Source organism: Rana temporaria, chromosome 1 (genome assembly GCF_905171775.1).
Source record: "Rana temporaria chromosome 1, aRanTem1.1, whole genome shotgun sequence".
Classification (NCBI taxonomy): domain Eukaryota; kingdom Metazoa; phylum Chordata; class Amphibia; order Anura; family Ranidae; genus Rana; species Rana temporaria.
The window spans coordinates 113764303-113836391 of NC_053489.1; positions in this window are offsets into that span (position 1 = coordinate 113764303).

Consider the following 72089-nt stretch of genomic DNA (forward strand, 5'->3'; position numbering starts at 1 on the left):
ACTCAATGTGAAAGCCCGAGGGCTTTCACACTGAGGCGATGCGCTGGCGGGAGAAAAAAATCTCCTGTCAGCAGCATCTTTGGAGCGGTGAGAGGAGCGGCATGTATACCGCTCCTTCACCGCTCCTTCCCATTGAAAGCAATGGGAAACCGCAGCAATACCGCCCGCAATGCACCTCTATAGAGGTGCATTGCGGGCGGTATTAACCCTTTATCGGCTGCTAGCGGGGGTTAATACAGTGGCTGTGTTTGGTACAGTGGCTGTGTTTGATGGTACAGTGGCTGCGTTTGATGGTACAGTGGCTGCGTTTGGTACAGTGGCTGAGTTTGATGGTACAGTGGCTGCATTTGATGGTCACAGTGAGGCTGCAATTGATGGGGTTTTTTTTCTGAAGTTTTCAGTTTGTTTGCCCCCCCCCAAAAAAATTTGAGCACCAGCCGCCACTGCATTTTACACTAGGGTAGCTAAAACAAGAGGACTGATATTTCCACTGCTGAAGCAGGAGAAGTGAGTCTTCATGGTACAGGATGATAGAGCTGGTGGAAGGAGTCTAGAAGAAGCCTGTGCATAATTCTTTATACCAGCATGAGCCCATGGTTAAAATATGCAATATGGGAAGCTCTTATTTTATTTCTGAAGCCAAGAATTTATTGTAAAATAGACACATTTTGGCTTTCTCTGAAGCAAACTAGTTTATACCTTGTAATAGCATGTATTATTGTTGTTGATGAACAGCTTATTAGTGGCTTTGCAGAATTTTGCAGTAAAACTAAAATCACATTTGACTTAGTCATACATACTGTACATAAAACACCATTATCAAATGCACTGGCATGGACTTGGCAGAAGTCGTAATAGTCCATATAACCGGTACAGTGCTTTCAGAAATTACATTTTGTCCCCATTCAACTAGAATTTTCAATTTGTGATAGCCCAACACAGTATGCAGATAGCTCCTCTTCCTCTGCCAGGACTAATGAAGGGATTGGCACTTAGTGGTATTATTTTATTTATTTTCAGAATTCACAATGCAGTAACAGATGCTTAAACAGATTCCTAGTTCTTTTGCAACATCAGTCCCAATGTGTTTGATTCCTTGGCTTGTTTGTTAAAAATCAAAAATACCAGCTGTTTCAAATTGAGAAAACACAGCAATCTTTGTTCACTGGTCCCACTTCTGTGCTCACCATAAAGCCCCAGAATAAATGCTGGACATGAAACCTCTCAGCCCACACAAAGTACAAACTTTAGGAAGCCGCTGCTCAGTGCCATTCATAGTAATCTGAACTGCATCGCATCTGTTACTGAGGCTGAGCACAACACCGAGACAATAATAGTAATTGAAGTCATTCTGCACATCATATTGCGAGTATAAAGTTAGAAGAAGCATAAACATATTAAAATATCTCCAGAGTTTAAAAAAATAAATGTTGTTTTGTTCACTAAACCTTGTGGCTGAGATTCAATTCTGTGACAATTTAATGCCTGAAGTGCAAGATACATTTATATTCTTGCATTTTCTTTTGAATATTAACCAAATTTAGGCAACGTGTAGATGGAATACAACAGTTTTTTTATGCTTTTGCCCTGAGAGCAGATTTATTTTATGCTCTGCAAATAACTTCATTGCGTCCAGCTTTACATAACATTTTTATTTTTAACAATGTATTGTTTTATGACCCTATTAAGGGATGAGAAGATGTTTAATGCCTTTTAGCAAATTGCAAATATTTTATAACCAGCCTCTTCAAACTCCATATTAAATAGACATACAAAGAGAATTAAAGAAAACTTGTGGTGAGCAAGCATGGAGGCTGCTATCGCTAATCTATTCTGAAAATTCTTTGGCTGACATGCTGATCCAATGGCTTTAGGTCTCTTCTAACGGGACGGGACGGGAATGGAGAAAATTGGCTTGTCGAGTTTCGACGGCTTCACAAGGAACTCGACGAGCAAAACGATGTGTTTCGCCCGTCGAGTTTCTCGGTCGTGTGTACGAGGCCTGAAAGTGTTGAAGTAATGCCCTGTACACACGATAGGTTAGTCTGATGAAAACGGTCTGATGGATTTTTCCATCAGTTATCCGATGAAGCTGACTGATGATCAGTCGTGCCTACACACCATCAGTTAAAAAAAACGATTGTGTCAGAACGTGGTGACGTAAAACACGACATGCTGAAAAAAATGAAGTTCAATGCTTCCAAGCATGCGTCGACTTCATTTTGAGCATGCGTAGATTTTTAACCGATGGACGCACCTACAGACGATTGTTTTTTTCTATAGGTTTTTTATCCATCAGATAATTTTAAAACAAGTTCCTATTTTTTTATCCTATGGATAAATAACCGATGGGGCCCACACACGATCGGTTTGGTCTGATGAAAACGGTCCATCAGACCGTTTTCATCAGACTAACCTATCGTGTGTAAGCAGCATAAGAGACAGCCAGGCATAAATACACTCACTGGCCACTTTATTAGGTACATCTTGCTAGGACCAGTTGTACCCCCTTTTGCCTTCAGAACTGCTATAATTCTTTGTGGCATAGATTCAACAAGGTTCAAAAGGATTTTGGTCCAAATTGACATGATAGCATCATGCAGTTGCTGCAGATTTGTCGGCTGCACATTAATGATGTGAATCTCCTGTTCCACCAATTCCCAAAGGTGCTCTATTGGATTGAGATCTGGTGACTGTGGAGGCCATTGGAGTACAGTGAACTCATTGTCATGTTCAAGAAACCAGTTTGAGTTGATTTAAGCTTCGTGACATGGTGCATTATCCTGCTGGAAGTAGCCCTTAGAAGATGGGTACACTGTAGTCTGAGGAATAGACATGGTCAGCAACAATACTCAGGTAGGCCGTGGCATTTATACAATACTCATTTGGTACTAAGAAGCCCAAAAGTTTCAGCAAGTTTCAGCAAGTTTCTCGGTCGTGTGTACGAGGCCTAACCAGTCTGACCATTCTCCTCTGACCTTTGAGATCAATTTGGCATTTTTGTACACACTGGATATTTTCTCTTTTTCGGACCATTCTCTGTAGACCCTAGAGATGGTTGTGCATGGAAATCCCAGTAGATCAGCAGTTTTTAAAATATTCAGATCAGCCCGTCTGTCACCAACAACCATGCCACATTCAAAGTCTCTTAAATCCCCTTTCTTCCTTATTCTGATGCTCAGTTTGAACTTCATAAATTCTTCTTCACCACATCTAGATGCCTAAATGCATTGAGTTGCTGCCATGTGATTGGCTGATTAGCAATTTATGTTACCAAGCAATTGAACCGGTGTACCTAAAAAAGTTAGCCGGTGAATGTATAAATATATGCAGGAATGTGCTTTCAGTTAACAATGACCACACCAAATAATTCACAAGTACAATACAAAATGCTTACATGAAAATGCTCATTTTTTTGGTGGCTATTTGCCTTTCTTCGAAGTCACATAACAGTATCATAATATTTATCAGTGCACATGTCTGGTTGCCTCTTGCCTTTCTTCATAGTTATGAATGTTACAATGGCTGACCTACACATTGACACATTGATTGATTTCCTGAAATTTCTGGCCAGTTGCCTTCCCTTGATGACTGTGCTGTGCAAAGATGTAACTGAAAGTAAAAAACACACTGGAAAGATATATAATGCTCTTTTAAGCTACACGCTTGACTGGAAATGTGGTGGTGCTGCCAGACACAGAGGGACTTCATATTTGCAATTCTTACTTCTGGTGAGCTTTCCTGGAATGGTTCACTTAAATATTTGAACTCTCTGGTTTGCTTATTAAAAAGCGTAAACTAATATTTTTTCATAACAGACTGTTTAAACATACAGTACCTTATTTATCAAAGGGTCTGATGAAAGACCTGTATGTATTAATTAACAGCAACCAAAACCTTCTCAGGAAAATCATGGATGATAAATATTTGAATCCTGTGGGCTTCTATAGGATGATATAAACAACTCTTATTTTAAACACTTTTATCAGTAAGGTACAATAGGCCTGGTTTAACTCTTAAAAGTGTCTAAAGGAATTGTAATAACAAATCATATACACACAGTATAATATATATTATATATAATGTATATATATATATATATATATATATATATGTGTGTGTGTGTGTATTTACCCTATTTGCTGGTGTATAAGACTACTGGGCGTATAGAACGACCCCCTAATTTTCCAGCTAAAATGTTGGTTTTGGGATATACTCGCCGTATAAGACTACCCCCTTCCTACTAGTCATGCCTCGCCTCACAGTGCCACCATTACATGCCAGACTGTGCCACTACATGCCTCACTGTGCCATTACATGCCAGACTCACTGTGCCCCATTACATGCCAGACTCGCTGTGCCCCATTACATGCCAGACTCACTGTGCCCCATTACATGCCTCACTGTGCCACTACATGCCACACTCACTGTGCCCCATTACATGCCAGACTCGCTGTGCCCCATTACATGCCAGACTCACTGTGCCCCATTACATGCCAGATTCGCTGTTCACTTATGACATGCCTGACTGTGTCTTGACGATCCCTTACCTTATCCTAAGACATGCAGAATCGCGGCCGTCCATTTTTCAAAAGCCGCACCTCCTACTTCTTCTGTTCCGTGATAGGTGGAACACTCAGCTTCCCAGGAGGCACTGTGTTCAGTGTTCGCCTATTACGGAGGCCATGGTGAACACAGGCTGCATTTGGTGGACATGAGCTGCATTTGGTGAACACGGCTGCATGGTGAACACGGGCTGCATTTGGTGAACACGGGCTGCATTTGGTGGACACGGCTGCATTTGGTGAACACGGGTTGCATGGTGGACACGGGCTACATTTGGTGGACACGAGCTGCATTTGGTGAACACGGGCTGCATTTGGTGAACACAGGCTGCATTTGGTGGACACAGGCTGCATTTGGTGGACACAGGCTGCATTTGGTGGACACAGGCTGCATTGGTGGGCATAGGCAGGCTGCATTGGTGGGCATAGGCAGCCTGCATTGGTGGGCACAGATACAGTTGTTGTTAATATTTTTTTTTATAATTTAATTCTGCATAAAACATTTAAGTGTCATTTCATGAGATTTATGAGGGCGTGTTTAGGGGCGAAATTAGGGGCGGGGCGGGCTGGGTGGGGCAACTGGTGGCGAGTAACCCTTGAGGCCTGGCTAGTAGCTCAGGACTTGGAATTTTGAGCCCTGTGTGTGTGTGTGTGTGTGTGTGTGTGTGTGTGTGTGTGTGTGTGTGTGTGTGTGTGTGTGTATATATATATATATATATATATTTACTTGAGTATAAGCCGAGTTTTTCAGCACATTTTTTTGTGCTGAGAATGCTCCCTCGGCTTATACTCGAGTCTGTGGGACGAGGTGAGGCTTGCGATGGGCACAGTGAAGCTGAAAATGGGCATTGTTGACTCTCTTATCCACTTACAGTAGCTGCTGCATTTCTCACCCTAGGCTTCTACTCGAGTCAATACGTTTTCACAGTTTATTGTGGTAAGATTAGGTACCTCGGCTTATACTCGGAACGGCTTATACTCGAGTATATACGGTATATTGATTTTTTTCTTTGTAAGAAAATTCTAGAAGTTTACATAAAAAAAAGAAACAAAATTGACAACATGGAAATATGTAGTAAAGATTATAGTTGCCTTAAGTATACCCGTGTATCTTTACATAGATTGCCATGAAAGTTACTAAAATAGAATTACAAGTGTACATTCAGAATTAAGCATAGTTAATAGTTAATGACAGCTGAAATGTAATTAGTTATTATGGCCAATATTAGCAATTGTATGTAAACCCTAAATGCAAAAGCAAATCAGAAAATTGGATAGACCTAATAAACAGTCAAATATCAAACTAAAGCATAGTGAATGGCAGGCTGATAAAGCTGCAGTTTATTGCGATGCAGTGATTACGTTTGCTGAATCTATAACAGCAGTATTATTACTGCCAGAATGTCAAGATAAGAAACTTCATAAAAGATTACAAATAAACGATTTGCTTAAGAAAACTGTATATAGGCAGGCATGATGCCAAAAAAATAAAAAAATACATTTAGGCTTTACATAGAGTTTCATTTTTTGTTCAGAGGTATATTATTAGTATAAAGGGGTCATTAATGTATGTAGGGGCTTGCCTAGATATTTGATACTCATCAGAAATTATTTTTAACATTCCTACTTTTATGTCAAAATTAATGTTGGTTATAGCCATCAATAATCATAAAATTAGCCAATTAAAATGATGGCCAAAGAAACAGAGACTGTAAAATATTTCTTTATAGGATCATTATAGATATAATTATGGCAGTAAAAACACAGAAACAAAATTCAAGGAATTAATTCAGTGGAACACATGGGGACAAATTTCACACAATACACAGATATTGACACAAGAAGAGGCCTCTGGTGTGCCCCTTGGCAAAAGTGTGCAGATACAAGATGTGGGCATTATTCCTTAAGCCACAGGTGGCTATACTAATCTAAAGTGTTTTTTTAGCACATTTGAGAAATTCTCCCAGGGTTGGAGGCACTCGACCACTGGACCGTTATCTTGTCCACACCAATCTCAACGTCAACACTTAGATGTGATTAATCTTTCCTCCCACAGACTGCGTTTCATTGATATCCAAGTTTAAAGCTTGGGGTCTTAACATCTGTTCAGATCAGCCCATGAACAAATTTGAGGTTATAAAAAATGTATCTATTTTTGCCCATATTCTAACTTTTAACCACTTGACACCCGCACGCCGTCATATGACGTCCAAAACGGGGACCTGTTATCCCGGGTGGACGTCATATGACGTGATGGGCTTTGCGGGGGGATATCTCAATGATGCCTGCACCCGGAGGCATCATTGAGATATAATTCTTTAGCGGCGGCGATCCTGCGCACCGTAAGAACGATCATAGCGGCGGTTCCGCCGCTAGATCGTTCTTACAGGCGGCGGGAGAGGACATCCCCCCCTCCCGCCGCCATCCGGTGCTTCTCCGGGCTCTCCCGTCCCACCGGGGGCCCGGAGAGATGATCGCCGTCCGCCGGATGTTTGCCATAGAGAAGACTGGTGACCATCTGGTCACCAGTCATCTCTATTACCGTCGGAGGCCCGGGCGCGATGTGATGACGTCACGCCCGGGTCCCCGTAAGTAAACAAACCGCAATTGCGGCTAGTTTGAATGAGATCTGTGAATTTTTTTTCACAATCTCATTCTTTCCAGCCTGCAGGAGAGATGTGGGGTCTTATTGACCCTGCATCTCTCCTTAAAGAGGACCTGTCACGCACATTCCTATTACAAGGGATGTTTACATTCCTTGTAATAGGAATAAAAGCGATTGAAAAAAAAAAAAGTGTAAAAAAAAGTGTAAAAAATAAAGAAATAAGTAAAATAAAAAAGAAAAAATAATAATAAAAAAATTAAAATGCCCCTGTCCCCGGTAGCTCGCGCTCAGAAGCGTACGCACACGTAAGTCCCGCCCACGTATGTAAACGTCGTTCAAACCACACATGTGAGGTGTCGCCGCGTGCGTTAGAGCGTGTGCAACAATTCTAGCACTAGACCTCCTCTGTAACTCTAAACTGGCAACCTGTAAAAATTTTAAAGTGTCGCCTATGGAGATTTTTAAGTAACGAAGTTTGGCGCCATTCCATGAGTGTACGCAATTTTAAAGCGTGACATGTTAGGTATCTAGTTACTCGGCGTAACATCATCTTTCATATTTTACCAAAAAATTGGGCTAACGTTACTGTTTTGTTATTTTTTAATTTATGAAACCGTTTTTTTTACCAAAAAAAGCCGTTTAAAAAATTATTGCGCAAATACGGTGCAAGATAAAAAGTTGCAATGACCGCCATTTTATTCCCTAGGGTGTCTGCTAAAAAAACATATATAATGTTTGGGGGTTCTGAGTAATTTTCTAGCAAAAGAATGAGGATTTGTACATGTAGGAGAGAAGTGCCAGAATAGGCCCGGGAAGGAGGTGGGTTTTAAAGCCCGGTATTGAAGTGGTTAAACACTTTATGACAAAGATAGAACACAGCAACGGGATGATTGAATTGACTTGGATGAGTTCAAAAACTACACTAAGGCAGGTTTCAGAGCTCTCTAATTTAACTATTAAATGAAAATGAAACAGTTAAAACAGAGATTCAGGGAGTCACTGAGTATTTGGACTTTCCTGGTGGAAGCCATCAGGGAAGTAGAGTCTTGGGTCCCTGATCCAATTAATAACAGCAATCTAACTAGAGATCAACACAAAGCCCTACAGCAGCTATAAAACAACTTCAGTATAGTCATCAAACCTGGCATTAAAAGCATGAACGTTGTTATGGACATGTAGAAATCTGATAATATGTGTAGGACCCTACTGAGAAATAAAGAACAGTATGTACCCATTTCTTAGAATAGGGTTCAAACTTTCCAGATTCAGTTTAATATCCTTTTGGCCTCTGTAAACAATGAGGCAATTATTGATAGAGAAATTTATGATTACTTTAAAGTAAACCATCCTAGGATTTCAATATTCTATTCTCTACCAAAGATACACAAAAAACACACAAAAAACTTGAGACATCCAATTATTTTTCATATTAGGACCCAAACGGAACCAGCAAGCAGACCTATACATTTTTATTTGATGCCCCATGTCACCAGATTGCCATAATTCATAAATAATACTCCTGGCCCACTGGAGGGGATGATTATTTCTGAAGGTGCCCCTTCTTTTTGCAATCAATGTGAAAGCGCTATACTCTAGTATCCCACATAAGCAGGGACTGGACTTAGTGGCCTCCGTCCTTCAGGAACAAGAAAAGGCCACATGGCAATTTAATGAATTTCTTCTTCACCTTTTGAGACATATCTTGCACTGTAATTTATTCTCCTATTCTGGCTCCCACTTCCTCCAGGTGCAAGGCACTGCAATGTGAACGTGTTGTGCCCTGTTGTACGCTAACCTGTATCTGGGGGGGTGGCAGTGGGACCTTTACCTAGGGTGGTACAGGTACATATTGTAAACATTGGGGGTTAGCTTAAGTGGTAAATGCGATTGTTAGCGAGTCCACAGCAGCCAGTTGTAAGATTTAAGGGCATGGCAGCCCATTTTTATTAAAGGGAAACAAAATAAAAAGTCCATTCATAGGATTCCCACGCAGGGGTTCTTCTCCAGTACAGTTCACAAACACAAAATGCCAAGCTTACTGGCTCCTAGGCTTACTTCAGCCTGGCTGTACCTGTTAAACCTTGGCTCACTCCTGGCCTCAACAGGATTCTCCAGTCTATTGTCTCCCCGACTTCAGGACTTCCTTCAGCCCCTCTTGCAGGGTAGACAGACAGCTCCCCACACACAGGTCTGCCTTGCAGCAACAGCCAGCTGCACACTCCACCTTCCTCTCCACTCTGTTCTCACCAGTACCTCATTATATTGGCTGTTTTCACCTGAGCACCCAACCTGCTGGCTATTCCCAAGACCTGGACACAGGGCCGGAGATCCCATCCCGCCCAAGTCTCTGCAGGATCTCCAAACCACACAGCCCCATTCAAACTTAGCAAAACCCGGAGAAAGCTGCCAAAACAGTTTTCTCCGTTTTAAAGTTATGCTGTGAAGTTCTGCTGTCCACTGACATGCAGACTCTGTGTCCGTTTTTGCTGCGTTTTTATGGTGACCGGGACCCTGACTATTACAATATATAACATCCTCATTGTATTGACAGTGTTGGTTGAACTATTATATAGTTTCATTCAATCATGGGACAACAATGATTTCAATGTAATGTTTACTTATGCTTTTAACAGTAGCAAACTTTAATTTTTTAACATTGAAATAATAATTCAACCAGATGGTCTATTGGCAACTAGTGTTGAGCAGAATACGCCATATTCGATTTTGCGATATATCTCGAATATATAGTCGAATATTCGAGATATATTCGCTAAATTCGAATATTCGTGATATTTTATCGAAATGAAATGATTGCGAATTTTCGCTATTGCGAATGCGAAAATAATTGCGAATTTTCGATAACTGCGGTAGGAGCACTCTGATTGGCTCAGAATATTCTTGATATTTTTTCGAAATTTCGCAAAATGCGAATGCGATATTTACTGCGCAATTTCGACAAATGCTGTAGGAGCACTCTGATTGGCTCAGAATATTTGTGATATTTTACAATACAAAATAATTGCGAATATTCGGCAAATGCGGAAGGAGCACTCTGATTGGCTCAGAATATTCTTGATATTTTACAATACAAAATAATTGCGAATATTCGGCAAATGCGGAAGGAGCACTCTGATTGGCTCAGAATATTCTTGATATTTTACAATACAAAATAATTGCGAATATTCGGCAAATGTGGAAGGAGCACTCTGATTGGCTCAGAATATTCTTGATATTTTACAATACAAAATAATTGCGAATATTCGGCAAATGCAGAAGGAGCACTCTGATTGGCTCAGAATATTCGTGATATTTTACAATAGAAAATAAAAAGTGTTTTGCATTGGTGGTGATTCTTTACTCTATCCATCTGTCACAGCCGTTTGTCAATCAAACACCTTGAAGATTGAACACGTTCATGCTGCATGCTTTGGACTTTTTTTCACTTCACATATCAAAGACATTTTTATGAAAGATTATTTTTCTATTATTGGGACTATATTTCTTTATATATTTGTTTCACTGTGTATTTCACAAGTTATTTGCGCTTGCTTATTTTATAATTTGCCCACATGTCTTGTCACTAGACATATTTTTTATTCTTGTAGAGCGACTCCATTTTCTGTCTTGTATTAATTTATGTTGTATAACATTTTTGAGTTGCTGCTGTATTCTCCCCTTTTTTTAAGGTATGCGCAATTTTTTCCTTCTTACAAAAAAAAAATAATATCAAACATACAAATATTCATAACAGAAACATACACAAAGCCCCCCCCCCCTTTTGCATCAGAGACAATCAGAGTTCTCCTACCACAGTTATCGAAAATTCGCAATCATTTTCGCATTCGCATTAGCGAAAATTCGCAATTTTTTTTTTTTCAATTCGGCAACATAAAAGGATCGCCTCAGCTTAGCTACTCGGCCCAGGGTCTCTAATCATACCAGCAATGCTTTTAGACGTCGATAGGATGTGATCTGTTTTAAAAATCAAATTGAAAAAATGCGAATATTCGGAATTGCGAATATTCACCGCGTAATTCGAAATATATTGCGAATACTCGAATATGCCATATTCGAGCCGAATATTCGCAATACGAATATTCGTGAGCAACGCTATTGGCAACTCGGCAGCTTCACAAATAAACAGCAGGAAATACAATTGTATGAGCAGACATTGCCCATCCCAAGGCACTTCTAAGTAGCATCCCAAATGGACAATACATAATATATATATAAAAAAAAATGATCTTATGAGGCTCATTTCCAACAATTAGTAATAAAGCTGAAAGACTGCCTGCTTTCACAGGTCCATATTAAAAAAAAAAATCGTAAAAATTAGCCTATCAAAAGGAAACAGTTAGGTCACGCTCTGAACTTATTTTACATGCCCTATAAAAAATATTGACACTCAAATGTATTATTAGATATACTGTATATACCAACAGCAAGAAATTTATAAAGCATTAAGGACATTTTGGTATTTACTCAGTTCGGATGATATAGTCCAAAAATATGTAGGACCCTACCCAGAAATAGTGTACAAAAAGGTAATCCCTACATGGTAAGCTAGTGAAAAGCCATTTTGTGATTGACAATGACTTGTGGGGTAGGCACCTTCAGTTGTAGGGAAAGTATGGAGTGTCTATAGATTAGGGAAACAGTTTGTCTTAAGGCACCACATGGAGTATGCCACAGCTGGTGTTCTCTATTCGAAGACGTGCAACTGTGGTGCAATGTTTGTGGGGAAGATCAAAAAAACATTTCCACAAGTGTGTACATGATCATATCTAACATATCAGTAACTGTAAAACAATTTCACTGAATCGATGCCATGTTGGATTGAAACACAATTATGATGTCTCTGTCATGCACTTTATGGCACTTGGCAGAATAAGTGAGGATCCCTGTAGGGGAGATTTTGATAAGTGTGTCCTACAGCCGGAAACACAATAGATATAGTGGTTGAAAGCAACTGTATACCCAGGTCTTAATGACGTCATGAGATATAAGCCGTTTTTATAACAACATCAAAATTAAAAAAATTGTAATATGTTAGTTACAAACCCCATATTAGTGTATTGGGAACTGGCAGGTGCATTTTTGGTGAGTTTTGTGAAAGGACTAATGTCGCGATTAGTAAAAAATTGATGAATTGGAGTTGATGTGTAATCTATTTATGTATCCATTAAACTATCCCATTGTCATATATTAAATTAGAGCCATGAATCCATATAGAACTAACCTCCTTGTATTTTGTAGAATTATACACGTTTGCCTCAGTTACAGTATGTGTAGCCATCTTTGTGGGGAAATTGTTCATATTTGGAATAAACTGAGGAATAATACCTAATATCTCCTTTTAGGTCTCAGTGATTATATTGGCCAGTCAATGAGTATTTAAAGTGCTTATGGTGCCATTGCGGTCATGCCAAATCCTGCAGGGATTTCCCCCCCCCCCTGTTTGTTACTCTAGCCTGTTTTTTAATCTGGTCTTCCAACTCCCAGAGCGAAGGAGAAGTACCTTAGTATATCAGCATATGTAGAAATGCCACAATTCAGTTGTTTGCAATAGTATTAATGTATGCATTTATTTTGACATTTTAGTCTGCTGATCCCCTTTGTTGCTCCTGATGATGTGGAGTCATAAAATCTGAGAAATGTGTTGAGCTTCCTAATTTTCCATTGCATTTTCAATAAGAATACCTGCAAATATTACATATGGAATGATTCCGTAACTGCCTAAGTTGTAATGGTTTCTAAATATGTGATGGATGTTGTAAGATGGTGTCATAACTTTTAATAACTTTAATGTTGTTGAGACTTGGAATAAGAATGTTCCCTTTTAATAAGTAATATATAAATAATAATCTGATTTTATGACTACAGTTTGCATTGTTTAGTGACCCAAAAGTCCTACCAGCTTTCTTAGATTGGGGTAAACATTTGTTCATTGGGACTTGGCACTTTGGAGCCAACCTACTCAATTATTGTGAAGGACCACCTATCACCCAGCCTGGGTGCCTCCTCCAAGATACAGCTTCCTCCACTCTGGAACCAGGAACCAGGTTTTATAGCTGAGAACTGCACCCGAGAACTAGCTTAGGTGAAAACAGAACTAACCCTTTATTGTAAGTTAACACAGAATTTATACCATGCAAAATCAGATAAGAGCTTGATCACATTATCATAAACAACACAAACTCTAAACAGTAATATCACCAATACATCTAACAGTACATCTAATGAATAGCCAACAGCTAACAGTGATCTAACTAGACAATGCATTTCCTGAGGAAAATGCGAGTGGGAATGCTGAATTGCTGAGCCCGCACCAAAGCCATTCACCATAACCACTACAGTATATTTAGGACATACAAGCAGTGTTCCTTCAGTACTTATAAAGCCTAATATCACACAGCTCCTTTCTCTATCTGCAATATAGAGAGTGTCCTGACTTGCCTGGTCGCCCCTCCCCCCTCCCCCCTCAAGAGGCTTTCTCCACATGAGGTGGGGGAGGAGGACTGCACTGAGGTAAGGAAAGCTATTTAGGGAATCAAAATACCATTAGAAACGCTTTCATCCACACGCAAAATCAGTTATTGTAGCCTTCAAACAAAACGTAATAAATCCACAACCGTACATGCGATCGATACAGCGACTACACCATTTGAAACACAAGGCTTTTGTGAACGCATCGATATGAAATTTATGTTGATAAACTTAAAAATGTGGCCATGTCAGCGATTTAGAAAAGAGCGTCTTTGTGTGTTTTGCAGGAATTTTTTTTAGACTTTTTAACATGACGGTCAATGGGAGGGCGTTTGAGGCACTTGTCCTTTAGAAGCTCCTGGAACTAAAAGTCAAATGCCTATCGCAAAACTGATCACATTGCCTGAAACCAGACAAGCATACCTACGTTTTGATATATAAATTGTGTATGACAAGTAGATCTTGTGGGCGTGAGAGCAATTTGTTCGCCCTTTTTTTAAAGATAATTTTTGTTTTCAAAGATCTCCACTCTAAAGGTCACATGACACACTCTAAACCTGCTCCATAGGATTACATTATAACCGATAAAAAAATCACTAAACGTAAATTGCGTTTTCACAAAAACCGTATAAGATATCAATCTAAAAAGTCATGTTTGGATAGCTGAATATTTTGTGACCGCTTTAAAGTTTGTTTGGTGTCTGTAAGTGAAAGTATGAAGGAGCTGAAACTTTTGGCAGAACGTGTGTTTTGAAGCAGGAAAAAGGATGTTCTCATTGACTTCAATGTTAAAAAAAAGTGTCTAAAAGCTTAATATTTTAAAAAGTATAAATAGTACAAAAAAACTTGAAGAAGTCCCATCGTTAGCTGAACGAGATGAACATTTTAAAAGTTGAATGGTCTCAATAGCTGAAAGTATGCAGAAGTTACGCAGAGCCAAGAAACGTACGGAATAATAAAATTAAAATTAAAACTAGAAAATGCATTCCCTGAGGAAAATGCGAGTGGGAATGCTGAATTGCTGAGCCCGCACCAAAGCCATTCACCATAACCACTACACTATCTTTAGGACACACAGCTCCTTTCTCTATCTGCAAAGTAGAGAATATGCTGACTTCCTGGTCGCCCCTCCCCCCTCAAGAGGTTTCCCCTCCCCCCAGGTCAGTGAGGAGGAATATTGCACTGAGGTAAGGAAAGCTATTTATGGAAAGACATTCCATTACAAACGCCTTTTAATTCACAGACCAATACATTAATTATGCCTCCAAACAAAACGTAATAAATCCACAACCGTACATGCGATCGATACAGCGACTTCACCGTTTGAAAGACACGGCCCTTGTGAACGCATCGATATGAAATTTATGTTGATAAACTTAAAATTGTGGCCATGCCAGCGATTTAGAAAAGAGCGTCTTTGTGTGTTTTGCAGGAATTTTTTTAGACTTTTTAACATGACGGTCAATGGAGGGCGTTTGTGGCACTTGTCCTTTAGAAGCTCCTGGAACTAAAAGTCAAATGCCTATCGCAAAACTGATCACATTGCCTGAAACCAGACAAGCATACCTACGTTTTGATATATAAATTGTGTATGACAAGTAGATCTTGTGGGCGTGAGAGCAATTTGTTCGCCCTTTTTTTAAAGATAATTTTTGTTTTCAAAGATCTCCACTCTAAAGGTCACATGACACACTCTAAATCCCTTCCATAGGGTTACATTATAACCGATTCCATTTTCTGAAAAAATCGCTAAACGTAAATTGCGTTTTCACAAAAACCGTAAAAGATATCAATCTGAAAAGTCATGTTTGGATAGCTGAATATTTTGTGACCGCTTTAAAGTTTGTTTGGTGTCTGTAAGTGAAAGTATGAAGGAGCTGAAACTTTTGGCAGAACGTGTGTTTTGAAGCAGGAAAAAGGATGTTCTCATTGACTTCAATGTTAAAAAAAAGTGTCTAAAAGCTTAATATTTTAAAAAGTATAAATAGTACAAAAAAACTTGAAGAAGTCCCATCGTTAGCTGAACGAGATGAACATTTTAAAAGTTGAATGGTCTCAATAGCTGAAAGTATGCAGAAGTTACGCAGAGCCAAAAAACGTACGGAATAAAATTAAAATTAATAAGAACTAGAAAATGCATTCCCTGAGGAAAATGCGAGTGGGAATGCTGAATTGCTGAGCCCGCACCAAAGCCATTCACCATAACCACTACACTATCTTTAGGACACACAGCTCCTTTCTCTATCTGCAAAGTAGAGAGTATCCTGACTTCCTGGTCGCCCCTCCCCCCTCAAGAGGTTTCCCCTCCCCCCAGGTCAGTGAGGAGGAATATTGCACTGAGGTAGAAAGCTATTTATGGAAAGAAATTCCATTACAAACGCCTTTTAATTCACAGACCAATACATTAATTATGCCTCCAAACAAAACGTAATAAATCCACAACCGTACATGCGATCGATACAGCGACTTCACCGTTTGAAAGACACGGCCCTTGTGAACGCATCGATATGAAATTTATGTTGATAAACTTAAAATTGTGGCCATGCCAGCGATTTAGAAAAGAGCGTCTTTGTGTGTTTTGCAGGAAAATTTTTAAATTTTTAACATGGACGGTCAATGAGAGTGGTTTTGTCACTCTTGTCCTTTAGAAGCTCCTGGAACTAAAACTAAAATACGTATCACAAAACTGATCACATTGCCTGAAACCAGACAAGCATACCTACGTTTTGATATATAAATTGTGTATGACAAGTAGATCTTGTGGGCGTGAGAGCAATTTGTTCGCCCTTTTTTTAAAGATAATTTTTGTTTTCAAAGATCTCCACTCTAAAGGTCACATGACACACTCTAAACCTGCTCCATAGGATTACATTATAACCGATAAAAAAATCACTAAACGTAAATTGCGTTTTCACAAAAACCGTATAAGATATCAATCTAAAAAGTCATGTTTGGATAGCTGAATATTTTGTGACCGCTTTAAAGTTTGTTTGGTGTCTGTAAGTGAAAGTATGAAGGAGCTGAAACTTTTGGCAGAACGTGTGTTTTGAAGCAGGAAAAAGGATGTTCTCATTGACTTCAATGTTAAAAAAAAGTGTCTAAAAGCTTAATATTTTAAAAAGTATAAATAGTACAAAAAAACTTGAAGAAGTCCCATCGTTAGCTGAATGAGACGAACATTTTAAAAGTTAAATGGTCTCAATAGCTGAAAGTATGCAGAAGTTACGCAGAGCCAAAAAACGTACGGAATAAAACTAGACAATGCATTTCCTGAGGAAAATGCGAGTGGGAATGCTGAATAGCTGAATTGCTGAGCCCGCACAAAAGCCATTCACCATAACCACTACACTATCTTTAGGACATACAAGCAGTGTTCCTTCTGTACTTATAAAGCCTAATATCACACAGCTCCTTTCTCTATCTGCAAAGTAGAGAGTATGCTGACTTCCTGGTCGCCCCTCCCCCCTCAAGAGGTTTCCCCTCCCCCCAGGTCAGTGAGGAGGAATATTGCACTGAGGTAGAAAGCTATTTATGGAAAGAAATTCCATTACAAACGCCTTTTAATTCACAGACCAATACATGAATTACGCCTTCAAACAAAACGTAATAAATCCACAACCGTACATGCGATCGATACAGCGACTTCACCGTTTGAAAGACACGGCCCTTGTGAACGCATCGATATGAATTTATGTTGATAAACTTAAAATTGTGGCCATGCCAGCGATTTAGAAAAGAGCGTCTTTGTGTGTTTTGCAGGAAATTTTTTAGACTTTTTAACATGACGGTCAATGGGAGGGCGTTTGAGGCACTTGTCCTTTAGAAGCTCCTGGAACTAAAAGTCAAATGCCTATCGCAAAACTGATCACATTGCCTGAAACCAGACAAGCATACCTACGTTTTGATATATAAATTGTGTATGACAAGTAGATCTTGTGGGCGTGAGAGCAATTTGTTCGCCCTTTTTTTAAAGATAATTTTTGTTTTCAAAGATCTCCACTCTAAAGGTCACATGACACACTCTAAACCTGCTCCATAGGATTACATTATAACCGATAAAAAAATCACTAAACGTAAATTGCGTTTTCACAAAAACCGTAAAAGATATCAATCTGAAAAGTCATGTTTGGATAGCTGAATATTTTGTGACCGCTTTAAAGTTTGTTTGGTGTCTGTAAGTGAAAGTATGAAGGAGCTGAAACTTTTGGCAGAACGTGTGTTTTGAAGCAGGAAAAAGGATGTTCTCATTGACTTCAATGTTAAAAAAAAGTGTCTAAAAGCTTAATATTTTAAAAAGTATAAATAGTACAAAAAAACTTGAAGAAGTCCCATCGTTAGCTGAACGAGATGAACATTTTAAAAGTTGAATGGTCTCAATAGCTGAAAGTATGCAGAAGTTACGCAGAGCCAAAAAACGTACGGAATAAAATTAAGAAGAAGAATAATAAAAAACGAATATCAATACTGGGAATGCTTATTAAAGCATTCCCACTAATTAAGAAGAAGAATAATAAAAAACGAATATCAATACTGGGAATGCTTATTAAAGCATTCCCACTAATAATAAAAAACGAATATCAATACTGGGAATGCTTATTAAAGCATTCCCACTAATAATAAAAAATGAATATCAATACTGGGAATGCTTATTAAAGCATTCCCACTAATAATAAAAAACGAATATCAATACGAAGACCCAGGGCTGTTCAAATCTCATTAACCAGCTTTATTTTCACATCCATCTTCTCATTGAGTTTCAAATTGGCAGAGACCATCATGGCTTCGTTGACTGTTAAATGTGTTAATAACATGTCATCTTGCATTATATAACAGGACATCTTCCTGAAAGCTTGTAGCTCTCTCAAATGCCAGGGGCTATAGTCAGTAGTCAAGAGGCAACCCTTCAGTTCCTTCCAAAAGCCCCTGTCCCAGTTGGGTTTGTCACAATTATAATTCACATGTGGATAATAGTGGTGTGGTGCATTATTGACACACCTGCAGGGAATTATATTAAAGTATTAATACCTTGCTCTAAACAGGAATTATTTGAAAATACATAGTCAAAACAATTGAAAATCCTGAGCATACGTGGGCAACTAGTGGGCAATTGTAGGAAATGTGAACCATCATGACAATTAAATGGGTAAGCGTCACAGTATGAGGGCACAAAATGTACAATCATAAGAACATGTGAGCAACAAATGGTGAAATAGTTAGTTGCTTAAATATGTGAGCAACAAATGGGAAATCATGAGAATACATGGTCAACAAATGCAAAAATCATGGCAATGGAACTGATTTACTAAAGGCAAATAATGATCATAATGAAGGGAAATTTCTGTGTGGTAAAAAAATTCAGTTTACAAAGAATACCCAAACGTGCAAAAAAAAAAAAAAAAAAACACTCAGTATATTTACTTGCACAATATGTGGACATCAACATTTATGACAGTTATGCATATAACAAATGGAAAATTGCTACAATATGTAGACTACAAACTTGGAATCGTGACAACATGTGGGCAACAAATTGTCAGTTGTTACAATACACAGACAACAAACAGGCAATTGTTACAGTATGTTGGTAACAAATGAGAAATCATGACAATATGTGGATGATGATAATAACATTGACAATAATAACAATACCCAAAACCCTGCAAGAAGAAACACAGCTACATGGTCAGTGGAGAATGCAGAGAGACACATACAAATATAATTGGTGTCAGCGACACTACTATTTGTGAGAAAATATAGGCACCTCCATCAGCTGAACTGATGCTGATGAATACTGATCCATCTGCTGGTGCTTGCACTTCCACATCAACCTGCAGCTGGCTGCACCCTGGGTAGAGTGCATACCCACTCCACCTTAAACAGAACTATGCTGCATCTGAGCACCACAAACCAAAAATACTATTTCATTGTTAATATTCAACTCTAACTCCCCCATCTATCCATGTCTCTCTGTGTTATTTTGCTGAGCAATCGTCTTAAACAATACCTCCCAGCACTTCTGTTCCTGACCGTCTTGAGTAAGATGTTGATGTCTTGAGTAGGAAGTTTACCTCCTGGACTCCATCTGCCCTTAGCTCAGGCATGCATGCAGGACGGTGTGCTTAGCTGAGTAAACCCCTCCTTTCCTCTTGAAGACTCCTGGGATGTATGACATTGTTTGCCTAGGCCTGAAAACCAGGCAGTAACTGAAGAAAAAAGTAAAAAAAAAAGTAATATGATATACTTTCCTATCGATTTACTAATGCTAGCAGCATAAGGATTACAAATAGTCAATGCTGACTGAGAGAGTGAAGTTCCACTTTCAGTATAACACTGGGGTGTCTATGTATAAAAACTTAAATGAAAGAATGTTGTAAGCCTCATCTAGTTGACAAAAGTAAATTTTTCCCCAACTGGGGTACTGAATAACAAATACTGCATTATGGCCACTATATGGCACTTATGGTCGATAGAGATAATTATATAAAACAGAATACAGCAAGTGCTGTTGGAGCTGTGTGAATGTGTGTGTCACATTCAACCAGCAAATTTTGTATACATAGATTGCTTTATGTAATCTATCAGGCATTTTTTATGAGATTGTTCTGTCCCTGTCATTCACCCCCACAAGCACGTTTATACACTATGGGGTTGATTCACTAAAGCAGTTGAGGCTGATCACTTTGCCAAGTAAAGCTTTCAATAAACTTAGTGTAGCACTACCCCTGAAGGAGCTGCTGGTTTGTTTTGGGTGGCATGTTACTTCTGTGACTCTGCCGTCTAGGGTAGTTGATGAGAGCCGTAGTAATGGAATGTCTTTTTCTTGTGCTTTTATTTACCCAACAAGGTAAAACAGTTGGACTTGGTGAGGGATAGAGGAATAGCAGAGATGGAGAACACAGATTCAGGTGTAGGTAAAAGGGAAACAGTCCTGCTTCCAACGACAACATTTCACTTTGCCACTTCAGCCAGAATGGGTATAGCGCACCTGGACAGGCCTCTCTCACAAGCCTGGCAGCCAGAATGTCACACAAACTTGGGGTTTAGTCTCTGCCACAGACCCTCCGAGTGGTTTCAGAAAATAGTGGTCCAAAGTCCCCTTGGCTGGACTTAACACCTGGATCTCCTTCAGGTAGTTTAATTTAGGGTACCGACTGATAGGTGACCAACATCCAACCTCTCAGTGTCCGGTTCCCCTGGTCCCCGATGGATGGTCAGGCCCCTATTGGAACACCAGCCTCTCTTGGCACTCCTCAGGCAGACTCTCCACTGAACAGCTTGCTCCATGAAAAAAAAGGACGGACAGCCCAGGACCTCTTTAGGTGGCACACAGTTGATTACTGAGTCCCAAGCGGCAGATCAGTTGCTCCAGGCCAACGTGGTCCCGAAGCCAGGATCTTTGCGTAGCACATGCACCTCGGGCCCGGAACGCCATTTGTCGGGGCACCGTGGAATGGCTTCCCTGAAGGTGGGTGCCACACGAGGAGAAGACCCAGGAAAATGGCATCTGCCCCATAATTACCCCTCCTCAGCATGCACAGCGAGGAAGCCTCCTCCTGATAGGCTGCCGGGAAAAAGTATCCAGACCTGGGGTGGAACTGAACCCCAGGAACAACAGCATGAGCCCACAGTACAGCCAAGCTGGGACAGAGGCTCCGAATTTGAACTAATTAACAATGGTCAGAGTTACTTAACTCTCTGACCCCCTCTAAATTTAAATAGCACCGGTTCGTTATGTGGAAAGGATATTAAAAAAAAAAAATACAGGATTGTTTTCATGCACATTGATTGAATGAAGTAAACATGGCTTCACATAATTTACTAAGCTCAGCTAACATTCGCTGTTCTAGTTATACAGACTTACCTTGTCTCATTTTGTAATAAGCCTGTTGTTTACAGAGATCAATAGAATCACTCAAGCTTAAATATATACACAACGAATGAATGAGCTGAAGCAGTGACATATCCTCCTATTTCCCCCTCCCTCCTTAACCCCCTGGCCGTATTCCCGAGCCTGACTCGGGGTTAAATTTTTCTGCTGCGATCGGTAACCCCGAGTCAGACTCGGGCTCGCCTCGCAGAATCCACAGGCTTGGTTTACTTACCTTGTCCTTGGATCCAGCGATGCCACCGCGCTGTGTGAGCGAGCGGGACCTCGCTCGATTCACACAGTGCCTCTGTGTGCCGTCGCTCTTTGTTCCCTGCGAAGTTACGACACACGGGGGCGGAGAACGGCGCCAAATTCAAAAAGGTAAACAAACACCTTACATACAGTATACTGTAATCTTATAGATTACAGTACTGTATGTAAAAAATACACACCCCCTTGTCCCTAGTGGTCTGCCCAGTGCCCTACATGTTCTTTTATATAATAAAAACTGTTCTTTCTGCCTGGAAACTGTAGATTGTCCATAGCAACCAAAAGTGTCCCTTTATGTCAAAAATGGTTTTAGAGCAGCTAGAAAACAGCGATAATAAATTATAATCACTTGCAGAATTGTGCGATAGCGATTTGTGGGAAAATTCATCATAAAAAAATAAAAGTAATGACAGCGACAATTCTGCAACTGAGAAAATTTCAGTGATTTTGAGTTGATTACATTATTGAATCATTTTTATTATAATTATATTATTATTTGTTATAATTATTATTTTTTTTAACTTCAATACTTTTTTTTATTATTTCCATTCAAATACAAAAAGTTAAATATCCATATTTTGCAGTCCATACATTTTATGTGCATATAAAAAATGAATTACATTGTTATAATTATTTATAATTATTTATTATATTATAATTTATAATTTTGTTTTTAAAAAAACTTCATACCCGGGATGTCTACTAGACTCTTGTTTGGACAGATTTAAGTGAGTTATTTTTAAGAATTACAGGCCTACAGTATAAAACGCCAAATTTCCATGCAAATAATGGTACCGCTTTCAGCACCTTTTTTCTGAAATAATCATACCGCCAGGGAGGTTAATGTGTTAAATCTTTATTTGTGAAAGAAAGGTACATTTATTAATAAAACAATATATTTTTTTACGTAAAACTTTAAAAAAATAAAAAAAAAATAGCAAAAAAAAATAAATTTAAAGCGGATCTCCACTCTAAAGTGGAGTCCCGCTGATCGGCACCCTCCCCCCCTCCGGTGTCACATTTGACACCTTTCAGGGGGGAGGGGGGTGCAGATACCTGTCTACAGACAGGTATCTGCACCCACTTCCGGCTCTACGATGCGGGAAAAAGACGGGTTTTTCCCTTGCTTCCCGTCCGTCCCCCGTTGTATGCTGGGAACACTCGGCTCCCAGCACACAGCGGGAGCCAATCGGCGGGCGCAGCGCGACTCGCGCATGCGCCGCAGGGAACCGGGCTGTGAAGCCGGAGCGCTTCACTTCCTGGTTCCCTCACCGTGGATGGCGGGGGGAGCAGCAGAGAGACGAGCGATCGGCTCGTCATCTGCTGCGATCACCGCTGGACTCCAGGACAGGTAAGTGTCCTTATATTAAAAGTCAGCAGCTGCAGTATTTGTAGCTGCTGGCTTTTAATATATTGTTTTAGTGGCACATCCGCTTTAAAGTGATAAAGTTAGTTAAAAATAACAAACATTTTATACTTACCTGATCTGTGTAGTAGTTTTGCAAAGAGCAGCCCAGATCCTCCTCTTCTCCGGTCCCTCTTTGGAGCTCCAGGCCCCTCCCTCCTGTTGAGTGCCCCCACAGCAAACAGCATGCTATAAGGTACCCTTTCAGACCCAGAGCTGTGGCCTCATCCTGCCTCCTCGCTCTCCTCATTAGCTCACTGACTTTGACAGCAGTGGAAGCAAATGGTACTTCTCTGGCATCTCAGCCAATGAGGAGGGAGAGTCCTGGACAGCCAAGTCTCTTGTGCAACATCGCTGGATTTAGAGGGAGCTCAGGTAAGTATTAGGGGGCTGAGGGGGCAGCTGCACACAGAAGGCTTTTAATCTTAAAGGGGTTGTAAAGGTTTGTTTTTTTCACCTTAATGCATCCTATGCATTAGGTGAAAAATAACCTGGCAATGACGGCCCCCCCCAGCCCCCCCCCCCCGGTTTTACTGTCCTAAGCCCCAAAACTCTGTGGGCTCGTTCCCACGACGGTTTCTCCAGCTTGAGTCGGCTTGTCATTGGATATTGATAGCAGCGCAGCCATTGGCTCGTGTTGCCATCAATCATATCCAATGGTGCGCTGAGGAGCGGGCCGAGTGATATAGCTGCCGGCTGTATAACGGGAGCACGCCCGCAATAACTTTCCACCATGCGAGAGAGCTTGCATGAAGGTGGAAAGTTCTTGTGGGGGGGAGCCGAGACAGCCGCTGAGGGACCCCAGAAGACCAGGTTCAGGGCCACACTGTGCAAAACAAGCTGCACAGTGGAGGTAAGTATAACATGTTTGTTATTTATTTATGTTTTTTATTCTCTTTAGTGTTCCTTTAATGCATAGTATGCATTAAGATAAACAAAAAAACCCTTCTGCATTTACAATCACTTTAAGTGTCCCTCTAAGGCCTAGTACACACCAGAGGATTTATCCGCGGAAACGGTCCGGGGGACCGTTTCCACGGATAAATCCTCTGGCGGATTTTGATCTCATGGTTGTACTAACCATGAGATCAAAATCCCTGCGGAATTCCGTCCGTGGTGACGTGTCGCGCCGTCGCCGCGATGATGACGCGGCGACGTGCGCGACGCTGTGATATAAGGACTTCCACGCATGCGTCGAATCATTACGACGCATTCGGGGGATGGATTCGGACGGATTGATCAGGTGAGTCTGTACAGACCAGCGGATCAATCCGTTGGACTGGATTCCAGCGGATCGATTTCTTAGCATGTCAAGAAATTTTGATCCGCTGGAAATCCATCCCCGGGGACAAAAATCCGCGGAAACAGATCCGCTGGATCGTACACACCAGGGGATCTATCCGCTGAAACCGGTCCGCGGATCAATTCCAGCGGATCGATCCTCTCGTGTGTACGGGGCCTAAGAGGCTGTCTGAGGTCTGAAGATATGGCCTCACTTTGCACAGCTAAAGCAGCCCCTCACCAGCTTATTACAGGACTGTTGTGTGCATGCACTTGGCAACCTGTGTAGTGCAAAACATCTCAGTAGGAACATGTACTATTATTATTATTAGTAGTATTACGAATATTAATATTATACAGTATTTATATAGTGCCAAATGTTTGCACAGTACTTTACAAAATTGAGGAAGAAAGTACCGTAACAATACAACTTAATACAAGAGCTTACAATCTAAAAGATGTTCCATTACTTATTTTGTGCTATATTTAGTAAAACAATTGGGCACAGTCCAATGCCAGTAGGACAAGATAAGACCCTTCAATGGCTGTCTACATGTTGCCATAGACAAGCTTCATCCAAAAGTGGCGGTATATATACAAAAATATATTTATATTGTAAAGCGCTGCGTAAACTGTTGGCGCTATATAAATCCTGTATAATAATAATAATTTATTAGAAATATGAATCTTTATAAAGAATAATTTGAAGCAAATCATTGCACTGTAACCTATAGCAACCAGTCATTGATCTGCTTTTAACAATGTGGCATAGTAAATGAAAATAGCAAAAAAAAAAAAAATCTGTGATGAGTTGTTATAGTTCCCACGCACCTTTTGCTATGTGTTACTATTTCTGCTGCCTTCCATTATGTACCTTTTAACAAAGTAAGTAAACCCTTGCTCCATAAACCCATACTGTTCTATACTTCTCAAATAAAGCCATTATGTTCACTATTCTTCTTTGTGTACAAATATGTTCAATAGAGCCAAAACTTTGTGACAGCTCGTTTGTCTGGCGGTGGTAGAAATGGAAGTGTGAAGGTTTAATGGGCTGCTTTCAGCATGATATATTTTTGAAGAGAAGCTGTGATATCAAATAGAAACAGCTTTGGAACAAAGCAGTGGTGCAGCAGGAGGCATCATAATTAATAAGGGGCAGCCACTGCCGTGATGTTTAATGTAACATGACAACTCTGAGCTTTGCCTAGTAAACAGCATGGGAACACGTTTTCACTGACAGACTTTGTCATTAATTCTAACTTGAAAATAAGACACTATTAGGTAGTTCAGTACGTATTGCCACATCTCCGCAAAACACATAGCATTACATCAGTCCTCTGAAGCATTTAGTACAGATGGGGTGCGATGTGAAAATGATTTGTGGATGTCTTGTACTCTTGTCCTTGTATTAATGTTTTAGTAAACAAAAAAATTGAACATGCTTATGAATGTCTGTCATATTCCTTTCATCGTGAAAAATGCCAGGCTATCATAATTGATTGCCTAGCCCATAAAACTGCCAATTATTTGCTTTTAAATCTTGGTCTACAATTTAATTTAAAATATTATCATAAAGTAATATATTTAATACAAATTTTTTTTTTTCTTAAAGGACACTGAAGGTGGTTAGTTACATGGAGACATTGATTAACTCAAGGGATGCACATGTCCTAAACTGCATGTACACAATATTTGATTTTCATATACAATCAATCCTTTTATTATAACCAATACTATAATAATATACAAACTATAACACATTTCCTATTTAATTTTAGCCGTATACTGTTTGTGTTATCTATAAATATTAAAGGAGAATGATATAAATATTAAAGGGGTTGTAAAGGTACCATTTTTTTTTTCTAAATAGATTTCTTTACCTTAGTGCAGTCCTCCTTCACTTACCTCATCCTTCCATTTTGCTTTTAAATGCCCTTATTTCTTCTGAGAAATCCTCACTTCCTGTTCTTCTGTCAGTAACTACACACAGTAATGCGACACTTTCTCTCTGGTGTGGAGTTTCATGCTCGCCCCCTCCCTTGGACTACTGGAGAGTCAGGATGCCCACTAACACACAGCTCCTTTCTCTATCTGCAACATAGAGAGCGTCCTGACTCTCCTGTAGTCCAAGGAAAGGGGCGAGCACGACACTCCACACCAGGGAGAAAGCCTTGCATTACTGTGTGGAGTTACAGACAGAAGAACAGGAAGTGAGGATTTCTCAGAAGAAATAAGGACATTTAAAAGTAAAATCGAAGGATGAGGTAAGTGAAGGAGGACTGCACTAAGGTAAAGGAAGCTATTTAGGGGAAATAAATTGTACCTTTACCCTTGTAAGGGTTACAACTCCTGACAGTTTATCTTTTACTGTTTGTGTCCCATTGGGGAGATTTCCTTTCATTTGCTGCTGAGGAGACTAAAAGGACATGAGTAGAAATCTGTGCAAATTGAGAGGAACACCTGTCTTAGACAATTGTCACTGAAACAATTGACCCTATCGGAAAAAAATACCTCTTGTTCTAGTGACACCTGTAATTTTGGATTTCCCATCATTTTGTGTTTCAGTGACAAGTTTACTAGGACAAAAAGACTAGTTGGGGGCATAGACAGCCAAAGAAGATTGACAGACATTTGAATTCTTCTTTATCCAACACAAAAAAGCATAGTTTAGCTATACATAGGACCTTTATTTTATGGCACATAAGCCTTTTTTAGAAACACTGCTCATTATTGTGTAAGGCTATAATAATGTACTTCCAGCTGAGCCTTGGAAAACATCTCGTTTTTTAATCTAACTTTCCTTCAGTGCCGATCATCCCTTTAGGTCTTTTAAGGCCATTTGTACTCTGTATGCTCACAGAAAATGTATTGTTCACATCTTAAAACTGTATCTTATATTTGGACAATGATAAAGTGTCACTAAATTCTCCATCTTAAAAAAAAATCTTAAAGTGGAAGAAAAGCGTAAAGCATTCCATCAATTATGCAATTATTTTTTCCTTCCACTATGGAACTGACATTGCAAAAACTGTGCTTGGGAGCACACATTAGTGGCATGGGCTACATTAGTGACTTTGCAGTATTTGGCTATGGAGAAGCATGCTTCCATACACAGCTTGTGTGCTACCTGGGGTCAAGGGGTACAAATGCAGGCAGCTAGGATAGAGAAGGATCCAGCATACCTGGAAGTGTTGGATTCCTGTAACTATATTGGTTCCTATAACCAATGAGCCTTTTTATTGTAAAATGTTGAGTCTGAATCATAAAGATGCAGAAACAGAAAGGGATGTATCAGATAAAATAGTAATACTGGTAGATGTTAGTTTGTAAGTGCCCTGAAATGAATTGGCGTAATGGCACTGCTGATCCAGCAAAAGGGTGGACATTTTTATACTCTATACGGGACAATTGTTTAGGACAGCTTTATAGATTTTATAGATACTCAAACTTTAGGTATAGCCTTATAAATTCCCCAGCTACAAATTACTCGCTCTGAAAAAAAAAATTCAGAGCTAAAAGCAATTGTAAAAAAAGTTGGATCTTACTTAAGTATTTACTTTGCTCGAGGAAAAAGGCATTATAGAATTTCCAGATCTAGGGGAGTGCTGGGGTGGGCTGAAGCCCACTGTTGGGCAACATCTAAATCAGGATCTGCCCACATGCCTGGACCGGCACCTGTCTCAACCTCTCAGAAAGCCACTGAGAGCCTCAGCAAGCCACTTCCACCCCCTCCACAGCCCAGTGCTTCAGGGAGCACAGGGGGGGGGGGGGGGGGGTCAGAGCAGAGAACAGACAGTCACCAGCTCTCTCAGGGAGCTCTGAAGAACTGAGTGATAGGCGGTGGTTGATCGCTTGGTTCTTATGCCCCGTACACACCATCACTTTATGTGATGAAAAAAAATGACGTTTTTAAAAACGTCACTTTAATTGACTGTGTGTGGGGGAAAACGTTGTTTTATGTCTTGTAAAAAACGACCAAAAAAAATTGAAGCATGCTTCAATTTTATGTGTCATTTTTCAAAAGTGCACTTTTTACTTCACAGAAATTGACCGTGTGTAGCAAAAAACGTTGTTTTCTAAGACGTTTTTTCATCCATGCATGCCCAGAAGCTACTTATGAAGCGAGCTTCAATGGTAAAACGTGGTGAACGTAACCTCGCTTTGCAAGAACATTGTGAGAAAAACGATGGTGTGTAGGCAACTTCGTCTTTGAAAATTGAAGTTTCAAAAACGTCATTTTTTACTTCACAGAAAGTGTCGTTTTTTTTCATCACATAAAGTGATGGTGTGTATGCGGCATTAGTGTTAGAGCTGGCTGGGGACAGATGCAGCATCAGTCCAAAGTTGGGTTTAAATAATGCAGAGTGTGAGAATAAATGTATTCTTTCCATGTGTACATTTGACACAAATCTATATATTGGAATACAGTACTTGCAAGATGCCGCTAATCTATAAGCAGATATAGATGCACAGTTGTTTGGCTAGCTACCTGACTAATGAGGATCAGTGTGAACAAATGTAAAGTTATGCACTTAAAGATAAAACATGCAAGTATCAACCATTCTGGGAGAGGAGGGGAAGGGGGTTGGTAAATCAATTATGGAAAAACATCTGAGTGTCCTTGTAGACTGATGACCTAATAAGACCATGCCATTCGATTTTTTTCTTTTAAAACAAGCAAGTTCCATCTTATAATAAAAGAGTCATCAGACTAAGAAGAAAAGAGTTATGAGTAAGATCTCATCTTGAATATTCCTTCAGTGTTACAGTCCACATACAGGGTTCTGCATAACTAGAGTACAGAGAAAGGCAACTTAATTAATAGGAGGCATAAAGGACCCCAGCTATAACAGATTAACCAAACAAAATTTATTCCTGCTAAAGAGACTCTCACACTTGGCCTATTCAGGTCAATGTGACAAGGATTCTTTATTGCCTGCCCCTGACCCACTTATACTTACCTGCCCTGCCCTGCACTCCATAGCAAGCTAAGGGAGGAGTGATGACTCCACAGTTTTATTTAACTGTTACATAGAAAGTGGTGTTATCCTCCTGGCCATGCTTTGTGATTAGGCTGTGCAAATTTGAGCAATCAATAGACAGAAATGACATGAAAAACCTCTCCCTTATATATATTTTACATATAAGTCCAACTATAGAGGGATTTTATCTCCTTGCATTCAAGCATAGTACATTTAGTTGAACATCATTTACTTCAGGATAACTAAATATGAATCACTCTTTGCCACTAAAAGGATGGTTGAATCCGGTTGAACTATGACACCCAGGGCCGCCATCAGGGGGGTACAGGTATTACACCTGTAAGGGACCTGTAAGGGACCCCAGGGGCCCATTTTTTTTCATTTTTTTTGCATTACACCTGTAAGGCCGCGTCAGACAAAACCGATGAGAATGGACCGATGTTCAGTTTCATTGGTCCAAACCGACCATGTGTATAGCCCATCGATCTGTTTTCCTTCGGTCCAAATTTTAAAACCTGCTTCAAAATCGAACCGATGGACCGATGCTCGATCGGTACAAACCGATGGTTAGTACAGAAAGCATCGGTTCAAAACCCGCGCATGCTCAGAATCAAGTCGACGCATGCTTGGAAGCATTGAACTTCGTTTTATTCAGCACGTCGTGTGTTTGACGTCACCGCGTTTTGACTCGATAGTTTTTTGGAATGATGGTGTGTACGCACATCAGACCATCAGGTCACTTCAGCGGTGAAGCGATGGAAATGGTCCATCGGACCATTCTAATTGGTTTGGAACGACCGTGTGTACGCGACCTCAGGGGCCCGATGGTCCCCAGTGCCCCTTACAGGCCCGGCTGGCCCCCCTCCCATTTTTTTTTTGCATTACACCTAGGGGCCCAATGGTCCCCAGGGCCCCTTACCGGCCTGGCCGGCCCCCTCCCATTTTTTTTTTGCATTACACCTGTAAGGGACCCGATGGTCCCCAAAATTTGTGATGGCTGCCCTGATGACACCTCTATTGATATGATTTCACTAGGGTCAGAGTCAACTACTAAAATATGTAAGTGAACGATGAAACTGCAGACAGTTGTAAATTCAGAATTTGAGTGTTAACTGGCAATAAAAAAAAAAAAATATTTACTATATTCTTACAAAAAACAAAACCCAGGCTCATTATGCTTTAAACTGGCTTTTTACTTGTCATAATTTTACAGTAAGATAGATTATAAACACTTCTAAAGACGATGAATGTATATTAGACGAATATCATATTATTAATTAATATAATTTACAATATAATGTAAAGTCTAAAACACAGTTTTATTTATTTTAACTCAAGATTACATTTTTCACTTTCGTGTCATTTAATTTTATTTGAGTTTTACTTAAAGTAAAACGAAAAGCAATTTTTTTTAATTTTCGTTTTGGATATGGTTGAGAGGGATGTAAAAAAAAGTCCTGTCTCCTGGACCAGAATTGGACAGTGTGCTGTCTATTAGAGTGGCTAGAAGTCTAGGAGTTGGGACTTCGTTTGATAGCGTGGCTATTCATATACAAGATGTATCTCAGCAGGAGATCCCCACTCTGCACGATCCAGCCACCAGATCCTCCCGATTCCTCCCTGCTGCACTTTTGGACAATGATAGGCTGCACTAATGGGCAAAGGTTGGCTGCATTGATATGCAATAATATACTGTGTTACAAACAAGGAGGGCAAAAGGATGGGACTTTGAATGAAACACGTAGCAGCAACTAAGTATTGGGTGGACATGTAAAAAAAGTATTTATTGGTGCAAAACACTGTTATACACACAGAGGGGTAGATTCATAAAGAAGTTACCCTGGCGTATCTATTGATACGCCACGTAACTTCTAGGTTGCTCCGGCGTATCTTTTTTCTGTATTCAGAAAACAAGATACACCGGAATTTGGCTAAGATCCGACTGGCGTAAGTCTCTTACGCTGTCGTATCTTAGTTGCATATTTACGCTGGCCGCTAGGTGGCGCTTCCGTAGATTTACGCGAGGAATATGCAAATTAGGTAGAGACGCCAATTCAGAAACGTACGCCCGCCCGACGCATTTTTTTACGTCGTTTACGTTAGGCTTTTTCCGGCGTAAAGTTACCTCTGCTATATGAGGCGTATCCTATGTTAAGTATGGACGTCGTTCCTGCGTCGAATTTTGAAAATTTTATGTCGTTTGCGTAAGTTATCCGTGAATTGGGCTGTGCGTAATTTACGTTCACGTCGAAAGCATTGGCTTTTTGCGGGTTAATTTGGAGCATGCGCACTGGGTTACTTTCACGGACGGCGCATGCACCGTTAGTCAAAAACGTCATTTACGTGGGGTCATGTTTTATTTGCATAAAACACGCCCACCTCTTCACAATTTGAATTAGGCGCGCTTACGCCGGCAGATTTACGCTACGCCGCCGTAACTTAGGGCGCAGGTTCTTGGTGAATACAGAACCTGCCTCACTAAGTTACGGCGGCGTAGCGTATCTGAGATAGGCTACGCCCGCAGAAAATTAAGCCAATCTACCTGAATCTACCCCTTAATATATATAGAGAGAAAAGTATGGAAATGAATCCTACAAAGTAACCATGATAATAATATGGATATCAATAGCATGACATAATAACGCACTAGAATCCACCAAATTTTATATATATACAACATTGTTTCAAGATAATGCCTGCATGGCCCATGGCCTTACTATTCCCAATAGAGTTAATATGGATAAACATGATTGAAAAATATTTCAATTGATCACATGATTGGTACAATACACAGCATATATTGGCTATACGCCTTTTGTGGTGTATAACCACTTGTCAGGAGCAGGCACGTGGTAGATCTACAATAAAAAAAAAATGGATAAAAGATGGGTCTAAATATTCTGTCATATACCATTATGGGAGAGGGGAAACCCCCCTACCGCATGTTACGTACAGAAGAACTTTGTGCTGGTGGTGTAATGCTAGGAATCACGTGTAATCTGGAGGCATCATGGCCCGAAGCCGTGGGGGTATCCCAGTGAGCATGCTGGAAATTAAACCGGAACAAGCCAATGTTTACGACGGTGACGTCATTCTACGCAAAGCCCTATTTGCGAAGGAATTACGCAAACGGCGTAACATTTTTAAAATTCGACGCGGGAACGACAGCCATACTTAACATAATATACGCCTCATATAGCAGGGGTAACTATACGCCGGAAAAAGCCGAACGCAAATAACATAAAAAAATGCACCGGCCGGACGTACGTTCGTGGATCGCCGTATCTAGCTAATTTGCATACTCGACGCGGAATTCGACGGAAACGCCACCTAGCGGCCAGCGTAAATATACACCTACGATCCGACGGCGTACTAAGACGTACGCCTGTCGGATCGATCCCTCATTCCGTTGTATCTTTTTTTGTGGATACAAAACAAAGATACGACGCGGGAACTTTGAAATTACGCGGCGTATCAATAGATACGCCGGCGTAATTCGTTTGTGAGATGCCCCCAAGTGTCCAAGAAAGGACTGTGAGGGGAGAAGGGGAGAGTGACTGTTAGGAACCAGAGTACCTGGTAATAGGAGGAAAGGAAGGACAGTGTCTGTGGTGATGCAGGGAGTCCAGCATGTGAGATCTTGGAAGCTTAGCAGACCCAGGGAGACCGTATATGTAGGCGCTGATGCTGGACAACCCACCACTGCCACGTGCGCGTACACAGTGGGAAAGGAACGGAGACGCCGTCACCTGGGCGAAGATGCTTTCCTCAATCAGCACCATCGGAGTCTCCCGATTGCCTGCGAGTGTCGAAACCCATCCTGGGTGCCCGACATATCGGCGTCACAAGAAGCGCCGCACGTCCAGAGTGGGAGGCGTGACACCATACAAAGTGATAATTTAACAAGCAATAGTGCGCTAAAATGAACCTCCTATTAAAGCACAGAATAGATATTACACATCAAAAAATTGCAAATTATATACGAAAAATGTGTGACTGGTGAATTCCCCCTGTGTACAACAATCAACACCACCTGAATAAGGAGGTGGAGTGAGGAGGAACTCGCTACATGCGACTGATCGTTCTATATGCGCTGTTTGTTTGAACAAATGTTATTTTAGGCACTGTGCAATGATGTGTTTCTTTGCTTTTATTTGAGAACCATTCTACACAAAGGCCCCGTACACACGATAGAATCTATCCGCAGATAAATCCCAGCAAATGGGTTTCTGCGGATAGATCCTATGGTGTGTACACGCCAGCGGATCTGTTTCCGCGGAGAAATCTCCTCTGGGATGGATTCCAGCAGATCGAATATTTGTTGTGCTGCACAACATATCCATCTGCTGGAATCCATTCCAACGGATGGATCCGCTCGTCTGTACAGACTTACCGGATCCATTCGTCCAAAGGGATTCCCCGCACGCGTCGTAATGATTTGACGCATGCGTGGAATTCCTTATATGACAGCGTCGCGCCCGTCGCCGCGTCATAATCGCGGCGACGGCGCGACACGTCATCGGCAGAGGATTTCCGCGCGGATTTCAATGGGATGGTGTGTACACTCCATCCCATCGAAATCAGCGGATATCTTTGAGAGGATTTATCCGTGGAAACGGTCCGCTGGACCGTATCTGCGGATAAATCCTCTCGTGTGTATGGGGCCTAAGAACCATAGAGAAAACTGAGAGAAATCATCTGGATACTGATCTATGTACTGATTGCAGTCAGGATTGTTTTTATATGAGAAACGGAACACACCTATTTTCACGGGATGGGAACACGCTATCCTTATTCGGGTGGTGTTGATTGTTGTACACGCAGGAAATTATCTGTCACTAATTTTTCGTATTTAATTGGCAATTTTTGTATGTGCTTTAATAGGAGGTTGATTTTAGCGCACTATTGCTTGTTAAATTATCACCTAAAAAAGAAAGAGAGTAAAAAGTCACTAGCAGTATATATGTCATTAATAACCTTATAAAAATGAAAAAAATAAATAGGAAAGGGCTAACTAACATGGGACCAATTAGTTGTAGGATAATGAGATGAAGAGGTATATCAACTTGGAGCTAACTACGTGTTGTCATCCCTGGTTCGATTATTAAAAGGAAAAGGGGGAAGGGGAATATACTGCATTGATGGGAAATGATATGCTGCATTGATGGGCAATGATACGCTGCACTGATGGGAAACTATACGCTGCACTGATGGACAATGATAGGCTGCAATGATGGACAATGATAGGCTGCAATGATGGACAATGATAGGCTGCAATGATGGACAATGATATGTTGCATGGATGGGCACTGATATGCTGCACTGATGGGCAATTATGGGCTTTATTTATGGGCACTGGTAAGCACTGATGAGGCTGCACTGATGAGCACTGATATGCTGCATTGATGGACATTGATAGGTTGCACGGATGGCCAATGATAAGGCTGCAATGATAGGCTGTACTGATGGGTACTGATATGCAGCACTGATAACCACTGATGAGGCGGCACTGATGGTCACTGATGAGGTGGAACTAATAAGCTGCACAGATGGGGGCTGCACTGATAAGGCAGCACAGATATGCTGCACTGATTGGCACTGATATGCTGCACTGGTGGGCACAAATAGGATGCACTGATGGGCACAAAAAGGATGAACTGATGGCCACTGATGAGGCTGCAATGATGGGTACTGATGAGACAACACTCTTAAGCTGCATTGATGTGGCTGCGCTGATATGCTTTACTGATGGGGCTGCATTGATGGGCATTGGTGAGGCTGCACTGATGGCCACTGATGAGCACTAATAAGCTGCACTAATGGGCACTGATGAAGCTGCACTGATAAGGCAGCATTGGTATGCTGCACTTATGGGCACTGATGAGGCTGCACTGATGAGTACTGATGAGACTGTACTGATGGGCATTGATGGACTGTACTGATGGGTACTGATAAGATGCACTGATGAGGCTGCACTGATGGGCACTAATAAGGCTGCACTGATGGGACTGCACTGATAAGGCATAACTGATATGCTGCACTGATGGGCACTGATAGGCTGCACGGGTGGCCCCTGATGAGGCCACACTGATGGCCACTGACAAGGTGCCACTGATGGGCACTGATAAGCTGCACTAATGGGCACTGATGAAGCTGCACTGATAAGGAAGCATTGGTATGCTGCACTGATGAGGCCGCATTGATGAGTACTGATGAGGCTGCACTGATGGGACTGTACTGATGGGCATTGATGGGACTGTACTGATGGTTACTGATAGGCTGCACTGATGGGCACTGATGAGACTGCACTGATGGGCACTGATAAGGCTGCACTAATGGGTACTGATAGGCTGCATTGATGAGCACTTATGAGGCTTCACTGATGGGTACTGATATGCTTTATGTTAATATTGTTGAAGCTGTTGTTAATATTTATTTTTGGAACTAAATTCTGTATAAAACATTTAACAGTGTAATTTTAGATAATTTTAGGAGGGTATGTTTAGGGGCAGACTTAGGGGCGGGACAGGGTAGAGGTTGGGTGGGGTAACTGTTGGTGAGTTACTTTTAAGGCCTGGCTAGTGGCTCAGGACTTGAAATTTTGAGCCCTGCTTTAAGTATATGGGATCCCAGAATACACACTGGAGCCAGTGCCTGTAAAGATGATTTTCCCTGGGCGAGCTGGGCAGTGCATCTGTAAAGTAAGTTTATTTTTATCACTTACTTTGATAAGAAGAGCCTGGAGGAGGAAAGCAAGCAGTAGTTCACAGCTACAGTTACACTTTAGGTGAGAATAAGAAATACATTTTGAAAAGATGCTTGAAGCAAATACATTATGGATAAACTGCCAACTTTTGCATTAATAACCCCTGTTATGTTTGGTTCACATCACTTATGAGAGAATCATCCCTGGCTATGGGTGCGCTCGGATTTCGATTTTCCTCTTTTCTATCAACTCAACTTTTTACAGATTGAACTGGATGCCCCTGTGTCTTTCTTTACCTGAGAAAAAGCTGTGTGTTTAGGTCTTTATTCACATGTTTCACAGCCATATACATGAATTATGCATCCTTTATAAATTGTTCTGTCTTTTACTCTGAAATCAAATCTGAAATATGGTATAAATCTATAATTAGTGCCTGAAATGTGAAATTGACTATGTGGCACATTAAATGAAGCAAACAAATGCATGCCAGTCAAATGTAATGACACCTTTGAGATAACTTCTTTGATATATTTTGATTACACGTTGTATTCATTAAGTGTTTTTTTTTTTTTCAGTTGGTGTAAATTAATAAAAATTTCCATTGTCACTTTTCTAAATGTACTTGAAACATGGTTCGAGAGGTGTGACATGTCAAACATGCTTAGAAAAAAATGTTCATTCATTAAAGCGTGAAGAATTTAGAAAACAATAAAGTAGCTTAGAGTGCCATTCCGATGGTAATGCACCATCGGCCATTCCAAGCCCAATAATGCTGGTAATGCTGAAGTGGAAAGACACAATTCCAGTCAGCCCAGTTGGCTGTTTCTTTGGTTTTTAACCACTTAAGACCCCGACCAATATGCAGGTAAAGGACCAGGCCCCTTTTTGCGATTCGGCACTGCGTCGCTTTAACTGACAATTGCGCGGTCGTGCGAAGTAGCTGCCAAACAAAATTTGGCGTCTTTTTTGCACAAATAGAGATTTCTTTTGGTGGTATTTGATCACCTCTGCGGTTTATATTTTTTGTGCTATAAACAAAAAGAGAGCGACAATTTTGAAAAAAATTCAATATTTTTTACATTTTGCTATAATAAATATCCCCCAAAAATATCTAAAAAAAGTTTTTTTTCCTCAGTTTAGGCCGATACGTATTCTTCTACCTATTTTTGGTAAAAAAAAAATCGCAATAAGCGTTTATCGATTGGTTTGCGCAAAATGTATAGTGTTTACAAAATAGGGGATAGTTTTATTGCATTTTTATTAATATTTTTTTTTACTACTAATTGCGGCGATCAGCAATTTTTTTCATGACTGCGACATTATGGCGGACACATCGGACAATTTTGACACATTTTTAGGAACATTGTCATTTTCACAGCAAAAAGTGCTATAAAAATGCATTGTTTACTGTGAAAATGACAATTGCAGTTTGGAAGTTAACCACTAGGGGGCGCTGAAGGGGTTACGTGTGACCTCATATGTGTTTCTAACTGTAGGGGGGCGGGGCTATATCAGGGAAGAGACAATCAATGACAGTGCCACTGTGAAGAACAGGGAAGGTGTGTTTACACACACCTCTCCCCGTTCTTCAGCTCCACGGCTGGGCACTTAGAGAGGTACAGGTACGTGTTTGTGCCCAGCCGTGCCATTCTGCTGATGTATTTCGGCGTTAAGAGGTCCTTAAGTGGTTAAAGGGAACTCCTGAACTCAGCCTCTGATGCTAGAAAAGGAGAGAGCACACTGTACATGCATCAACGCTGTATCATGGCCTAGGCCAACAAGGCCCAGGCCTAGGGCAGCACTTTGCAGGGGAACAGCACAGAAAGTGTCCCAGCCGGCTTGCACTACACCGTTAGGCAAATTAGTCTAACGGTGCACTGTTTCCAGTATGCGGGCGGTTGGCATTCCGCAACTGTCCTATCATCTTGGACCACAAGATGTCCTCTCCATAAAATTATCAGAAATTTATGCTTAAAGTAGAACTATAGGCAACACTTTTTTTTTCATTTTGAATAGAGTAAGGGAGAGTTATAGCCCCTGTCAGATTTTTTTTTACCATCCCTGTCCCATTGCAGAGAATTCCCTTCACTTCCTGCCCCATAGCCAAACAGGAAGTGAGAGGAAATCTATGCAAATTATGGGAATCCATTGCCCCCCAGGCCTTCAAAACTAGTGTCCCCACTCAAACATTTCAGGGTGGGTCTTAAACAGCAGGGTGTGTGGCCTTAACAGGAAGGGGTGGGTCATATTTAAATTAGGGGGTGCACAAGTTTAGTCAGGCCTAGGGCAGCACAAAACCTATATACACTACTGACATGCATGCGATTTGAATAAGTCAGAGCATCCACTAGGGGGCACACACTTGTAGCATTTAACCTGTCCTGCAAATGGCAGAAAGGAGGAGTGTTCAGGGGCCAGCAGCTTCTGTGGAGATGTCCCCCACAGCTGCATATGTAAAGAAAAGCAGCAATTTAAAGTGATGATTACAGGTATGTTCCATTTATGGGAGCAGAAATTACATGGGGGGGTTGTAAAATTTTACTAAAGATGTACTTACATTTTAATGGAAGGATCACTAAATATTCTTTAAGAGACTCTATCACCAACTTAAAAAATGCAGATAAATGCAACAATCTGCAATGAGGTACATGGCTAATGATACATTACATATTATAGTATGCAATCTTGGGCTTGGCCCAATTGGCTATATCCTATATTACTGTATATCCTACTTTTCTTACCTGCAGTTTGAAATGTTTAAAAGCAATACATGCCACTCCTACTGGTTAATGACTTGTGACTTTACAATAAACTTGCATTTTTTGAAGTTGAATTGATGAAGCTACAGTGTATTCTCTATAAGCTGGAATTATATGACGGCCACCCACCACCAACCTAACATATGAGGTAAAAGGTGTTTGTGTATTTCTTCTTCACTACCCACTCCTGTTCTCAGCCAGCACCTTTTAACTCATATCCGAAGGAGTTCGTAAAGAGTGTCTATAACACTCTTTAGGATTCTGATATGGCTCTACAGACAAGCGCCACACCTCCATCCTCAGTGCAGCTGAGCTCCCTCCCACCTCTGCAACTGTCATATAGACATGTGCATTAGTTTTCGTCCAAATGCATTTTCGTCCAAATTTCTGGGATTTTCGTTATGATTTTAACAAACGAAAACGAACACGCAGAATCCGAAATCCGAAAGATCCAACATAAAAAATGCTTTATTTAAATTTTCCTTGCTACAACAGTTTGATATAGATAGGTGATTCGACATGATGCTGACAATAGCAATCTGTGTCTATCGAACCTGTGGTTGAATGTGCCTAACCTAACTTTATTAGTCCAAGATTATGGGATTGCAATCAGCCCACAGCCCCAATAAATAATAATTAATTTTAACCTTAAATAAATAAACAAACACAATTGTACTTTTGGCAAAAAAATTTAATGGCCGTGGCACTATATTGGTATAATATAAAATACAATTCTTAAATATATATATTAAAGATTATTATTTAAAATAAATATCATAAAATCAATAAATCTGTAAATATGTCAGCTCAGTTATTGGAACTCGAGCCAAACCAAATATTTAAAACATAAAACATCCCCCCCGGAAATCCGAGGTGATTTAAACCACATAAGTGCCTACGACAGGGGAGGGTAGGGTGGGTAGCTCCTTAAACTCTGCTTGATAAGCTAGTCTGAGGTGAATTACCTCAGAGCACCCCTATATATAGGGTACCAATCCTTCTGGAAAAATCCATAACTCCCTATTGGTCCATACAATCACCTCAAATTTTTAAAGAGACAGTACACATTATACAACATTAATACCTATTGTTAAAAAGAGCGGGAATGACCTGACAGGAAAAGGAAAAAAGGGGGCGGGGCTGCCACAAGCCCATGAAGGCGGGCACAAATCCTTGCTCCCTCCTTTTACATGGGATTGCAATCAGCCCACAGCCCCAATAAATAATAATTAATTTTAACCTTAAATAAATAAACAAACACAATTGTACTTTTGGCAAAAAAATTTAATGGCCGTGGCACTATATTGGTATAATATAAAATACAATTCTTAAATATATATATTAAAGATTATTATTTAAAATAAATATCATAAAATCAATAAATCTGTAAATATGTCAGCTCAGTTATTGGAACTCGAGCCAAACCAAATATTTAAAACATAAAACATCCCCACCAGCCGGGGGTTTGTTTGTAAAACAAAAAACCGGCCTAACCCAACACCACAGCCTGTTCAATCGCATTCTGTAAACCTAAGTTGAATATATCTATCCCGACGTCTGAAAGATGTATGCCATCTTGGCGATAGAGACCAGGGAAAAAACCTTCCAAATCTACATGCCGGTAAAAACTATCGGTAAAAACTTCGCTATAGCCCGATTAATGCGCTTCCGAATCTTTTCCCGAAAACGAAACTGTTCCGTCGAACACCAGCAGAGTCTGGGGATTATTTCAGAAAAAAACACTACGGATGAGGGAGAAATTAATTTAAATCTCTGAATGTCGCTTTTAATTTGAAAAATCAGATCCAATGTTCTAACTGCACACAGGTCATTCCCGCCTAGGTGAATAATTAAAACATTTGGCAACGGCCAAATGCTCAATAAATTTACTAGCAAACTATAAAGGTTAGCCCATCGAAGACCTCTGATTCCTTTCCACAGAACTAAGAAAGCCTCTTGAGGCAGGGATAAATTTTCGGAGTAAACTCGTTGTGCAGCTCTCTTTCTCGCCCAATAAATGTACGAGTGACCAATGATCCATGTACACTTTCTGTACCCTAAATAATAAATCAGATAAACAAATTAGGACGAATGTACCTACCTTAAAGCAGTTGGAATCCCACCTACCTAACTTCTGGATGTCCTCAGACTTCATTCCATTCTCCGCTGCAACCGATGCTGCCCCAATCCGAAACGAATGGGGGGTGAATTTAAACTTACTCAGACCTAAAACATTAATGCATTTCTTAAAAACCGCAGAAAACTGAAAATTAGTAAGAGGGGTCCCTTCAATATGAATAAAAAGATGACCAGTTGCAAAAGGGCGAACTGCCATATATTTCCTCAAGATGAATAACGGGCAAACATTGCGTCTGGCTGAAGGGTGAATAATTACCCAACGCCCATTCCCTAGCTGATCAGTCTTTGACCTACTGACTAAAATTTTAAGCAAATTCTCCTCAAAAACAATTTGATCCCACATTAAACCCCCTAGACTATACCTGTTATATGGAATCAACTCCGAAATTCGTAATGCCCCGAAAAAGAAAAGAACAAAAACGGCCCTAAAAAGTAATGCTTCAAAAACTGAAAAACACACGGAATTCGTAACTCCGCACAGCCTTTCAAGCAACTCCAAAGAAATGGGCCTCCTGTCATCAGGAATTGCCTTCTGTCTTCTGTAGCCTTTTAACGCCTGTCTCACAGAAAAATAACTATTGCAAGACGGCATGTGCTGCAAATGACAGAAAAAAGATACCCCTGACAACAGTTTAACAATATGGCTTGGAGAAAAACTCCCAAGCATTAATGTTTCCAAAAATAACAAAACATGCTCCTCTTCTGGAAATAGATCATAAAATCTGTTCTCGGTGCAAAATATTTCCCACTTCTTCCAAGCTCTAGAGTATTCACACCAGGTTTTATGAGCTACAGAAGACTTAATAGCCTGAGAGACTAAATTTAAATTAAATCCCAGAGAAGCCCTGGACACGGGTGACCTTCTGCGTCCGCCGTGGGAAGCAACTGCCGAAAACGCAGCATCTGGAAACGAGAGAGTGCATCTGCTAAGTTGTTATCCTTACCAGGAGTAAATTGTGCTTTCAACCAAATATTATGTTTAAGGCAAAGAAAGACCAGATGCCGTAATAATTTTTTAACTGGTAAAGATTTTGAGGAAAGGCAATTCACTGCAAAAAGCACACCCTTGTTATCTGTTCTAACAAGAATGCGTTTATTTACAAAAAACCTCCCCCAAATCTCGATAGCTGCCACGACTGGAAACAATTCCAGGAGGACAATGTTTTTTGTCAACTCCCTCCGAATCCACGCTTCTGGCCACGCCCCGCAACACCAGTGATCTCTCCAAATGGCAGCAAAACCTTTGGAACCAGCGGCGTCCGTAAAAAGGCAAAAATCCTCTGCAAAAATAAATTCCTCTTGAAAAAACGAACGCCCGTTATACTCGTCCAAAAATCTTGCCCATACCACTAAATCCTCCTTTAAAGACTCTGTTAATCGGACGTGCGAAAAAGGAGATTTAAGTCCAGCCGTCGAAAGGTAGAGCCGCCTGGAAAAAATCTTTCCCACTGGCATAACCCTGGATGTAAAGGCCAGCAGACCCAACAGAGACTGCATTTCCCTCAAGGTGACTTTCTTTTTCCTTAAAAATGTTTGGATCATGTTCTGTAATCTAATAATTTTTTGCATAGGAAGTCGGAATTCTGATAACGATGTATCTAACAATATACCTAAAAATTCGATCGAGGTGCATGGAAACACGTTTTTTTCCACCGCTAACGGAATCCCGAAAAGCTCCGCTAATTTGAAAAAAATATCAAGCAGATGATGACAAAAGTCCGAATCTTTAGGTCCAATAAATAAAAAGTCGTCTAGATAATGGACAATACCAGACCAATTCGTCTGTACTGCCAGAACCCAGTGAACGAAAGAAGAGAAATCCTCAAAGTAGGCGCACGAAAGTGAACAGCCCATCGGTAGGCATTTGTCGAAAAAATAAAAACCGTCAAAGAAAAATCCTAAAGAATTAAATGCCTCCGGGGCGATTGGCAAAAGCCGAAACGCAGACTTGATGTCAGCCTTGGCTAATAAAGCGCCAGGGCCCACCTCTCTGATTTTCCGTACTGCCTCGTCAAAGGATGAATAAGATACCGAACACGCCGAGACATCTATCTCATCATTTAGCGATTCCCCAAACGGAAAGGACAAATGGTGGATTAGTCTGAACGAGTTCGGCTCCCTCTTTGGAACTAAACCTAAAGGAGATGTTCTAAAATTTAAAAAGGGGGGGGGACAAAAAGGGGCCCGCTATCCGGCCTTCATCCAACTCACACTGTAGTTTTCTCCAAACCACCTCAGGGGATTTATCCACTGATTTTAAATTCTTAACTACCACACAACCCTTACCTTCAAACGCAGGAAGAGGAAAGCCATAATGAAACCCCCTCATAAGAAGTTCAGCTTTCGTTTTGTTTGGGTACCTGCCCAGCCACTGGAGCATATTTTCCAGTTTCACTGGTGTCCGTGCCCTTGCCAACATGCTCTCTTTGAGACTGAAAGGATGAGTTCCTTTTATAACATTTCACAACCGGATGTGACCCCGTGCAGAAAGAGCACTCGTGCCTTACGAGGTATTCCAACGGCACTGAGATTCGTTATAAGAGAAACAGGTTCCCTTTTTATAAGCACTCCCTACATTGCTCACTACCGTTTGTCTAGCTGAAGGCGGCTTTTGAGGTGTGATCAAATTTAGCCAGAGGCTGACATCCTTCATCCCAAATTTAAGAGACGGATGAACCACTAGTTTATGACGAAAAGATTCATCATATTGGTACCACCCCATACCACCAAAGTTGCGATAAGCCTCCAGCACATGTTCTACATGCTGAAACAAACCGCAACACAACTCGAACTTTGTTTTCCGCTAAAACGCTTGAAAAAATGCAGAAACCTTGAAGCCAATTAAAAAAGGATCTTGGCACGGCTTTGCTTTCACTATGTTTGTCATCAAGTTTCTTTTCCTGGCGGCTATTAAATTCTTTGAAATTAGGGAGAAGTGACATTACATCAACAAACTCCCCATTCCAAATTTTTTCTTTTGTAGCCATGGGTAAGTGGAAACCCAAAGGCGACACATCACATGGCATCACCTCCTTAAATAAAACTTCAGGAACTGTATTCTTAGCAGCAATGGGGTGCCCGCCAGAATTAACTAATGCAGAATGTCCAATAGAATCGTTAACAACTACATTCCCAGCCAATTCTGTATTCACACTGACTGGAACTGCAGCTGTGGACACATTCTTTTGCGCTACTGACTTTACAAGCGCAGTCAAAGAATTTACCAGTTCAATTAATACATTATTATTCACTGACTCACCTGTGCTCACAGTGGAATTCACACTACTAGCCACCTGTGAAATTGACTGAGCCATACTATTATTATGAATAGGTGTGTTCTGGCAGTTCCCACTGCCTCCATCGGCAGCGCTATACTCCGATTCTCCAGCTCCTACTGCAGTGGAATGTGTAACAGCTGGTTGCCTAGCAACCCTCACTTCGCCATCTTCACTCACGGCCCGCCCAGGGGATGTGCGCGGCCTGGACGCTCTCCCAGCGCTACCTACATTGCTCCGTGCTGGTGTGCTGCGCTGAGCTGTCGCCCTCAGACTCACCGCTCCCGACTCCCCGCGACCTCCGAGCGCCCGACCGGCCTCCTGCTCACCCGCGCTCTTCTGTTTCTTCTTTCGTCCGGCCGCCGCAGGGCTCTTCGGAGCTCCCTTTGAAGACGCCGCAGCTTCACTTGTCCTCACAGGCGGCTTGCTTCTCCCTCTCTTGGGTCGCGCCGACACTGCCGCTCCAGACGGCTCTTGGGACGAAACCCCCGGAACCTCTTCAGCTTGTTCCGCAGCCACGTCCGGGGAAGACATGACATCCTCTCCTTCAGCGAGAGCAAGGCACTTGCGGAGCCATTCCTCTCCTCCGCCACTCTCGGCTTTCTCTAATAATTGCCTCAGGAGGGTCTTCATTGCAAGCAGGTAAGCAAAATAGCTCCTTAAACTCTGCTTGATAAGCTAGTCTGAGGTGAATTACCTCAGAGCACCCCTATATATAGGGTACCAATCCTTCTGGAAAAATCCATAACTCCCTATTGGTCCATACAATCACCTCAAATTTTTAAAGAGACAGTACACATTATACAACATTAATACCTATTGTTAAAAAGAGCGGGAATGACCTGACAGGAAAAGGAAAAAAGGGGGCGGGGCTGCCACAAGCCCATGAAGGCGGGCACAAATCCTTGCTCCCTCCTTTTACATTCTACATAGAGAGGAAAGATTCAACATAGAAAGAAAAGATTAGACATTATAGAGACAATGTTGGGGTAGACCATTCGACATGAATGTCAAAGATTCGACGAAGCAGCGAAAAACATACATAGTTGAATCTGTCATTGAAGGCTTATGGTGTCTGTCGAAAGTTCTAATGCCCCATACACACGGTTGCTTTATGTGATGTAAAAAAATGACGTTTTTAAAAACGTCATTTTAAATGACCGTGTGTGGGGAAAACGTTGTTTTATGTCTTCTGAAAAACGCAAAAAAAAATTTAAGCATGCTTCAATTTTTTTTGTTTCGACGTTTTTAAACCCGCGCATGCTCAGAAGCAAGTTAGGACACGAGTTTGAATGGAACAGAGTGCCGTCGTACGTGCTGAACGTAACCGTGCTTTGCTAGAGCTTTTGGAAAAAACTATGGTGTGTATGCTACATCGTTTTTGAAAATGAAGTTTGAAAAACGTTGGTTTTTTTCATCACATAAAACGTCGTTTTTTTCTATCACAAAACACGACCGTCTGTACGCGGCATAAGAAGATTCGACAAGCAGCTAAACTGTACGACGTCACAATCGTACATTTCCGGTCAAATGCTCAGCCCATAGGCTATAGAAGAATTTGAATGTTAGTTGACTAGTAATAATAATTTAAAAATATAATTATTACTAGTGTCATACAACATTACAATTCTTCTATAGCTTGTAGGCGGAACATTCAGCTGGAAATGTATGATTGCGGTGTCGTACAGTTTAGCTGCTCCGTCAAATATTCTTAGAACATTCGACAGACATCATAAGCCTTCAATGACAGATTCAACCTTAATTAATTCGGATTTTCAGATAAATGCATTTTTTAACAAAACAAAATAAATAAAAAAAAAATTCAGGAGTAACTAAATAAATGTATTTTTCGGGCGAAAACGAAATTCCGAAACAAAATATTTTTGTGTGCACATGTCTACTGTCATATAGACAGTGCAGCAGACAAGGATTTTTAAATCTGAGTGGACAGAGCCTGATGGGGATTCAGACACAGTCAAGGGCGGACTGACCATTGAGGCACTTGGGCACTGCCCGAGGGCCCCATGCCACTAGGGGGCCCCATCAGGGTTGCCAGGCTCAGTAAAACCAGAGACAGTATGTAGAAATCTGTGTTTTTTTTACATCTGTCCCTGATATGTCCAAAACCGACATGCTTTTGATGTGAAAATCCCAAGATTTTAGCTGCCCCGCCTCTGTACTACCTCCTGGCTTGGTGGCCATCTGTAAGCCTGGGGGCCCCATAATCTTCTATTGCCCAGGGGCCCCATGAGCTGTCAGTCCGTCCCTGTACACAGTAGTTCTTCATCAGGTCTGCTTTCCATGTGATTGACAGCAGGCAATGGTCAGATCCATAGAGAGTCTGCTGTTGGATATACAATCCATCTACTGCTCGTTGTCAATCACAAGGAGAGAGTGGACCTGAAGGGGAACTAGTGTCTCTGAAACGCTATTAGGCTGTGCCCACTGTCAGCTTCACTGGTTGACGACAGTATTCTCAAAGTAAAGCTATAGGCAAAACATGTTTTTTTTTTTTCACTTCATTTTCATCTTGGATAAAGAAGGGAGGGTTATAACTTTTTTTTTACATCTATGTTCTATTGAGGAGTTTTATCTTCACTTCATTTCCCATAGTCAGAACAGGAGGTGACAGGAAATCCTTGCAAATGAAGGGAATCCCTTGGGGCCCCCTGGTCACCAAAACTAGTGTCCCTATTTGTCAGAACCTGTACTCACCGAGACCGAGATGCTGAGGGCGGCTCACCTTTGCGACCCTGTGCAGACCACTCCCTGGAGTTGGGACAGAGGAGGGACGGCACAAGGAGGCACCGGTGCCGGGAGCTGGCAGGCAGACTTGGTGCAGCTGACAGTAGCAGGGCAGGTGCAGAAGACTGGAGACAAGCGTTGGTCAGGCAGGAACTGGTAGGTAAGTCTGGTAGGGTCCACAGGAGATGAAGGCAAATCCGAGTCACAGGCCGAGGGTCAAGGGCAGGAGAGTTCAGAGGGAGTCCATGAGAGCAGGCCAAGGTCAAGGAGCAGGAGACAACAGCAATCCAGGTAACGTTAGCCAAAGGGTCAGAGGTTCCAGGTGAGAGGAGAGTCGTCAGGAATTCCGGGTCAAAACAGGCAGGTACGGCAACAGGTAAACACATAGGAGCTGAAGACAAGCCAGCAACTTGTTCAGGGGATGAGGCCAGTTTAAATAGGAGAGCCAGTCCTCTGATTGGCCACAGAGCTGTCACGTGCACGGCCGTGCACGCGTCCACGCACACGGCGCGCCGCTGTACCGCGCATGCGCGCGCACATATTGCGCCCGGACGTGCGCCCGTGCCCAGTCGCCCCGCGCATGCGCGGGAGCTCAATGGAGCCGAGAATAGAGCCCTGACAGTGCCCCCTCCCAAGGGGCGGACTCCGGACGCCCAAACTGTCCATTACCTCAGGGTGCTCCGCATGAAAGGCCCGAATCAGACGAGGGGCATGGAGATTTCGGGAAGGCTCCCAGGAGTTGTCTTCAGGGGGATACCCCTTCCATTTGATGAGGTATTGTAATTGTCTTCCTCTCTTCCTACAATTCAAGATGGCCTCCACCTCAAATTCCTTTTCCCCCTCAATCTCCACTGGTGGTGGCGGCAGTTCTTCCCTACCGTTGAAGGGGTCAGACACAACGGGCTTAAGCAGGGAGGCGTGAAACACAGGGTGGATCTTGTAGGACCTGGGTAAAGCCAACTCAAAAGCTACTGGGTTGATTTCTCGCCTGATCTCAAATGGCCCGATGAACCTTGGACCCAGCTTCCGAGAGGGAATAGGTAACTTGAGGTTGATGGCGGATAGCCAGACCTTCTCACCCACTTTGAAGACAGGGCAATCCTTCCTCCCCTTGTCATGGAACCTCTTATAGTCCTGCTGAGCTTGCTGCATGCTTTCCTGTAACTTCTGAAAGTTTTGCTGGATGCAGGTCACACGTTCCTGGACCGCTGGCACAGATGTTTCCGGGATGGAGTCCGGCAAAAAGGAAGGGTGGAAACCGAAGTTAGCCCAGAACGGGGTTTGGTTTGTGGAAGAATGTATGGAATTATTGTAAGCGAACTCGGCTGTAGATAACAAGGAGGACCAATCGTCTTGGGAGACTGAGCAAAAGCATCGTAGATACTGTTCTAGCGTTTGATTAGTGCGCTCTGTCTGGCCATTACTTTGAGGGTGATAGGCCGAGGACAGACAGATCTTCACTTCCAAAGCTCTGCAAAGTTCCTTCCAAAATTTGGATGTGAATTGAGTACCTCTGTCAGATACTATGCTTTTGGGCACTCCATGGAGCTTGATAATCTCTTTAAAAAAGATTTTGGCTGTGTCTGCCGCGGAGGGCGTACCCACCATGGGCAAGAAATGCGCCATCTTGGACAGACGGTCCACCACGACTAGGATCGTGGTAAACCCGGCTGAAGGAGGCAAATCGACAATAAAGTCCATGGAGATGTCAATCCAGGGCCGTTCTGGGATAGGAAGGGGTTTCAGCAGCCCCCAGGTCTTCGTGTTTGGCCCCTTACTCCGCTGGCAGCGAATGCAGGAAGAGACATAATCCTTGCAGTCGGACCTCCATTTAGGCCACCAGAAGGAGCGAGAGATCAGTTCGGAAGTTTTACGGGTACCAAAATGGCCAGCCAATTTACGATCATGGAAGGTGCTGAGGTAAAGGCCGCTTTGAGTTTGATAAAGGCCTCCTGAGCCTCTTGTGGCCACTGGAAGCGGTGCCCCTGGCGGGTCAACTTAGTGATGGGAGAAACAATTGATGAAAAACCGATGATGAATCGTCTATAAAAATTGGCGAAGCCAATGAATCGCTGAACGCCCTTTTTGTCTGTTGGAGGTGCCCACTCCTGAATAGCACTGATTTTCTGGGGATCCATGGCTACCCCATTCACAGAAATGATGAATCCTAAAAATTGCACTGATGTCTTTTCGAACTCGCATTTTTCTGATTTGAGATAAAGCCGGTGTTGTCTCAAGATGGTGAGAACCTGCCTGACATGTTGCCGATGTAATTCTTTTGTGGCTGAAAAGATGAGAATATCGTCCAAGTAGACTACGAGGAAGTCATCTAAAAATTGTCGAAAAATGTCATTGACTAGATGCTGGAAAGTGGCGGGCGCATTACAAAGCCCAAAGGGCATGACCAGATACTCGAAGTGCCCGAATCTGGACCTGAACGCAGTCTTCCACTCATCTCCTGCCCTTATTCGGACCAAATTGTAGGCGCCCCGGAGGTCCAATTTAGAAAAAACCTGAGCTGATCGGAACCTTTGAAAGAGCTCGGGGATTAGAGGCAGCGGGTACCGGTTCTTGATGGTAATTTTGTTTAACTCCCTATAATCAATGCAGGGTCTAAGCGATCCATCTTTTTTCTCGACAAAGAAGATCCCCGCCCCCGCTGGCGAGGAGGAGGGACGGATGAACTTCTTACTTAAATTTTCTTCAATATAGGCCTTGAGGGTCTTCAACTCAGTCTCTGACAAGGGGAATATGCGCCCAAAGGGAATTTCAGATCCGGGCAAGAGGTCAATGGGGCAGTCATATGACCGATGTGGTGGGAGACAATCAGCTTGTTTTTTGTCAAAGACATCCTTGAAGTCTAGGTAGGCTGGAGGAACATGCTGTAGGTCTTCAGGTGGAGTAGCTAACGTGGAGCAAGCGACTGGAACGGGTGCGAGACAGTGCTGGGAACAGTAGGTGGAAGGGAAGCTGACTTATTTCTTGAGCCAATCAATGCAGGGCAGATGCACTTGTAGCCAAGGGAGACCCAGAATGATAGGGAACATGGGGGACGGGATCAAGTCCAAACAGAGGAACTCCCGGTGCCCAGAATCTGAGATGGCACAAAGAGTAATCAATCCGGAACGGGGGAGAGAGCCATCAGCCAGATGAACTTGCAGCTGAAAATCCTTGGTACGGCAGGGGATACGCAGCTTTTGGGCCAAGGATGAGTCCAAGAAGCAGCTGCAGGCCCCGGAATCAATTATCGCCGGCAGACGTGTTGCCCCTTCCGGGAGCTGTAGGGAAAGAAAGAGGATAACATAAGTCTGAGGCAAACTGGTAACAGGGAAATTGATAGCAGATGGAGGTTTCGACTTACAAGGCCTTACTGGGCAAGTGCGCAAAAAGTGTCCGGCGGCTCCGCAGTACAGACAGAGGTTAGATTGACGCCTCCGGAGTCTCTCTTCTGGAGTCAGAGGGGCCCGTACTATACCAAGCTGCATCGGCTCTGGGTCGGGTAATGAGTAGTGTTGAGCAGAATATGCCATATTCGATTTCGCGATATATCTCGAATATATATTCGAATATTCGAGATATATTCGCTAAATTCGAATATTCGTGATATTTTATCGAAATTAAATGATTGCGATTTTTCGCTATTGCGAATGCGAAAATAATTGCGATTTTTTTGATAACTGCGGTAGGAGCACTCTGATTGGCTCAGAATATTCGTGATATTTTATCGAAATATCGCAACATGCGAATGCGAAATTTATTGCGCAATTTCGAGAAATGCTGGAGGAGCGCTCTGATTGGCTCAGAATATTCGTGATATTTTATCGAAATATCGCAACATGCGAATGCGATATTTATTGCGCAATTTCGAGAAATGCTGGAGGAGCGCTCTGATTGGCTCAGAATATTCGTGATATTTTATCGAAATATCGCAACATGCGAATGCGATATTTATTGCGCAATTTCGAGAAATGCTGGAGGAGCGCTCTGATTGGCTCAGAATATTCGTGATATTTTATCGAAATATCGCAAAATGCGAATGCGATATTTACTGCGCAATTTCGACAAATGCTGTAGGAGCACTCTGATTGGCTCAGAATATTCGTGATATTTTACAATACAAAATAATTGCGAATATTCGGCAAATGCGGAAGGAGCACTCTGATTGGCTCAGAATATTCTTGATATTTTACAATACAAAATAATTGCGAATATTCGGCAAATGCAGAAGGAGCACTCTGATTGGCTCAGAATATTCTTGATATTTTACAATAGAAAATAAAAAGTGTTTTGCATTGGTGGTGATTCTTTACTCTATCCATCTGTCACAGCCGTTTGTCAATCAAACACCTTGAAGATTGAACACGTTCATGCTGCATGCTTTGGACTTTTTTTCACTTCACATATCAAAGACATTTTTATGAAAGATTATTTTTCTATTATTGGGACTATATTTGTTTATATATTTGTTTCACTGTGTATTTCACAAGTTATTTGCTCTTGCTTATTTTATAATTTGCCCACATGTCTTGTCACTAGACATATTTTTTATTCTTGTAGAGCGACTCCATTTTCTGTCTTGTATTAAATTATGTTGTATAACATTTTTGAGTTGCTGCTGTATTCTCCCCTTTTTTTAAGGTATGCGCAATTTTTTCCTTCTTACAAAAAAAAATAATATCAAACATACAAATATTCATAACAGAAACATACACAAAGCCCCCCCCTTTTGCATCAGAGACAATCAGAGTTCTCCTACCACAGTTATCGAAAATTCGCAATCATTTTCGCATTCGCAATAGTGAAAAATCGCAATTTTTTTTTTTTTCAATTTGGCAACATAAAAGGATCGCCTCAGCTTAGCTACTCGGCCCAGGGTCTCTAATCATACCAGCAATGCTTTTAGACGTCGATAGGATGTGATCTGTTTTAAAAATCAAATTGAAAAAATGTGAATATTCGGAATTGCGAATATTCACCGCGAAATTCGAAATATAGCACGATTTCTCGAATATGCTATATTCGAGTCGAATATTCGCAATGCGAATATTCGTGAGCAACACTAGTAATGAGGTGTTTGGTGGAGCTGGGTGAGGCGGAGGTACTGGAGCATATCTTGGTGGAACCCAGTTAGGCCGGTTGGACTGGAACCTCTCCGAACGACGTTCTCGAAGGCGCCTATCCAGCTGAGTGGCGGTTTGGATTAAATCCTCCAGAGAGGCAGGGGGTGCCGACCTGGCAAGCTCATCCTTTAGGTTCTCAGAGAGGCCCTGGCGGTATTGGTACCTGAGGGCCAACTCATTCCAGCCTGTGTCAGCAGACCACTTTCTAAATTCGGCGGTGTAGTCTTCCACCGGCCGTCTCCCTTGATTTAAGCTGTGCAGAGTACCCTCTGCGGTGGCTGCACGTAGAGGATCGTCGTATAATTTCCCCATGTGGGTGAAGAAGGTGTCCATAGAGTCAAGTATTGGACTGCGTTGTTCCATTAAGGAGTGTGCCCATGCTTGAGGCTCCTCAGAAAGAAGAGAGATTACGAATCCAACCTTAACAGCTTCGGTCGCAAAAGTTCTAGGTTGCAAGGCCAGGTAAAGGGAACAGGCATTCTTGAAAGCCCGGTATTTCCGGCGGTCGCCTGAGAATCGCTCGGGCATGGAGACCCGGGGTTCGGGATTACTCCCCATCATGGCAGGGCTTGCAGAAGCTTGGGCAGCAGAAGGTCCGGGTGAAGAGGCTAGGGCTGCAGCGGATGGACCTGGGGAACCGGCCAGTTGTTGGAGGCGGCCATCAATCTGGAGATAGCCTTCCTGAAGCTTCTGGACTGCCTCTGTTAAGGCGGAGACCTGTTGGCACAGCGTCTCAAAGGGTGAGCGCGCCCTGTCGGTCTCAGACATCTGGCTGGCTTGTACTGTCAGAACCTGTACTCACCGAGACCGAGATGCTGAGGGCGGCTCACCTTTGCGACCCTGTGCAGACCACTCCCTGAAGTTGGGACAGAGGAGGGACGGCACAAGGAGGCACCGGTGCCGGGAGCTGGCAGGCAGACTTGGTGCAGCTGACAGTAGCAGGGCAGGTGCAGAAGACTGGAGACAAGCGTTGGTCAGGCAGGAACTGGTAGGTAAGTCTGGTAGGGTCCACAGAAGATGAAGGCAAATCCGAGTCACAGGCCGAGGGTCAAGGGCAGGAGAGTTCAGAGGGAGTCCATGAGAGCAGGCCAAGGTCAAGGAGCAGGAGACAACAGCAATCCAGGTAACGTTAGCCAAAGGGTCAGAGGTTCCAGGTGAGAGGAGAGTCGTCAGGAATTCCGGGTCAAAACAGGCAGGTACGGCAACAGGTAAACACATAGGAGCTGAAGACAAGCCAGCAACTTGTTCAGGGGATGAGGCCAGTTTAAATAGGAGAGCCAGTCCTCTGATTGGCCACAGAGCTGTCACGTGCACGGCCGTGCGCGCGTCCACGCACACGGCGCGCCGCTGTACCGCGCATGCGCGCGCACATATTGCGCCCGGACGTGCGCCCGTGCCCAGTCGCCCCGCGCATGCGTGGGAGCTCAATGGAGCCGGGAATGGAGCCCTGACACTATTGTAGATTTTCCCCTCTACTATTTTTCTCTGAGACAACTCAAAATTTGAGATTTTTTTTTTTACTTTGACTTTCAATGATAATGATAAACAGGACAAATTGAGAGGGCAAATCTCCCTAATGGGGGCACAGAGGGTAATAAATGTTGGCTGAGTATTATGATGCGCTGGAAGCTTCTTGAATACATGAACAAGAACAAACAACGCTGAGAATAAAGCACTAACTCTCATATACAATAGAGTTACAATTGAGTAGATTTACATGCGCATTACACTATAACACTACAGCACCACCTGCTGCACAGACAAGTATAATGCATACAGTATATAGTCACAGTACATTAGCAACAGTAAAAAGCCAATAGGTGCGCTAATCCATCTGCACTCTGTCCAACAAATAAAACGTTTTGCTTTTAGTGGTACTTTAACAGCCAGGGACAGTAGGAAGGGGAGGAGAGCAACGGCAAACGTGCCACCTGCTACACTGATGCCTGTCTCTGTATTCCAACTTACAGTTGGTTTTAATTACCTCCGGTTTCATTATCTACAAACTAGAGTAATTATTCTTTAATTTAATGCAGTAATGGCGGCACTTCGTAGAAGTGGTAATATTGGAAACTACTTGAATCTTCCGCACTTGATAGTAAAGTTACCAAAATGGGCAGTAAAGATTTTTTAATCTGGCACAGGAAATTTTAAAGGGTCCATACCACCAGAAATGTGTCATAAGGGCTTTATTAAATTCCCCCAAGTAGTCTCCTACACCACTCTGCTTCTGGCTCAGCATAAATTCCTTTTCATAGGTGGTCTACAGGTGGGCTAGGCATCAGAGAACAGTGCTAAAACACACCAGGCATTGATTCACAGTTTTGGATGCCATTTAGAAAGCAAGGATATTGGCAGCTGAAGAGATTTAGCTAGTGCAGAAGATGTACAAACTGGATGCCAAGGTCAAAGTTGGAACTATTCATATTTCATACTGTTGCAGTGTTAATTTTTTATGTTTGACTTCAGTGTATTTTCGGGTTATACCTTCTAGTACTATACAGTGCTCGTTGCACCTTTGCTTTATAACCCTGAATACTTAAACAACTGAAAAGGAATTTAGAAGTACCAGAATTTTATCTGCCTGTTAAAAAGCCAGTCAGAACAGAATGTATCATAAAACCACCCACTGCACAGACTGACATGTTAATTAGCTGAGTGTGGAGTTGGTTTGTTTTAGTATTATGTACATGTACTTTCCAGCAGAGTAGTGGGATTTCATAACCTGGATATTTAAATAAGTGAATGCTCGGGAAACAACAATTACTTTACTTTGTTCTTTTTCCCTTTAAATGGATTCCAGCCTTTCACAGCATTGATCAAAACTTTTCTAGGTTAATTATGCTATAATTTGAATATACAGTACTTGTAGAAAAGTTAGTCTTGTTTTTGTTCTCTAGGTTTCCATCTTGTATGGCATAATCATATACAGATGAATTTTAAGATAACCTTAAACTCTTCTATGACTCTATTTCACAACATTGTTTTGTGGTAAACACCTATTTTAATGTGTGTTACAATGCACATTATTGTATGCATCCACATTTGGTGGGCTGAAGTGCCATGCATTGTGAATGGCACATGAAGACACTATACAATAGTGGGCAATGCACCCATACTGAAGCACGTCACAATGCAAAAAACATGTTTTGCAGTACGTGACTTTTAAAAAAGTCACATGAGCATCCAAAATAAATAAGCTGCCTTAATGCAAAGCACATTAGGGGACCAGTTCACATATAATGCGGTTCCCGGTGTTTCTTATGCACTGAAAGAAACACACAAAAACAATTGTTTACTGTGTACCCTATTCACACTGCAATGCAGCCTGAGCCTGGAACTGCAATGCAGTAAGCTGCTATAAAATGCAGACAGTTTATTGCAGTTTACAGGACAGGATTGCATGTCACTGTACAGCAGCAAACTGCACCATGCTGCTGTACAATGACATGAATGAATTGTCACTTTGTAGACTTCAAATAAAGTTGAGCAAAAAAAAGGATTTGTGTGTTGCCCTTAAAAATGTGCATCACCCCATCCCTTAGGCCTCGTACACATGGGCAAGAATCTCGTCAGGAAAAAAACTTTTAGGTAGATTCACAAAGAGTTAGGCCGGCTTATCAGTAGATAAGCCGACCTAACTCCGAATCTACGCCGCTGTATGTTTAAGCGTATGCTCAAACAGAGATATGCTTAAACAAAGCTAAGATAGGATGGCTTGCGCCGTTCTATCTTAGCTTGCAATTTTTCGGATGGCCGCTAGGTGGCGCTTCCATTGCGGCCGGCGTAGATTATGTAAATGAGCTTGTACGCCGATTCCCGAACGTACGCCAGCCTGCCGCAGTCGAATTACGTAGTTTCCGTAAGGCCTTAGGCGGCCTAAAGTTATTCCACCTATGAGGTGGAATAACAATGTTAAAGTATGGCCGCCGTTCCCGCCGCAAGGTTTGAATTTTTTACGTCGTTTGCGTAAGTCGTCCGCGAATCGGGAGTTACGTTGTTTACGTCCACGTCAAAATCAATAGGCCCGTACGGCGTACTTAGCCGCAATGCGCACTGGGAAATGTAGGCGCCCGGCGCATGCGCAGTAGCAAAAACGTAAAAAAATGTGAGGTCAAGCCTCATTTCGATACAACACGCCCCCTCCAACCAATTTGAATCAGGCGCCCTTACGCCCGCTCGTTTTAGGCTACGCCGCTGTAGATTAGCAGGTAAGTTGATTTAGAATCATTACTAGCCTAGCTAATTTACGGCGGCGTAGCCTAAAAAGGCTAAGCTACGCCGCCGCAAGTTTAATCCTATCTACCTGAATCTACCTATATGTTTTTCCAGACGAGATTCTTGGCAAGAATCTCTTGCAGCCCAAGTGTACACACTGACCTTTTCAAAAGAACCGCGGTTCTGTTGAAAGGCAAGAACGCAGTGACGTCATCGCGTACGACGAGCATGCGCTCATCACATTCGATGCCGTCGCTTCCATCTTGCTTCACCCTACCTATGCCGTGGAAGCTACCGCGCATGCATCAAAGTCATTTTGAGCATGCACAGGTTTTCACGGCGACATGTAAGTATACACACTCTTGGGTTTCTCATCGGGAAAGAGGCTGACAAGAATCTCGACGAGAAAAAAGAGCGCAGGTTCTCTATTTTTCTTGTCGAGATTCTGGCCAGATTTCCTGACGAGAAACCTGAAAGCCTCGTACACATGAACGGTTTTCTTGGAAAGAAAGCTCTGCCAGCAGTTTTATTGCTGGTTTTTGCTGAGAAAACCGGTCGTGTGCATTGGCTCACTGCAGCCAGAATGGACAGCTACTGCATACTGAACCACTGCAGGTTAGCATGTAGCAGCTGTGGGGGCAGTATGAATGGGCCCTAATGCTCAACAGAAAGCGTAATTGCAGCACAATGCCCTGCTTTTGTGTCAATTCAGTCTAATGGACTGAAAAGCTATGTAGTAGCTATATGCTAAGAAATTATGGCCATTTTGAATAATTCACCATAGGTTCTGCTATCTTACTATTACACTAATTAATGTGAAAAACAATGGAGGAATATATATATATATACTGTGTATATATATATATATATATAGTAGTGGGCGTGTCGTATGTAAATGATTTGTGACCCCACGCAAATTACACGCTTTACGAACGGCGCATGCGTGCGCATGCTCAGTATCATGACGAATTTTCTCCCTAATATACGTCGGCTCAATGTTTAGTTGACGTGAATGTAACCTACGCCCATCCCCATTCACGCACGACTTACGCAAACAACTTAAAATAGGACGCTGTTCCGACGTTTCCGACGTCCATACCTAACATGACTCACCCCTGCTTTATGAGGGGTATATTTACGCCGGACCAACGCCTTACGTAAACGGCGTATATAGATGCGCCGGACGGAACTACGTTTATTTGCATATTCGACGCAAAAATCAACGGAAGCGCCACCTAGCGGCCAGCGTAAATATGCACCCCAAGATATGACGGCGTAGGAGACTTACGACGCTCCTATCTTGGCAACCATGAGGCGTATCTGATTCTTTGAATCAGGCGCCAAGATACGACGGCACACACTCAGACTTACGACGGCGTATCTGGAGATACGCCGTCGTAAGTTGTTTCTGAATCTGGCCCATAGTCTGTATGTATGTACAGTACAGTACGTATGTATATATGTGTAGCATCCCCCTAGATACAGTAAGGAAAAAAGTATTTGATCCCCTGCTGGTTTTGAATGTTTGCCCACTGACGAAGAAATGATCAGTCTATAATTTTAATGTTTATTTTAACAGTGAGAGACAGAATAACAACAAAAATATCCATAAAAATGTATTAAAAAAAAAGTTATAAATTAATTAGCATTTTAACCACTTCTAGACTGCCCACCGTACATATAATGCTGCAGGGCAGACCGCCTGCTCGAAACAATGTACCTGTGCACCCGTCCCCACGACAATTGGATTAGTTACAGAACCGATCAGTCTACAAGTCTAGGTCTGGTGAACTGGCAAGCACCAGTGGCCTAGTACATCCTGGTCGTAGACAAACCGCCAGCACTGCAGTAACACTTGGTGATGTGGCGAGTCCCATAAGTGCAGTTCAAGCTGGTGTGGTGGCTAGCACATGCAGTGTCCTCCAGCTACCAAGACTTCAAACACAGGCCTGTAGACCCCATAGTGCCCTCTTGGATGCACTTGCAAATCCTGATTGGCAGCCCACCATTTTTGCAGCGCCCGTACTCCCCCTATTCACTAACCAACCTGGAATTTAGGTGGAAACAGCACATTTAGCTTTTATGAGCTGTTGTTCACGGAAGATCTTTACAGATCTATTGTGGACCAAAGCAATTTTTTATGCTGGTCAATTTATCATCACAAATCCACATTTGACCATTGCCAGACAATTTGGCTGGAAACCCAAATTTAAGACCTTTCTTGGCCTATCCCTCCTCATTGGCATTACTAAAAAGAGTAAAATGCGGTCATATTGGTCCACTGACCCAATTCACCAAATGCCTGTGTTCTCTTTGCTGCCATGGCCAGGACTATCAGATACAAGCAATTCTTGCGGTTCATGCACTTCTTCTTTTTTTTTTTTTTTTTTATATATTTTTATTGAAAGAAGTTTCATACAGAGTATAAAAATGACAACATCCATAAAAAAAAGTAAAAAATTTGGGTACAGGAAAGAAAAGAAAACAAAGCGAAAATACAAAAAAACAACCGTAATAATAACGAGTCTTGTAATCTAGGGATATTGAACCTGAGTCCCCAAGGTGGGGTTGAGATCAGGGACGAAGTCACACTATAAGCATAAACAGCCATCAGATTTGACAAATCGAAAAAGAAGAAAAACAAAAGGGTAAACTGGATGGATCCGAGGCATGGTATGGACCCTAGTAATCCCGAAAGGGAACTCAACGATGATTCCAGAAAGGTGGGGGGAGGGCGTGAGCACCAAGAACAAGTTGTTGATGTAGAAGAAGGGTAGACAGCGAGGCCTTGGCTGCAGTTGTGAAGGTGGCAGTCACTTTTGTCATGGTTGGATGGGGGCAAGGGAATTTGGTGTCCAGAAGGGGTTGGCCCCCAGGTGCCTTGTCAGGAGTTAGATCCCTTTCTTTGTTGTACTGTCAAGTTGGAGAGAACGGGGCCAGTTGAGGCGGGGAGAGCTGTGATATAAGAACGAGAGCTTTTCAAAATTTGCCATATCCGTAGGAGTGAGCGCTGAGGCCATGAAGGGTTTCCATTTGCGATAGAAGCGTGTTTTGGTCCGCTCATGTGTTAAGTCTGCGTTGAGCTTGTCCTTGTAAAGTAATTGCAGTAATTCCTTTTTGAGTTGGGAAGTATTTGGGCAAACGTTGGATATCCAGTTCTTGAGGATGGATCTTCTGGCAAGCAAGAATCAGATCAGAATCCAGTCTTTGCCGGAGGGTAGAAGTGACCAGGGTAGCAGTTGGGGGTCCCAGTGGGCAAAAATGAGAAGTAGAGGGTCTTTGGGTAATTTTAGCAGAGTTACTTCGAAAATGTATGATAGGACTTGATCCCAAAAAGCGGAGATGTAAGTACATGACCAGAAGCGATGGGTCAGTGAAGGCCTGGGGTGGTGACACAGAGGGCATGCTGGGGTGGTTTGGGCCTGTTTGGCAGAAAGAAAAGGAATGTGGGCCCGGTGGACGATTTTCAGTTGGGTTTTCCTCCAGATCTCCTTGGGGATCAGTTTGTGGACGGTGTTGAGACCATGAAGAAGCTTGTCCACCAGCTCGGTGTCTGGGAAGTCTTTAGACCAGTTGGCAGCTGACGAGGACGCTAGGGGAGGAGTAGTTTTCAGGAGAAGAGGTAGGTAGATGTCCGAAATTTTGTAAGAGCCCTGAGAGTGGAGGGTGTCCATTAGAGATATTTTGAATCTTTTGCAGTCGTCTCTACAGGCGTTTTTCAGCGACGGGGGGGGGGGGGGGTGAGAACTTGACGGCTGGAGTTTGAAAGCCGATGGGGCTGCCAGTTTGCGGGTCGCAAAGCGAGAAAAATTCCTTAAGTCCCTTTTGCTGCCAGGAGGTATGGCTGATTTTCCAGGCCTGGGAGGAAGCTCGGATTCCCCTGAATTGGGAGGTGGCGAGAAATAAAGGGCGATAGTTTGAGGCCCTTCCTAGATTCTTTCCATGCGATGACCGTGTCACGAAGCAAGAGATTGTGTTGAAGGGGTGGGGGGATGGATTTCCACTGACAGTGGAGGAGGGCTACCAGGGAGAGAGGGTGGACCATTGCGGTTTCCAAGGGGAAGTTGGAGTAGCGAGATGCCCAGGCTACCCAGTCCAAACCAGTCCTTAATAAGCAGGCTAAATTGTATGTTCTGATATTAGGTAGGCTGATACCCCCCTCGCATCTGGGAAGATAAAGCTTAGAGAAGGCTATACGTGGCCGTTTGCCTCCCCAGAGAAAACTAGATATAGCCTAATTGAGAAGTTTTACGTCTTTATGTTGTAGAAGTAGAGAAATAGTTTGTAAGGGGTATAGCAGGCGAGCAAAACTGACCATTTTTACTAGATGACATCTTCCCAGGAGCGAAAGGGGCAAATCCATCCAGTTATCTAACTCCTGAAAGATTTTCGTGAACAGGGGGGGATAGTTGAGATGATAGAGAGAGGAGGGTAGTTTCCCAATTTTGATGCCTAGGTATGTGATGTGGGATTTCGCGACAGTGAAGATGGATGTTTGAGTCCAGGGAGGGTCGGAGAGGGAGCCTAGGGGGAGGATTTAGCTTTTGCCGTAATTTATGCGGAGGCCTGAACACCGTCTAAATTGGTCAAACGTTGCTTTGATCGTATTCATGTCATGAGAGGGGTTAGCTGAGAATATAATTGCGCGTACACACGATAATTTTTCGGCATTAAAAAAACATTGTTTATCAAAAACGTTTCTGAAAAACGGCAAAAAATTCGAACATGCTGCATTTTTTAACATTGTTTTAAACTATGTCGTTTTTCGGGTTGTAAAAAATGATTGTGTGTGGGCTTTAACGACGTAAAAAACCCGCGCATGCTCAAAAGCAAGTTATGAGACGGGAGCACTCGTTCTGTTAAAACTACCGTTCATAATGGAGTAAGTACATTCATCACGCTGTAACAGACAGAAAAGCGCAAATCGTCTTTTACTAACACGGAATCAGCTAAAGCAGCCCAAAGTCGAATGGAACTTCCCCTTTATAGTGCCGTCGTACGTGTTGTACGTCACCGCGCTTTGCTAGATCATTTTTTAAAAACGATGGTGTGTAGGCAACGTCATTTTAATGATCAAGTTGGGAAAATTAAATTTTTTAGACATGCTGAAAAACAACGTTTTTTTTTCATGCTGAAAAATGATTGTGTGTACGCGGCATTTGGTCAGCGAAGAGGGATGTGTGTAGTTCGTGATCGCTGATTCTAATACCATGTAGAGGGGCTACTTGGGTCAGGTATCTAGATAAGGGTTCTAGAGCAATGTTAAAAAGGAGCGGGGAGAGGGGGCAGCCCTGTCTCATTCCTTTGTGGAGGCAGAATTCATCCGATAGGAGGCCTGCGGCAACCAACCCTGCTGCCGGGGCATTATACATGGAGTTTATAAGATGGGCAACGGGCCAGATAATCCCATTTTAGTCATGTTGTCGAAGGCTTTCTCAGCATCTAGAGTGATGATGGCATGATCCCCTTTGGGTTACATGTGGCATGTTCCAGGGCCATCATCACCTTCCTGATATTCATGGTGGCCGTCCTGCCTTTCACGAACCCTGATTGGGCAGGGTGTATCAGAGAGGGTATGATGGCAGCCAATCTGGTGGCAATAATTTTGGAGAGAATCTTGACATCAAGTTTTAAGAGTGAGATGGGTCTATATGAGCCTGGCTCTAGAGGTTCTTTCCCCTTTTTCGCCAGAAGTTTAACGATTGCTTGGTTGCCTGTGGGTAGGTAGGAACCACCTGACCAAATATGTTGATAGACTTTGTGAAGGGTGGGTGTCAGGAGCGTGTGCAGAGATTTGTAAAATTCACCTGTGAAACCGTCTGGTCCAGGGGCTTTAGATGGGGCAAGGTTCTTAATAACGGTGTGTATTTCAGGAGGGGAAATGGGAGCATTCAGAGCTTCCAGTTGGGATGGAGAGATTTGAGTGAGGGCCGTTTTCTGAAGGAAGTCAAGCGCAGTTGGTACATCTATGGGGTCGGGAGCGTAAAGGGAGGCATAGAAATGAAGCATAGCGTCATTTATGTCTTTTTGGGTGGTTTTAACGGTACCCGACGAGTCCCTGAGGTAATGTGAGTCGGGCGATTCAGGCTCTTGCACAGTCTAGAGAGTAACTTGCCTGATTTGTTGCCAAATTTGTGAAAAGTGGCATCCAGGTGTGCCTTTTTGGTCTGTTCGAGAGTCGCAGCCCACATGTCAAAGGACTACTTGGCCATAAACCAAGCCTTCCTGCTGTCAGGAGAGTCGTCAGTGTAAAGGGATCATTGGGCGCAGTGTAGTTGTGAACTGGCCAATTTATAGTTCCTGAGGGTGTTTCTTTTGAAAGAGGCAGCATAGGATATTATACAGCCCCTAAGGAAAGCTTTACCTGCTTCCCAGAATAGATTGGGGTTTTCGGAGTGTAACGCATTAGTCGAGGTGTATTTAGACCATGCATTTTCCATATGTTGGGGGGGTGTTGAGGGGGTGGGCACCTGTGCACGCGTCGCCGGACCGCACATGCGCGTGCGCTGCGCATGTGCACCATTCGTGGCCGGCAAAGCTGGCTCCCTGACACCTGTGTGGATAGAGAGGACCAGGCAGGCATGCCAGGGGGATGCCAGGGGGAAAGAAATCAGGTATAGGTTTAAACAGTAAACAGTATGAAACAATCCAATGATACATAAAACAGTGGAAAAAAAAAAAAATTCTCGGCCTACCGAGAGAATTGATGAACAGTGAGGAGGAGGGAGCAAGGGTACGGCAGGCTTACGACCTGGGCTGAACCAGATCGGCCGATTGAAGAGTCATAGGGGCCGCGTCTAATAGAAGCGTGGTTGAAAAGACGTCAATAAGGTGTGAGTCGTTGTTGGTTTGGACCAGAAGCTCTGAACCTTTTTGGAGAGTCTTTGCGTGGACTTCTGTGTTCAAGGGCACGGTTGGTGGGGTCTGACCTGGGAGAAGGACTGAGCTGTGGGCCCGAGTGTTGCGATCTCAGGAAGGCCTCCGCTTCAGACGGTTCGTGAAAAGAGAGTTGGTCACCGTTGGGGGCTTTAAGCTGGTGGGTAGCTGGGAATGCCAGGGTGAACTTGACTTGTAGTCGGTGAAGCTCTGAGCAGATCTGTTGGAATGCTTTTCTTTTCTTGGATACTTCTATGGTATAGTCCGCAAAAATCAGGATCTTTATTCCGTCGATCTGGAGAGATCTGGACTTCCTGAATTTCTGTAGGATGAGAGCTTTGTCTGAATAGTTGAGGTACTTGGCGATTATGGGGCAGGGTGATTTGTGATCGGAATTAAAGGACCCCATACGGTGGGCACGCTCGACTGTGCAGAGGCCTGGGAGGCCTAATGCTTCAGGAATGCGACTCGAGCATCGATCCGTGAGTGCCGAAGGTTGTAGCAATTCTGGGACGCCCACGAAACGCAGGTTGCTCCTTCTGGACCTATTTTCCAAATCGTCCAGCTTCTCAAGGATGTACCTGTTCATCTTGTCTTGGGCCTGCTCTGTGAACTGGGCCTGGTACAATTCCTCCTCCGCGTTAGCGATGCAGTGTTCAGCCTCATTTAATCTGGAGGCGTGCTCCCCTATCTGGGCCTGGAGCTTCTGCATGCCTGCACTGATGGCCTTCTCCACAGGGGCTGCAATCATTGGAGACAGGAGAGCTGCCACTGCCTGGGCAATGAGCTCTGTATTGGGATCCCCTGCGTGTGGAGGAGCTGTGACAGCCTGTGAGGAGGAGGGGGGGCCGAAGCGCTGCTTACCTCCATTGCGGGAGCCGTTTCCGCGGAGGGCCGAAGCCTCGATTTGCGGCTGTCCCGTTCACGCATACGAGCGCGGGCCGTTTTTTTCCACAAAACGGTCCATCTTATTGCCGGGGGATGGAGGATGGTGCTGCCGGTGGTCGGGGATGGGTCTGCCAGCATTGTAATCTGTTTTGTAAGTCTGGCTGCGGGAGCTGTGGTGAGGGCCAGCTACTCCATGCAGCGCCGGAACCGGAAGTGTTCATGCACTTCAATGACAATGAACTCTGTCATCCTTGGGGTGACGCTGAAAAAGATCGACTCCACAAAATCCAGCCCCTCGTAAACCACTTCAACCAAAAATTTGCAACCTTGTTTGTTTCCGATCAATGTGTCTGCGTTGATGAGTCCCTGTATACGTTTTCTGGCTGCATTGTTTCATAACAGTTTCTCCCCAGAAAGCCTGAAGATTGGTTTTTGGGGTCATGTACATGGCTTGGCTCACAAAAAGTCTCACACTTTTTGTCAGCCTTTTGGGAGGGGGGGGTTGTGCTATCTTGGCATGTTATGGCCTCTGAAACTGTGATAGTTTTTTTTTTTTTAACATAAAGTAGAAAAAAATATCTTTCTTTTTCAAATTTTTTGGTCTTTTTTCATTTATATCGCAAACAAATAAAAATCCCAATGATGATCAAATACCACCAAAAAAAGCTCTATTTGTGAAAAAAGGTATGCAAATTTATTTTGGGTACAGCATGGCATGACCGTGCGATTACCAGTTGAACAGCGCAGTGCCAAATTGCAAAAGTGCTCTGGTCCTTAAGGGGGTAAAACCTTCCAGGGCTGAAGTGGTTAATGAGTGAAATAAGTATTTTATCCCCTATCAATCAGCAATATTTCTGGCTCCCAGGTGTCTTCTATAGAGGTAACGAGCTGAGATTAGGAACACTCTCTTTAAGGGAGTTCTCCGAATCTCAGCTTGAATCTCAGCTTGTTACCTGTATAAAAGACACCTGTCCACAGAAGCAATCAATCAATCAGATTCCAATATCTCCACCATGGCCAAGACCAAAGAGCTGTCCAAGGGACAAGATTGTAGACCTATGCAAGGCTGGAATGGGCTACAAGATCATCACCAAACAGCTTGGTGATTATTCACAAATGGAAGAAACACAAAATAACTGTCAATCTCCCTCGGTCTGGGGCTCCATGCAAGATCTCACTTTGGGGGTTTCAATGATCATGAGAATGGCGAGTAATCAGCTCAGAACTTCACAGGAGTAGGGATGAGCTGAACACCCCCCTGTTCGGTTGGCACCAGAACCTGCGAACACACCAAATGTTCATGTGAACTTTAGAACCCTGTTAAAGTCTATGGGACTCAAACGTTTGAAATCTAAAGTGCTAATTTTAAAGGCTAATATGCAAGTTATTGTCCTAAAAAGTGTTTGGGGACCTGGGTCCTGTCCCAGGAAACATGTATCAATGCAAAAAAAAGTTTTAAGGAGGCAACCAGCTGTCTTTGAGCCTTGTGTGAGTACAGATGGTTCTGAGAGATCTTAGAGACTTTTGGGCTGCTGTCACCCTTCTGATTTACAAAAAGAGTCAGCTGTGGGTCTACAGTATGTAAAGGGGACATCGGCTGGTGACCTGAAGAGCTTAGTCCACCTAATCCTATATAAAGGAACTCTGCTCTTGTTCCTCTAAAGAAAGGAGTGTGCTTTTAACAACTATTACTTTAAAGCTTAGGCCCCATACTCACGAGCAAACATGTCTGCTGAAACTGGCCCGCAGGCCAGTTTCAGCAGACATGTTTGGTCGTGTGTGGGCGCGAGCGGGCCGAATTCCAGCAAACATTTGCCCGCCGGGCCTTTTCCCAGCGGGCAAATATTCCTGGACTTGTTTTAAAACAGCCCGCTGGAATTCAGCCCGCTCGGACATGTACGGTCGTCAGTACAGACCTACCGTACATGTCCAGGCGCCCGCCGTCCCTCGCATGCGTCGAATGACTTCGACGCATGCGTGGAAGCATTTTAAAGGCGGGCCGCCCACGTCGCCGCGTCATTGTCGCGGCGACACCGCGTCATCGACGCGGCGACACCGCGGACACGCCCCGCGTATTGTTTACGCGCGGACTTCTGTACGATGGTGTGTACAACCATCGTACAGAAGCCCTCTGGCAGACATGTATGGTGAAAACGGTCCGACGGACCGCTTTCACCATACATGTTTGTCCGTGTGTACCCGGCCTTAGTCCACTATTAGTTTCAAGCATGGACTTTACTAAAGCTTTTTCCAGAATGAATACACAGTCCTCAAGTTGTGCATAGCTCTTGGAGTGTCCCATTCAATTCCCTCAACCCTATACAAGTTCTCCAAGAATATAAACAACCAAAAACAACACCCCTAGACTGGTCATTGAAGAAATGTGTGACTGAGCTTGTGTGCCTGGCTGTGGGGCAAAACATCTGGGGAAGATGTGGGCAATATTCCAGCAGCTCCTACTGGAGTAGTGCTTACATATGTTATTATACAACCCTATCCCACTGATCTAATGGGCTTTTTGTGGTAGGCTCACAGCTCACCTACCAGCACATGCCAAGTGTTGTATTGTAATATGTGCTTGCTAATGCTCAGTGTATATTGGCACATCAAGTGCCTGGTATATCAAAGTGAACCCAAGAAGAACATTCATTTAAACACATTTTGCAGTCCCTGTTCTGCACAATAAATACCCCTTCTTGTTTTTTGTACCTTTGTTGGTTTTTTTTTTCATATTAAAACCCAGCTCTGGCTGCAATATTCACCTTCTCTCCAGTGCTGTCCGCCACATTACCATAATTCTTTTTGACACAAGATGTTCTCAGTCTTATGGGTTGAATGTTAACCAGGGGACATGTCAGACACATGATTTATTTGCAGTTTTTTTTTCAAAGCAATTTTCATAATAGAAATGTTATGTATTTTCTAGCTTAGTAATTTTACAGTGATTTACAGCTCAGTTGCTTAGAAACTGATTTTGATCAGTGTTTCTTCATTCAACCCTTTGGCTGAGCTACAAACCACTGAAAGAGAGATTTTTAGCATAAAATCCAATGCTTTAGTCCTTTTCTAAAATTGTAGTAGCAATATATCGCTTCTTGGCAACAAATTGCCTCTAGGAATTGAATTGCTAGCTACAACACTGTTATCAGTGGCACTAGCACTGGTACAAAATGGCCCCTCAGACATGGCCCATACTGTATGTGCAGGGTTTCATGGACCCATCCCCTCAGGGGGTGTCATGATTTTTGTCCTCTGACCTTGTAACTACTTGAATTGATCAATCTTCAGACTTGAGTTTCTGGAGACATGACTGTGGGATAGACCCTTTTCCAGTGATCTCTTTGTCCATATACTGGCTTAAACCTCTTTGGACAAATGTATCATGACTAATCTATGATGCCCAAGAGCCCCTTCACACTGAGGCAGTTTTCAGGCATTTTAGCGCTAGAAATAGGGCCTGCAAAGTGCCTGAAAACTGCCTCCCATGCCGCCGGAGTGTGAAAGCCCGAGTGCTTTCACACTGGGTCGGTGCGTTTGTGGGAAGTTAAAAGTCCTGCAAGCAGAATCTTTGGGGCAATTTGGGAGCGCTGTATACAGCGCATGGGCAGCCCCAGTGTAAAAGGAGTTTAAATGTATGGTTTAAATATACAGATGGTGCAATATAACTCGCACACCATTTAACATAATATCCCCTTACTTTTGTTTGGTGATTGTGCAATAAGGCTGCTGGCTCTGCATGGACACTCCATGTCTAGTACACACATCAACACTCCCTTCACGGTGAACCATCTGACCCCAGTGAATCACTGGCTGGGCACCTGTTCCGACACTCCCCGCTGATGTAAGGAGGACAATATGCAGCCATTTCTTTATTCTGGTTACTCTTTCAAGATGTACTCATTGTCGTAAAAAATAGAAATCTCCTTTGTTTAATGTTCATGAACCCCTGAAGAAGAAAAGCAATTTTGAAACGGTGTTTATCATCTGCACTTACTGTTTTGGTGACTCCAATTTGAGTACATTGTATTCATAAACCTTTTTTAACCCTTTTTAATGTGTATTGTAACTTTTTATATTTTGTAACAATAAAGATATTGTAAACATTTTAAATCATTCCAAGACACTTTCCATTGACTTAGAAATTACTCATTGCCATTAAAGTTCCATTATGAGGGTTTTCCTATATGTACATAATTAAGGGATGTTGGCATTTAATCAGCTACTATTCCTATTTTGAATACTGTAAGTGCAGGGTGTCATGGACCCATCCACTGAGGGGGTATCACCATGGCACCCTAGACATGTAGTACAATGATGCAGATTGTGACACTAAGGTCATTACATGGGTGCTGTCTAGTGCATCATTGAGCACTGTCCACTGCTGATAGAAGATTTAAAGAGGAAGAGGACCCTGTGAATCATGTAGCTGGACTAAAGACTTCTTTAACCACTTCCCTACCGCCCATAGACATATGACGTTCACAGATGGGATCTCCCATTCTGGGTGGACGTCATATGATGGCCTGGGATTCCCGGCCATCTAGGAGGGGCACACAATGTCAGCCGGGCACCCGCTATTGCCCGCAATCACGGCAGGACTGTGGATCTGTGTGTGTAAACACAGATCCACGGTCCTGACAGGTGAAGAAACCGATGTGTGTTCCCAGTACAGAGGAACACACATCAGTCTCCTCCCCTTGTGAGTCCCCTCCCCCTACAGTTAGAATCACACATTAGGGAACATATTTAACCCCTTCAGCGCCCCCTAGTGTTAACCCCTTCCATGCCAGTCACATTTATGCAGTTATCAGTGCAGTTTTAAAGCACTAATCGCTGTATAAATGTGAATGGTCTGAAAAAAGTGTCAAAAGTGTCCGATATGTCCGTCGCAATGTCACGGTCACATTAAAAATCGCAGATCGCCGCCATTACTAGTAAAAAAAAATTGCAATAAAACTATCCCCTATATTGTAGACGCCATAACTTTTGCGCAAACCAATCAATAAACGCTTATTGCAATTTTTTTTTACCAAAAATATGTAGAAGAATACATATTGGCCTAAACTGAGGAAAAAAAATTATTTTTAATAGATTTTTGGGGGATATTTATTATAGCAAAAAGTAAAAAAATATAGCATTTGTTTCAAAATTGTCTCTCTATTTTTGTTTATAGCGCACAAAATAAAAAACGCAGAGGTGATCAAATGCCACCAAAAGAAAGCTCTATTTGTGGGAAAAAAAGGACGTCACTTTTGTTTGGGAGCCACATCTCACGACCGCGTAATTGTCAGTTAAAGCGCTGCAGTGCCAAATCGCAAAAAGTGCTCTGGTAAGGAAGGCGGTAAATTCTTCCGGGGCTGAAGTGGTTAAAGGGAGGAATACAAAAATTAAATGCAGGCAGGCCTCTGGGTGGATAGAGGGCCGAAAACATGGACATTGGCTTTTAAATTGAATACTTTTTATACAATGATCTTCAAATAGTTAGAACATCCAACGCTTAGGGATTTTGAAAAGATTATCCTTGGATGTAGCTACAGTATATATATTAAATTCAAAAGTTGGTGAAATTTCATCAAATGCAGAAATGGAGAAAAGCTTGTTACCTTTTCTGAAAATATTTCAAACTGATTGTGTTTACTTGACTGTAGCATTTCTAAATTTCATAATGATACCCTGGTGACTTGCTCACTAGTTGAACTGAATCCAATATGTATTTTATTTTCCATAAATGTTTTATAACTTTGGTTTGGAAGCTTATATCAAATAAATTCAACTCTATGTCAAATGATATTATATTTCTATGTGTCCAAATAAATTTACTTTATTTCAGAATGTTTTAGTTTTGAAATACTCATTTCATTTAAAATTTGTCATATCAATAGAAGCAATCATATAGAAAAACTACAGTAACAATACTCCCTAAGAGACATTTTGGACTGTATTGGTCCTCTCCGTATTGTTTAGTGCCATTGTTAATCAAAGTTTAACTTGATTGCCAAGGTCAAACCTGAACTCTGCCTTATCATTGTGCTCATCTCCAGAATGCACACTTTTTTTTATTACCCAGGGAACTAATATTTGTAAGATCAGAAAGAATCCCAACCCACACACACACACAAGGCAAAATTCATAGCTGCCATAGAGTTGTTGTTTTACCTTTCTCTGGTTTGATTTTTGTGAGGAAGACCTTGACAGACATTTATCTTTTTTTTTTTTTTTTTTTTTTAACCTAACAATTGTGTAAGTATGTGCAGGCAGGTATTATTTTATACTTATGTAGCCCTATCGTTTTGTTTTTTTATTTTTTTTACAGATATACAGTGATGTGCAACAGATTCAGGCAGGTGTGAAGAAATGCTATAAAGTAAGAATGCTTTCAAAAATATATTTTTTAATGTTTTATATTATGAATTTATAAAATGAAAAGTGAGTGAACATAACAAAAGTCTAGATCAAATTAATGCTTGGTGTGACTACTCTTTGGCTTCAAAAGAGCATCAATTTCTCTAGATATACACAGTTTTTGAAGGAACTTGGCAGATGGGGTTGTTCCAAACATGTTGTAGAACTAAACACAGATCTTCTGTGGATGTAGGCTGAATCAAATCCTTCTGTCTCTTCATGTAATCACAAACAGGCTGTGGGGATATATGTCACCGTTAATGACAGGTGATGGATTTAATATGATAGACTTTTTGGGGGATTTTTATTTTTTAATATAGGACTGGTCAAACATTAGGATGTCTTTATTTCTAGGTTACGATATCTCTTGTATCACAAGAAACTATTTTACTTGCTTTAGAAACTGATATTGCACTATTATTAGCTTGGTATTTCTGACTATTATTAAGTATGTGATCTACCAGAGCACCCAGATTCTTCTCAACTTTTTATCAACACCCCCCCCCCCCCCCTGTACTCCTTCTAGAATGTAGGATGCATGCAGACAAACTTCATCTGCCACATAGTTGAACTAAAGGAGCTAAAGGACCCAGTCAGTTTTTGCGATTTGGCACTGCGTCGTTTTAACTGACAATTGCGCGGTCGTGTGGCGTGGCTCCCAAACAAAATTGGCATCCTTTTTTCCCCCACAAATAGAGCTTTCTTTTGGTGGTATTTGATCACCTCTGTGGTTTTTATTTTTTGCGCTATAAACAAAAATAGAGTGACAATTTTGAAAAAAATTCAATATTTTTTACTTTTTGCTATAATAAATATCCCCCAAACATATATAAAACATTTATTTTTTCCTCAGTTTAGGCCGATACGTATTCTTCTACCTATTTTTGGTAAAAAAAATCGCAATAAGCGATTATCGGTTGGTTTGTGCAACATTTATAGGTCCGGATTCAGAAAGAAGTTACGATGGCGTATCTCCAGATACGCCGTCATAACTCCGAATGCGGGCCGTCGCAACTCGGCGCCTGATTCATAGAATCAGATACGCCTCACAGTTGGCTAGAGATGAGCGGCGTAAGTCTCCTACGCCGTCGTATCTTAGGGTGCATATTTACGCTGGCCACTAGGTGGCGCTTCCATTGATTTCCGCGTTGAATATGCAAATTAGCGAGATACGCCGATTCACGAACATACGTGCGCCCGGTGTATAAAGATATGTCATTTACGTAAGGCGTCGGACCGGCGTAAAGTTACCCCTCATAAAGCAGGGGTAAGTCATGTTAGGTATGGACGTCGGAAACGTACGAACAGCGTCGATTTTATGTCATTTGCGTAAGTCATCCGTGAATGGGTCTGGACGTAGGTTACGTTCACGTCGACTAAGCATTGAGCGGGTGTAATTGAATTTGAAAATTCAACGTGATACTGAGCATGCGCGCGCATGCGCCGTTACACCGCCTATTCATTTGCATGGGGTCACGGCTGATTTAAATACAACATGCC